Source organism: Ambystoma mexicanum, chromosome 1p (assembly GCF_040938575.1).
Source record: "Ambystoma mexicanum isolate Mex_15411 chromosome 1p, UKY_AmexF1_1, whole genome shotgun sequence".
Classification (NCBI taxonomy): domain Eukaryota; kingdom Metazoa; phylum Chordata; class Amphibia; order Caudata; family Ambystomatidae; genus Ambystoma; species Ambystoma mexicanum.
In genome coordinates this window covers 535,096,509-535,168,597 of record NC_090921.1, presented here as the reverse complement: position 1 = coordinate 535,168,597, position 72,089 = coordinate 535,096,509, and the positions used below count along the sequence as shown (strand labels likewise).

Below are 72,089 nucleotides of genomic sequence, written 5' to 3'. Positions count from 1 at the left end.
AGTTAGGTTATGAACACGTTCTGCTACTATTGCTGTTTCTTTTTCTTACTTCAATTCCCTTGTATATATTCATATTTGTATCTGGTATTGGCTCTTTGTGATTTGTCTATAATAATGCAATTATGTAGTAAGTGTGTTTTATTACCTACTTATTACAAGTTTCACTGTACGCAAAACTCTAATATGAAAACAGTTATCATTTCACTATTAAACATGGCAAGCTTCTGAATATTGCACCTCCATCATGTATGCTGCACACAATGCCTATGTTTCTACATGAGTACCTTAGTATACTGGATTGAAGTTAATAATAGAATGCTATTTATATCAATGCATAGCTTAATGCACCGATTAGCACTTGATATTTATTCCAATAATCTTTGACACTTTTTTAATTAACATTACACTAAGAATCCCTTGTACAGACTTTTCATGAAAGGTAAATGCACATGTGATGTCATCAGTGATGTCATCAATGACATTTGTGATGTCATCTTTGATGTCCTGGGTGTTAGGCTTAGCAGTGCACGGTGGTGGCGCGAGTTACGGTTGCTTAGCTTACCATAACTGGCGAATTTCAGGGGTTTTTCAGTTTTACTTGGAACCATAACGTCCAGTTAACAAAGTTTTTTTTACTGAATTTCATAGGTTTTTAGTAGCGCAACTTAACCATAACGTCCAGTTAACAAAGTTTTTTTTACTGAATTTCATAGGTTTTTAGTAGCGCAACTTAACCATAACGTCCCGTTAACCAAGTTCTTTTACTGAATTTCATAGGTTTTTAGTAGCGCAAGTTAACCATAAACTCCCTTTAACAAACCTTTTTCATTAGCACGCAGACAATATACAAAGATGGAGTGTAAAAAGCAATTTCTCAGGGATGGCTTTACACAGAATGTTGCAAAGTAAGAATTTATGCTCGTTCACAGTGAAGGTCAGCTGCTTCCATTTTTTGCTCACGGGCCCGAGTGGCCCACGACTCGCACTATAAGGTTCTATTGTTTTTTGGCCTTGACAGACAGGGATCGTGCCAAAAGACTTCTTTTGAAGGAGGGGTGCAAAAACGTAAGACGAGAAGGATGACATTTCTGAAACTAAACCGCTTTTATTTATTATATCACTATGAGAAAGATCGTTGGCACAGACGGAGTCGTATTTAGGGACTGCATTACGCATAGACAATGGAAAATGCCAATATAATGTAAGTAACCCTTTAGATTATTTTATACCGGAATATAATAACAATAGCGTGGCGTTAAAGCCCGGTTAAATGTTCGTTCAATGTGGCATATTGTTTTGTACCGCGCACTATCACCGCCGAAGTGGTCCCCTGGCGCTCAGATGGCTCTGAAAAAGGCAGAGGAGAGAGAGTGGGTTAATGGGAATAAGTTAACATACTCCGTTGCACTATCCTCGCTAGCAAATAGTTTCACGCCCTAATAAATAAAATGAATATTTTTAATGAAGATCGGCTTGTGAGACTAATTTATGTTTTTAAAACAGGTACATCCTTCCCTACTGTCAATGCCACGATTTTCAGACCCCGGCCGACAGATTTTTTAACTGCCAGGTGCAGCTACTTCTAAACAACTTCATGACCCTCACCATTTTATGGGACAATCGCCAAGGACCAATATGCCCTTACGCGGTACTAGCGGCTAGAAGCAACATACCAACCATTATGGTGGTCTAATACCTTGTTGTTGGAACAGCCTTCCGATTATCAGTGCGACCATAGTGCTTCTTTTATCATAAACCAACACCCTGTGTACCGCAAAGAAGGAACAGCGCGTGACTCAAGATGAACTTTTGCGGATCGACAGCAAAGACAAATGCAAATCGCTGAATATTCTCTAAACATTTGATGTCAAATAAAAGTACTTTATGAAATGTACAATCTTGCTGTTTGCTTTTAAATCACAGTTTCACATTCCGAATTGTGACGCGCTGTGTTGTGAGATGATCTGTGTTGTTTTCCGGGTTCTGTGTAAAGTCGCGTAGGACTGGAGACGACTGGGTGCGTTTGGCTACGCACACTGTAACGTCACAGAGAGAGACGGGGAATATGAATGCTTTGATAATGTCAGGCTTAGGGGAAGGAGATATGATTTAGTGTCGCAAAAGCAGGTCAGCCAGGTGGATGGGGCAAGTGATAGGATTATCACATAATATCGGCGCACAGCAGCCTGATTTATCGTTTGTTTAGTGGACAAAAAGTCGGGTAAGGCCCATAGGAAATTGTAATGTCAACGGACATAAGGAGGGTTCTTAGAACACTTTCAACCTGACAACGAACAATACGAACAGCGTTCTCAGAACACCCCCATTTTGTTTAATTGCAAACATTACCTCCACGTCCACTCTTCCTCGTCCCAGTACTTACTTCATGAGGTCCCTGCCTCCGACACAGGACCTTCTTCTATTTCTTTAAATTCCTATAACTCCTCCCCCACATCCACATCACTCAGTTTCATATTACCAAGCCGGAGCATGGGACCTTCCCCGGAGGGATGGTGAGGAGGGTCGTCAGTACTGTGATGAGGAAGAGTAGGACTAGAAGTAATGAAGATTATCGGTAAGTAATCAGAGCATTTGAGGACACCGCGAGTGTTCTTGGAACACATTCAACTTGCCAGAGTACAATACGGACAGCGTCCTCAGGACACCCCCATTTTGTTTATGACGAACATTTAAGGACACCGCGAGTGTTCTTAGCTCAATTTTAGCTCGCTTGCGAACAAAACGGACACATACTCCGTCCTCAGAACACTCCACCATTTAGTTTATATAGAAAATTTCAGAACAGCCGTGTTGTTCGCAGACAAATCGAACACAACAAGTGTCTAGCAAAAGAAAACAGAACATTGAACCTATCTCATACTCCCCCACACTCCCCAAACACTCTTACACACCAACACACTCCACTAAATACAGTTTTTAATCCAAGTTTCACTGCGCTGTCCGCAGTCGTCGGCGAATGCAAGATGGCGGGCGCCACAGAAAATCTGACGCGCTTCACGCACCACGCCGTCCAATCAGCAAACACGTTGCATGTCTGCGGACATCACGGAAGCCGCTCGGCCAATAAGGGCACTGTCCGCAGAGCGAACCGGGAAGTCCGTCCGCAGAGCGAACAAAGATATCACTAATTTTTTTGCCTTACATTTTGGTCATTTTTAAAAAACTACTGGACGGATTTACACCAAATTTGCAAAAGCATGCTTTCGGGACCAAGCCCCCGCTCCTGCCGCAAATTTGGTGCAAATCCGTCCAGCGGTTTGGGCTGTAGGCGTGCGCAAAGTTTTTTGGGACCCCCCCTATAACTTTGCCCCCCCTGGGCCAAACCTCCCCGAACTTTGCAAAAGAATTCAGAGTGGGCCATATACTTTTTTTGCAAAGTTTGGTGAGGATTCGTCCAGAGGGAGCAAAGTTATAAGCCACACAAAAAATGCTCTTCCTATGGAAACACCAATTTAACCATAACTACATGGACGCTAATGCGTCCATGTAATTTATATATATATATATATATATATATATATATATATATATATATATATATATATATATATATATATATATATATACACACACACACACACACACACACACACACACACACAAGACAGGACCACATTTGCATTACAAAATGTGCTAGATTACATTGCAGCGAAGGACCCTTCTTGTTCACGGGATTCCATTTGTTTCTTACTCCCACACTTGTACATATTTTACAATGCAAGTATTTCCTTGAAACAAATAAACAGTCGACACACTGTGTTTCGGCCTATAATGAGCAGTTCATGTGCACCAAGTAAGAAGGCCTTCAGCAATTAGTGAAATCCTGTGTTGCTATGTCCCTCTGATAAAGAGACACTTGGGGGGCGTGGGCGGGGGGGGGGGGGGGGGAGAAAGGGGTCTATATGAATGCAGTTTATAACTGAATTAAACCAATTTTAATTTCTATTCCGCCCTCAAAAACATTATTTCTCATTTATGTGTCTAATTGCAATAAAAAAATAAATTGTAGGATTGGTGAAACAAGCTCATCTTCTCCTTGTTTTTGGTAAACGAGACACTAGATTACAGATTTCTTGCATCTTGAATCAAAACCTAGCAAAAATACTAGACCCGGTAAGGGAGTCATGCATTGTCCCATCTACTCACTACATTTGTATTTATTGAACATTTGTATGGTGCCTATATAGCAGAAAGTGTTTCCTGGCGCCACAAGACAAAAAGAGGGGATGGGGAGAGAGCAGAAAAACAATAACCGTCCTACTAGGCCTTGTGACATTCGGATCGTGCAAGTGCAATATCAAGAGGAGCAAGGGGAGGGGAAAGATTAGGGTGAAGGGATGGGATAGGCAGAGGGTGAAGTGCTGGAGGGAGGGGATTCAAGGGGCAGGGCAAGTGCTAAAGGGTGCCCAGGAGGACAAGTACCAGGGGTAGGGGGTCAAATAGTGCGAGAACGGGGCTGGACCAGCATCAGAAGGCTAGTCAGGGAAGGGTGCCCGAGGGAAAGGGCTGGTAGGAAGGGCTGTGGTGGAAGACCAGACGAAGGAGGGTCTGACCCTGGTGAGACTAATAAGGGACAGGCATCCAGACGCTGCAGCAGGAGACTAGGAGGGGGGAGAGGGAAGGAGCGGGAGAAAAGGAAGGTCTTGAGATGCTTTCAGAACTTAAGGAGATCCGGCTCAAGTCGGAGAGGGGCAGGGAGGCCGTTCCAGACAGGCTCCTGCCAAAGAGATCTACATCCCCCCCTTCCCACTCTCTGCTTGGAGAAACATATGGTCTGCAAAGAGTTGGAGCTAGAGGACCGAAGGACTAGCATGGAGGTACCTAGCGAGAGAGTTGGATGTAGCGAGGTCCCAGGCCCCAGAAACCCTTGTGGATGATGCAGAGGGTCTTGAATTTGATCTGTGCAACCACCAGGAGCCAGTGGAGAGGTGCGGTCCCTGGGCATAAGCCAAGGATAAGTCTTGAGGTCCTATTCTGGATTAGTTGAAGAGGGCGGAGGGAGTGAAGAGGCAGATTAAGGAAGAAGCTGTTGCAGAAATCAAGCCTTGAGAGAACCAGAGCTCTGGAGACATTGAATTTCTGGGGGAAGGTGAGGAAAGGGAGAATGCCTCGGAGGAGGTGAAGCTGATAGTGGGCCTTCTGGTCAAGGTCAGCAATATGAGGTGAGAAGGAGAGGAGTTGAAGAGGATACCCATGTTTTTAGCCTCACACAAGGGTGAGGGGGAGGGGGCCCAAAGGAGGGAGGTAGGAGTCCCAATGAGAATGATCTCAGTCTTACTGGCGTTAAGGCAGAGATTGTTAGCAGCACACCATACCTGAATAGTAGTCAGTTGGGAATGAGAGAGGAAGGGGAGGAGGAAGATGAGGGACACTTACAGGAGAGCTGGCTGTGGTCAGCAGAACACTGCAAATGAAGAGAGAAGGTGGAGATTAGGTGGGAAAGGGAGGCAAGGTAAATGTTGAAAAAGCCACAGTGAGAGGATAGTGCCCTGAGGGACGGAGCACGTTGAGAGTTAGGTAGAGGAGAGAAAAGGGCCCAGTTGTACTTGGGAGGGCCGATAAGAGGAAAGAAGTCAACCAATCTAGTGCCCGGTCTGTGATGCCCAGGGTATCACGGAGCAGATTCATGAGGATGGAATGATTGACCATGTCAAAGGTAGGGGACAAATAGAGGAGAACAAGGGCGGAAGGAGAGTTGGAGTCTAGGTTTGAGAGAAGGCCATCATGGGAGTTCAGGAGAGCAGGTTCCGTGCCGCTGGCTGCTCTGGAGCCAGACTGGTGTTCGTGGAGACAGCCAACAGATTCAGTGTGATGGATTAGTTGGCAGATGACCTCCTCATGAGTCTCCCGATGATTTGCATTCAAGCTCAGTGACAACACTACCCTTACTATTGTTATTTACCATCCATCCAATACTTTACCTCTCTTCGAGGAGCAGCTTTTGCATTTGCTTAGCAGAGTTTCTAGCAATACCGCCCCAGTGGTGTTACTCAGTGACTTCAATCTGTGGGCCAATGCGCCTGCAGACGGAACTGCCCCGTCTCTACTCAGTGTTGTTTCCACCATTGGTTACATACAACAGGTTAAGGAGCCCACTCACATAGCAGGACACATCCTGAATTGGGTTCCATTACACCAAATCCCCTCCTCGACCCCAGTGGTGACCCCCATGTCCGTAGTCCAATCATTCTACACTGACCTTTACCATTGTTCTTCCAGTGTCCTCTCCGAGAGTCGACTCCGTCCCTAGGCAGTCCACTCGGGCTTGATCGTTGAAAAACCACCACAAAATCTCTCCCATGAATTAACAAGTAGATTGGGTGACTTTGGAGGACCACAACGGTTCCTCGGTTCTCTCTGGGCACATGAAAGCTACCTTAAACACCATCATCATCATCATCATCATCATCGAGGACTTCGGTCCCTTCACCACCAAGCTGGTGAAGCGGGAAACCCTGGCTCAACATTGGTTTGATAAAGACATCCTCTCTCTTAGACACTGTAGGAGGTCAGCTGAGCATGCATGGTGGAAGCACCCGTCCCCAGCCCTCTTGGCCACCTACAAACTCGCTGGCAAGAATTTTAAAGCAGCAGTCACATTGGCAAAGTCTTCCTACTATAATAACAGGATAAGTCAGGCCGAATTAAGCTCCAAGGAGCCGTTTGCCATTCTTCAGCAATTTAACACTGCGGCTCACTCCAGGACTAACATTGTACGAGACTGCTTGGTGTCAGACCATCCACAATGCCTTCACAGCTAAAATCGCACAACGTCTAGAGGCCAGTGTCTCATCCAACTCGGTCCCACAGGAGTCTATTAGGTTGCCTCCCACTCCTAGAACCATCCTTACTAGACAGTATTCTACTCCCAAAACCACTTTTTCCTTTGCCCCAGGCACAGTAGCAGAGGTTAAAAAGATCATCATGGATATGAAACCCACCACATGCAGGGAGGGGCGTTTGTCCTTCTAGACTTTTGGTTGGATCGACCAATGCCATATGTCCCTGGATTTCCAAGCGTATAAACCAATCTTTTGCCGAGGGACAGGTACCCACCAACTTCAAGGAAGCATGGATCACCCCATTGATCAAAAAAGAAAATCTTGACCCCCTCCAGCCTAAGCACTATCGACGCATCACCAATGTTCCTTTCTTTCTTAAAGTGATGGATCTGGTGGCTTATCTTCAGTTCCAGAAATATATCGAGGATAATTCCATTTTAGGACCCGCCAATCAGGCTATCGGGTATGTCACGGGACCGAGACTGCCATGCTTGATCTTAAGGCAAACTTGGCCGCCATTGTCAATCGCAGTCATCCTGCACTCCCTCATGTTGCTTGATCATTCGGCTGTGTTCAACTTGGTCGACCACGAGCTTCTAACCTCCAGGTTACAATCTCAGGTTGGCTGTTCCGATTTAGCAACGCAAGGGCTGGTTTCCTTCTTAGGTCCATTTATCGCTCGAGTTGCACTTCATGATGCCTCCTCTTGTCCCACTCATCTCACACAAGGTGTTCCTCAGGGCTCCTCCGTCACCTACCCTCTTTAATGTCTATATTCTGCCTCTTCTCCTACTTGATGACCTGGGTGACCTGTATACTAATTATGCTGATGACACATAGGTCATATTGGAACTTTCTGGTACCCATCTATCGGCTTCTCAGGCCATTAATGACATCTATTCCACCATTCACTCTTGGATGGTGGAACATTCTATGGCTCTTAACACGGACAAGACCGAGATACTCATTGCTGCCTCTAGTCACATACAGAAAAGCCTCTCTCCAGGGTATGTTTCCTTTTTAATTGCCAATGTCTCTGTTCCAGTGGCAAAGACTTTCAAGACACTGGGCGTTACACTGGACTCAGAGTGGACTATGAGGTCACTTGTGGCCAAGACTTGTGCTTCGTGTGGCTGGAATAACAAACAGCTTGCCTACTTACGCCCATATCTATAGGATAGAAACATGTCCACGCTTGCCTCTGCTTTAGTCAACTCAAGGTTGGACTATTGCAATAGCTTGCTGGCAGGTTCTGCTCAATCCAACTTTTCTGCCCTTCAGGTGACGCAAAATGGGGCGGTCAGAGCAGTGCTGGGCATCCCCATTAGGCAGTCCATCACCGCTGCCAGGAAGAGTCTGCACTGGCTGCCAGTTAAGCACCATGTTTCCTTTAAAATTCTCACACTCACGCTGAAGTGCTTGACTCAGACGGCGCCCAGCTATCTCTGAATGCATCCACAGGTACACTCCCACACGATCATGGAGGTCTTTAGATCAGGCCAAACTGTGTCAAACTAGGTTCCGTTAAGTCAAATTCGGAAGAATTATTTTTGACATCTTAGCTCCTGCCATTTGGAATCCTATTCCCCCGGATCTCAAAACCATCACATCTCTGGCTGATTTTTAAAAAGAAATTTTAAAACCTACCTTTTTAAGGCTATCTAAGCCTGTTCTCTTATTTCCTGCCAACTCCCTTGGTCTTTGATTCTCTGCCAGTTGTTTGTTCTTTGTCCGTTTCATGTGCGCCTTGAGGCCTACGGGCGATGTGGCGCGTCAATCAAGAATTGAAATAAATGAATAAAAAAATTAACTTCTCCGGGAGTTTGCCAAAGAAGGTGGTAGTGGAGATAGGGCGGTAGGTAGCCGGTCAGGAAGGGTCAGCAGGTTTATTTTAGAAGGGGGTACCCCAGGGAGTACTTTAGGTGTGAAGGGAAGGAACCAGTAGTAAAAGACTGGTGACAAGGAGAGAGGAAGAGGGTCAATGTTGTCCTTGACAGTACTAGATGAGCAGGGAAGCACCTGTGGAGGAGACTTTCAAAAAGCAGACTGTCTTTGTGACCTCATCCGGCAAGAAGGAGGAGAGTAGGGGGGAGCAAGAGGGGCGCGAAGCCTGCCTGCAGGCGGGGCGTAGAGGAGAGAGGACAGGATGCCCCGAGATTTGTTTGTGAAATGAGTGGCCAAGGTTGTGCAGAGGGCCTGAGAAGAGAAGTGGAGACTGCAGTAAGAAGTTCCTTACAGATTTTGAAAGGTTCAGCCATGTTGTTTGTGCCCCCAGAGATGCGGTATTGGATACGGGCCCGTTTCGTGGACCGGAGAGTCTGTATTGCCTTTGGAGCAGTTAACAGGCCAGTTCGTCAGAGGAAGTTCTAGAAGCCAACTTCTTCCATTCTGCAACTTTGCAATTGCGTTTCAGCAAGCAAGGCTAGGTCGGAATTATACCAACTATTGCACTTGGAGCAGGCTTCATGCAGATACTCATGGCAGGGACAAGGATGTCAAGGGTGTGGGAGATGGTGAGGTGAAGATTAGCAAGAGCTGAGTCAGTGTGAGAGTGAATAGTAGGAGTGAGGGTGAACGAGGGGGCAAAAGCTGATAGCAGTCCCCCGGTTTAGGTACACCCGCGTTGGCGGTCGTGCCTTCTCCGGTGTGGCAGCAAAGGCCTGGAATGAACTTCCTCTCGATCTGCAGAAGATTGCTGATCAACTTGCCTTACAGAAGAAATTAAAAACCTTTTTATTCTGAATGCTTCTCTTGCTGGTTTGAGCTGTTCTGGCTTCTTAGCGCCATGCTGCCTCCAGGCGTGCGTGCGCTCTACAAGTCCCATTAACAAACATAACAATAACAAAAGCAGCTACTGACACTTGCTTCATCGGTCAAATGACAGAAGGAGACTGGTAGTGCGGGCAGAAACCTAGCCGGGGAGCCCAGATGCTCCAGTTGGGAAGAGAGGAGAGCATGCTCAGACCAGGAGAGAGGAGTAGTGAGAGGGTTAGAGGAGATATCAGCTGAGATGAGCGCATCCAAGGGGTGCCGGGCTGAGTGGGTTGGCCAGAGGGAAGAATGGCGAGGGAGAGAGAGTCGCAGAGGTTACGAAAGAGTGCAGTGGCCTCACCAGGAGAATCCAGATGAATGTTGAAGTCTCAGGTGGAGAAACTTGGAGGTAGAGGTCAGAAGAGAGGAGGAAAGGTCAGCCCAGCCCAAAAGGAAGGGGGAGATCAGCACAGGAGTCCTGTAGATGGTAGTGAGAGTGAAGGAGAGATGCAGAGCTTGCAGACAAGACATTCAAACTAGGTGCAGGATTGAGTGGGTATGATGGAAGCAGGGACCCATTCAGGGTAGACAAGGGCCGCTCCGCCTCCAGACCGGTTTGACCTGGACTTGGAGGGGATCTTGTAGCCCTCAGGAAGGAGAGTGTCAAAAGCAGTAACTGAGCTGGCACTGAACCACGTCTCAGTGAGAGTGAGGACTTCTTGGTCAAAGTCTTCAAGGAGGTGACAGATGTCAGAGGAGTGTTTGACAGCAGAGCAAGACTTGAGGGTAGCTAGGTGAAGCTGGTTGCCACCTTCAAAAAGTTCTTACGAGGCGGTGTACAGGCGCGGGGTTAAAACTGTCGGGTGGACAGAAAAAAGTCCAGAGGAGTGGCAGCCGGAGGAATGACAGGAGAAGCGAGGACGTTAATGAGAGACGGAAGACGCCGGTCAAGAAGAACATGTTACTTACCAACTGTAAAGTTCTTTCGATTCGATGTTCCTCCCATGTATTCCTCATCTTAGATATATCCTTACCTTTAGGTTTCGCCTCGGAAAATGTGTTCTCTTGTCCAGCAGAGGGCGCTCCACTCGAGGCCGCAGCGTCGATGTCCCTCTGCGGCATCCGTCGAGTATCAACGCCATCGCTCGTATAAAAGCCTCGAGCGCGCCCGTTGGCTTCAGTTCTGTTTTTTCGTATAATATAGTCCATGGATCTTGCTTCGTTTTAGGTATGCCTCTTTTGACCCAAGCCCTAAAAGAGTTTAGAGTGTAATACACGTAAACTGTACTGTGGGGTTAGGATGGGAGGGTCGATGAGGAATACGTGGGAGGAATATCCAATCGAAAGAACGTTACAGTTGGTAAGTAACTTGTTCTTTGAATGGATTGTGTCCTCCCACGTATTCCACATCTTAGATAGACTCCCAAAGCAGTTTTGTCTCCGAGGTGGGAGTACAGTATCCTTTTATAATCATGTACAGAATGTAGTACAGATTTTGCAAACAGACCTCCTTGAGAAATCGAGTCCAATGCATAATGTTTTATAAAAGGTGTGCATAGATGACCATGTGGCTGCTGCACAAATATCTTGCACAGGGACACCCCGGTTTAATGCTGTAGAAGTTGCCATGCCCCTGGTCGAATGAGCTCTTAGTCCATCAGGCGGTTCTTTTCCTGCCAATCTATAACATTCTGGTATGGCTAAAATTATCCATCTGGATAAAGTTTGTTTTGTTACCGGAAGGCCCAGTTTACGTCCAGTGTATCCCACGAAAAGTTGATCACACTGGCGAATCTTTGCAAATCTTGAGATGTAAAAACTAAGAGCTCTCCTGGGATCTAGTCTATGAAGTCTTTCCTCTTCCTTGCTTGCATGAGGAGGAGGGTAAAATGTAGGCAAAGTTATCTTTTGTGACAGATGAAAATCCGAAACAATTTTTGGTAGAAAAGAAGGTTTAACCCTAAGGACTTGTCCTTATAAAAGATGTTTTACAAAGGTAGCGGGCGCCCCTCTCTCGCAAGAACAGACATGATAACCTGTTCAGTGGTTATTAACCACTTGAGAGTTCGCAGCCACTGCTTTTACTCACTGTGCCTTTCACAGATGGGTAATATCCATTTGCATATCAGTCTTTGTCCTGCCCAGGGGCAGTCCAGCACCGAAATACAATGGCAATTCCAATCTGAACGAGAGTACCACCAGCAACCCCATACACGTGTTTCACCCTTGTTGGGGATCATCAGTGAGGTGAAGCTGATGCCTCTCTAAGCACAGTGAGAGGGAGACCACATCTGGTTGCCCCCAGGAGACCTAGGGTTACCAATCCCAGGTTCCTTAAAAAATAGTTTTACAAAGGTAGCGGGCGCCCCTCTCTCGCAAGAACAGACATGATAACCTGTTCAGTGGTTATTAACCACTTGAGAGTTCGCAGCCACTGCTTTTACTCACTGTGCCTTTCACAGATGGGTAATATCCATTTGCATATCAGTCTTTGTCCTGCCCAGGGGCAGTCCAGCACCGAAATACAATGGCAATTCCAATCTGAACGAGAGTACCACCAGCAACCCCATACACGTGTTTCACCCTTGTTGGGGATCATCAGTGAGGTGAAGCTGATGCCTCTCTAAGCACAGTGAGAGGGAGACCACGTCTGGTTGCCCCCAGGAGACCTAGGGTTACCAATCCCAGGTTCCTTAAAAAATAGTTTTACAAAGGTAGCGGGCGCCCCTCTCTCGCAAGAACAGACATGATAACCTGTTCAGTGGTTATTAACCACTTATAAAAGATGGTGTGAGGAGGTCAGCTCGAAAGCACCTACAACTCACTTACCCTGCGGGCTGATGTCAATGCTACAAGAAGAATTTTTTAAACGTAAGGAGCCTTAAAGGGCAAGAATGTAAGGGCTCAAATGGAATACATGTGATAAATTTTAGAACTAGATTTAGATCCCACACTGGAACCTGTAAAGGTATTGGGGGAAAAACATTATTTAAATCTTTTAGGAATTGAATTATCAAAAGGTATTTTAAAGTAAGATTCTTCTTCAGAAGAGCGCTTAAAGATGGATAGCGCTGCTAAATATCCCTTTATTGTCCCAACCTGGAGCCCCAGATTGGCCAAATGTAACAGAAAAGATAAAATTGTGGTGATATTACACTGAAAAGGGTCCACATTCTTTTCTCTGCACCAGCTACTGAACTTGTTCCAACGACACCGATACAGAGACTTAGTTGATGGCCTTCTGGGCGAAAGCAAAATCTCCATCACGTCATCCAGAAGGTCCCAATCCTTGTATCTCAACCTTTCAGAAGCCATGCGTGAAGGTTGAGTGTGTTGACCTCCGGATGGAGAACATGACCTTCCTGTCGCGAGAGAAGATCCTCTCTTCTTGGAAGACATATTGGAGGGCAGATAGACATGTCGAGAAGGTCCGGGTACCACGTTCTCCTGGCCCAATCCGGAGCAATTAGGATCATGGTCTTCCTGAACTTTCTCAACCTCCTGATTACTTGAGGGATCACAGGGATTGGAGGAAACGCGTACAGTAGTGGGAACTCCCATTTCACCACGAACACGTCCCCCAGAGCTCCTCTCGGGGGACATTCCCTTGAGCAGTACAGGTCGCACTTCCGGTTGACCCCGGTCGTGAACATATCCACTTGAGGGGTTCCCCAAAGGGCGAAGATCTCTTGAATGACTTCCTGAGCTATCTCCCACTCGTGAGAGACCCTACTCTGCCTGCTCAGAGCGTCCGCTGTTGTGTTTCGCTCTCCGGCTAGATGAATTGCCGATAGAGATATCCCTTCTCGTATTGCCCAAAACTAGAGTTGCATCGCCTCTCTGGACAACGGTAGTGACCCTTCTCCTCCTCTCTTGTTGAGGTAGTACATAGCCACTGTGTTGTCCGTCATTATCAGAACATTCTTTCCCCATACAGAGGGCAGAAAGGCCTTCGGCGCTAGTCTGATTGCCCTCAACTCCAGAAGATTGATATGTAGTTTGGACTCCTATGGAGACCAACGTCCGCCGATTGTCAGATCGTTGATGTGGGCTCCCCACCCCGTGAGTGAGGCGTCCATCACTGCTGTTATCTCCGGCCATGGTTGCCAAAAAGATTCTCCTCTGAGGATATGATGTCTGCAAGCCCACCATTGAAGGTCCTGTGCTACTTGGGCTGGGACTTGAAGTAGATCTGACATTTCCCCTGAGAACTGGGACCATTGAGTTCTGAGAGCCCATTGAAGAGATCTCATTCTCAAACTGGCTTCTGGCACCAGGAAAATGCAGGATGCCATCAGACCGAGCAACCTGAGAAAAATCGAAGGCCGGAAGATGCTGGGCATTCTGAAACTTTGTCACCATCTGCAGAATGTGGTGAGCTCTCTCTTCGGGAGGCGAGGCTTTGCCCGAACAGGTATCCAGGACTGCTCCTATAAATTGGAGCTTTTGTGATGGTATCATGTTTGACTTTTTTAAATTCAGAGAAAAACTTAAGTTGTCTTGGACAGGTGATCCAGGGCTTGTTCCGGAGAACGTGCTCTGATCATCCAATCGTCCAGATAGAGGTAGACATGAATCCCCCCCCACCCCCATTCTGAGACTCGCTGTCACCACCGCCATCAACTTGATGAAATCTCTTGGGGCGGAGGTCAACCCGAATGGCAGAACTCGTAACTGATCGTGAGAATTGCCAATCGCCAATCGCGAACCTCAGGTACTTTCTGTGCTTGAGATGGATTGGCACATTAAAGTAAGCATCCTGAAGGTCCAATGATACCAACCAGTCCTGGAGTTGGAGAGTCTGAAAGATCTGAGAAAGTGTGACCATCTTGAATTTGTCCTTCCTTAGGAACTTGTTCAAGTTTCTCAAGTCCAAGATGGGTCTCAGTCCTCCGTCTTCCTTTGGAATAAGGAAGTATGGGGAATACCAACCCTTGTTCCTCTCCGCTACAGGTACATGTTCTATTGCACCTTTATGTAGCAGGGTTAAAACTTCCTGCAACAGGAGCGGATCTGGATGCTTGGCAGAGTTGTATTCCAGAGGATGGTTCTGAGGTTTCTTTAGAAAAGGAAGGCAGTAACCTTGGGATACGGTTTCCAGTGCCCAAGCATCTGAAGTAATGCCAAGTCATTCTTTCAGATGCTGTGTTATCCTGCCTCCCACCGGGGTCTTGTGGGTCAAAACCTCAGAGTGGTTTTGCGGCAGCTGCAGCAGCGGCTGATGGTACAGATGCCGTTGCTGGGGCTGATCTAGCACCTTTTCCTCTTCCCCGAGGAAATTTTCTTTGATTGGCCTGCCCTCTTCCAATTGAGGAATAACGAAAAGGACGACCCCTCCAGGAAGATGAGCCTGTGTAGGGGCGTTGCTAAGGTTGTCTTATAGCGGCACTTAGAGATTTTGCTGCCGCTTTGGAGGTCTGTAGCTTCTCCAAACTTTCATCTGCCTTGCTACCGAACAACCTCGAGCCATCAAAGGGCATATTAAGATGCCTGGATTGCACATCAGGAGCAAACCCAGATTTTCTTAGCCAGGCAAATCTGCGTAGCACTGTGCTAGTCGCCATGGACCTGCTGATGCTGTCAGCTGTCTCCAGTCCTGATTGAAGGCATTCTCCTGAAGCCTCCTTTCCATCCCTTATAATAGCTAGAAAGCCATCATGCTCTTCGCCTTCTGGGATGTGTTCAGCTGCCGCTGACATACAGTCCCACAGGGTATAAGAGAACCTTGTTAAAGTACAGGTTACATTGGTAGACTTCAAAGCTATACTGCCCGATGTAAAGATTTTCCTGGGCCATGCATCCACTTTTTTATCGTCCCTATCTAGAGGGATTGTAGGGTATGCATCATTTTTTGTGGAAGTGGCTGCCTGTACTAAGCTTTCCGGAGATGGATGTTTACTGAGGTATTCCCGATCAGATGTACAAGGTCTATACTTTGCCACAAACATTCTATTCACAGCCCCCTTGTTGGGGTGTTCCAGATAATATATCTGTCATGTCATCATCATGACTGACTGGTGAACTCCTACCTCACCCCATAAATTCTGTGACTCTGCCCATTAGTCTTCTATAACTCGTATCCACTTGTTCTGATGGGTCTGGTTTGTCAAATTCATACTCTAGAGAAGTATCCAGGCCACTTGCTGTTTGCAAACATTCTTGCAAGTCTTTAATTCTTGATTGAGGATCAATTAATTCCTCTGGGACAGGTCTTGTACCATGTCTAACACCTGCAGAGGTCACTTCCTCTTGTTCTGATGAGTCTCCCTCATATATGGATGACATGGTCCTGCCTGAAAAACTCATGTCGACTCTCAGGTTGAAAAACCTTTTCAGGCATTACAGGTCTTTCCTTCAATAGAGGCTTGGGCGTCGGCGAAAGCGTCGATGGCGCTGTAGTCTTAACCATTTCCTTCGATATCGTCGAAGGAACTTTCGACGATCTCGATGTATTCGTCGAGGAAGCCGTGGAAATATCGAAGGAACCTTCGTGGTCTTCGAGCGCAAGCTCGACGTAGCTTCCTTCGAGTGAGTTGTCAACTCGAGGAGCTTCGAAGTCTTCGACGGTGTTGAGGTCGACTTCGATGGCGTATGATCTTCCGACGCCATTTTGTTTCCCTCTGCCTTCGATTTATGCACCGAAGGATGTGTCTTACGAGGTGATCGAGAAGAATCCCTCAATGATGTTCGACGTCTTTTTATGACCCTTTCTTGTTTTGGACCTTCCTCTCACTTTTTTTGTGAGCAGGAGCATGGTCTTCCTTAGCTATTTTTGATGAGGTCTGGGCCGTGTTCTCAAAAAACATTAACATGGATACTCGAAAGGCTTCCCATTTCCTAGGAGAGTCATGTTTGGATGGGCATGTTATAACCTCTTCCGAAGATGTCGAAGAGGATTAGGGAGATCGATGCCGTCTTTTCTTCGAAGACGAAGAAGATTTCCTCGATCTACTTCTCGAATGACTTTTACGATGAGATTTTGAAGACTCGTCCGAGTCTTTCTTTTTTAAAGTAGGCTTCGAAACACCCTCCCCCATCGCCAGTTTACCTCTACGCTCTTTTAGGGCTTTGTGGGTCATCGACTGGCACGAACCACAGTCTTCCGTTCAGTGGTCAGGGCCGATGCACCATAGACAGTTCTTATGTTCGAGTGGACCGCCCTCTGCTGGACAAGAGAAAAAAAATTCTGAGGCGAAACCTAAAGGTAAGGATATATCTAAGATGAGGAATACGTGGGAGGACACAATCCATTCGAAGGAGGAGGTTGGGCTGAGAACACTGGACCATTATAGTGCCATTCTGGTAGACATTAATGATGCACCTAGAAAACAGAAGTGTGCCAAGTGAACTTCCCATCTGGTTCCACCATTAATGGCAGAGGCGTTCTTAAATGTTTTCCTTCTAGACTTAGAGAGTGGGGTAAAGAAAGGGGATATAGTAGTAATTAGAGGAGACAGGATAGATTAAGAGCACTATAGTTGCAGAGGAGGTGGAGAGCAGATGAAGGGACTGGGCAATGCACGAGGAACTCACCAGGCGGCCTAGCAGCAACAGGTGAAGAAGAGTCACATGCAACAAGTGAAACAGTAAAATCAAGGGTAATGAGGAATAGGGCCTAGGTTACAAAAGGCAACAGGGAACAAGAACAGTTCACAAACCTGGAGGCGCAGCCAATAAAGTGAGCATCCAGAAATGATAGTCAAGGTAAGGTAAAAAAGAAAAAAAAAGAAAAAAAAAGGCAATTACCACAGCAGTATTTTACAAAGAACTCTGATTTTCAAAGCTAGGTAGAAAAGCCTAGCATTTTAGCACAGCCAAGGTGTTGGAACAGCAGGATTGGATTTTCTTTTTCTTCAAAATGCAGCATTTAAGAAGAGCCCCCCCCCTCCACCATACACAGCTGCTTTTAGCGCACTGGTGTGCGAATGTAGCAATTTCAGTCATATATTGGTGAAATGCAGTACAATCCAAGTTCCAAGCAGACGGAAAATGTGGCGCTGCCATATTTGTAGTTATAGAAGCAGAGCCGGCACTTACAGCTGTTGTATAAACTTGTCAGCGAGCACACTAGTTCACTCGGCACATAAGGCGTTCTACATCCATACCCCAACCAAACCCAATGACTTGATATCAGTAAATAAGTCGCTGCTCTCCTACCTAATAAGTATCATGCTGCCAGGCGCGCCGTAGCCCATTACTTATTCATTCTCATTTGAGTTTAGAAAGGGTTCGGCCATTTTTTTATGGTGCTTTTAGATTTGACTATTTGGGAGTAAACGGAGTACAATCTATCCGCTGTTTATGTGCTCGATAAACACAGGCTCTCTAAAGAAACCTATAAGCAGGGCTGATGTTACATCATGGCCATACGTCAACCATCCCGAGTAATTACAACATTAGTGCAGCTGTTCTATGAGAATGTCACCACATACCAATTGACTAATTAATGGAACATCACGCTGGGTGGCACAAACAGATTTTGACATTGAGAGAAAATAAGTTTGAAATGGAGGCAATACATTTACCCCGAATCAATAATCAGATTGTTCCATTCCACACACAGATTGAGTCCCTGATTTCAGTCCCCACCGCTGCATGCCTTTGATGTGTCTAGTCTCACGCTCTCCTATGCTGCCGATGGAGTATGAGAACTGCCTGCGGCACTCCCGTTTCCCTGCGCCCCTTTTTCACACCTATGGCACCCTCTGCAGCACCCCTCATGCCCACGAAATGGGCCTTCACCATGACCCGGCTTGCTTGGGCCCCTTTCTGCTCAGCCGCACATCTACCGCCTCAATCCCACTGCCTCCTCCTGCCTGATCCTTGAACTCAATATACCACTTAAAGCCGACAGTTTACTCTCTCCTGACAGACGCAATTCACCTTTCTAGGGCCCTCTGCACCAATACCTTTCCTCATCCTCCTAACTCTTGAAGCCTTCCTTTACTTTTGTAGTTCTGAATCATTTGTAAATTGTACCTCGCCGTGTGCTATACCTGCACACTGTCCATTTGCTGCATTCTAGTGTTTAGGCAAAAAAAAAAATCGAATCTGGATGTGCCTTCAAACCTGCACATTGTCGTTTTTTGCTGCATTTTAGTATTCAAATAAAGCGCCGATTCTCCAGAGCTCTGGTCCTCTCTAGGCAGCGCAGCCGCAACAGCCTCTTCCTCATTCTCCCCCTTTCCTCCCTACGTCCCCTTCAGGTAATCCATAATAGGACTGCAAGTCCAAGGACCATATCTCTCCAGCTCTAAAATCTCTCCACTGGCTCCCTGTGGCTGTGAGGATCGAATTCAAGACCCTCATCATCCACAAGGCTTTCTGGGGCCAGGGCCATGCCATCCGCAATTTTCCCTCCCTAAATACTCCCCTCCTAGAGCCCTACACTCCTCTAACTCCAACTCTCTGCTTGTCAAACGCTTGTCCAAGCAGAGTGGGGGGCAGGTCTCTCTCTTTGGCTGGTTCCTCCCTTTGGAACAGTCTCCCTGCCCCTCAAATTTGAGCCAGACCTCCTAAAGTTCCGGAAACCTCTAACAACTCTGTTTTTCTCTACCTCTTTCCCTTCCTTGCTAATCACCCCACGGCCGCAGAGACTGGTGGCCTGGACCACAATCACACAGGATACCAGGCCCTCTACCCAATCGACGCCAGCACCCTCCACCCCTACAGCACTGCCACCTGTGGGCCCCTGACTGGCAGCTCTGCATCCAGCCCTTGGGGTTCATCTGCCCTAGCACTTAGTCTGAGGCCTCCTCCCTGGCTCCCCTCAGCTCTTGCCTGCCGGGCCCCTCCAGCACTTGTTCATGACACATTGTTACAAATACATGATCTGTGTTTGGATAGGCGTTTCACGAGGCGGATGGTTTTACCCACATACAATAAGTTACAGGGACATTCAGTCACGTATATAACATTTCTGCTGTTACAATTAGTGTGTGTTCTTAGTTTCCCATTTGATCTTCCCATATTCAAAGTCGTGTTATGTCTCTTTATAATTACACACCACACACTATCCACATCTATGGTGCCCACTGACAGGAAGAAATCCACACATTATGCGTACTGTCTGTTCTTCCAATGTAATTGTACAAGCATGTACCAATTTCTGTCGCAAATGTGGATTATTTTTGAAGGTACAGTGATTTCTCCTCAAGTGTACCTTCTTTGACTAAATGCCAAATTTTTTGAATGATCCTTTTAATCTGGTTACTAATCAGACTATGTTATAACACTAGATTCCGAGGGTTAGTATTGTCGTGTTTGCGCCAAACTGATGATCAAGTCTACAGTTTCAAGGTGAGAGACAAATTAGACCAGTAACACTATTTATATTTTCCATGCATAGTCTTTATTTACTTCAGAATGTACTCTCTACACCAGTTTCACCCTCTTAGGGTCAGGGGGGCTCATCAGGAGAGTATCTTTTTGACAACTTTAGTCATTTGTGTGTGCTTCAAGGGTGGTTTAATTTTCTTCAAATTGGGTAACTTTTAAGTTTTTGAGATCATAGATTTATTCTGTCCATAGCCTTTTCAGTCACTGGAGCTTAAGGTATGCGTTTTGACCTTCACACTTTTTCTGTACAAGGATGTAGGCAAACTGTCCTCTCCTTTACAAGTTATTAGGTATAGAGAGTTGAGGGGCTTTTTATCCCACATCACAGTGAACTGGATATGATTGTCACAATTGTTAAGCCATTGATGGAACATAGCTTTCCATCACCATTCCAGAGTAGGAAAACATTGTTTATGTATGGTTTCCAAACCGATACATAGGTGGCAAACATTCTCAGAGAAAATATAGAGCCTCTCATAGTGGGCTATATATAGGTTGGCTACTTCTGAGCAAAAGAAGCCCCCATGCTCACCCCCTACTGTCGTTTATAGAGCTTTTTAAATATGAAGGAGTTTTTGTTCATGGCTAATCGTGCACACTCTAGAATAAATGTGCTCGGAGGGTGGTGAGGATGTTCACATGTGGCTAGGATGGATTCAATTATCTTCAAACTCTCTTGTTGTGGTATTGAGGTATATAAAACCTCCACATCCATGGTGGCCAAGATATCTCCTTGATTCATATGTATAGCCTGTGTGATTCTGAATCTTTCACATATGAAGGTATCTCTACTACAAAAGGTTTCAGAAAATGTTCCACGTACACTGAGAGATAGAGTGGTTTTAGAAGTGGGTCAATGGCAGACACTATGGGTGGGTCCTACTTTGGGAAGTGTGTAAAAGGCTGCCATCCTTGGGTGTACTTTATTCAAAGATGGCAGCTCTCCTCTGCAAATCCAACCCTTTCCGTTCAGTGTGTTTAGTAAGGCTGGAGATTTCATCCCGTAATCTACTAGTGGTATCACCTGCCAGTTTTGTACATGAAGGCAAACGTGCAAAATATTCATTGAAAACCTAAACGGGACGAGATTGATTGGAACTCTCCCACATGCATTCTCACAACCAACTGGTGCACAGACTAATCAAATCACCTCAAGCTTACTGACCAATCACATCATCCACATTTACTTTCTGCAATAGGCCAATCACAACACAGTCATGAGATTGGGGGGAAAAGAACGCTCCTTCTGGCAAATCATCCCACTCTAGGAGGTGGGTGTTGCGTGTGCCTTACTGAGCTCCGTGCTAAATCTCTTTATATATAGCACTGCATTGTCTTGAAAGCCTAGCCTTAGTACCAGAGTGAACCAGGGATCAGAAAATGTCCTCAAACATACTACCGGTCTCCTGCCACTGTAACACTGCTGACCTGAAAACACACTTCCACAGTGCCATTAAACATGAACTTTCCAAACTCACTTATCACAAATGGTCAGTCTTGTTACCCAGGTCAAACAGCCACATGTTGACGCAGACTCAATTTCTGTGCAATACAATACTCCAGGGGGCAAACGTTACACTTGCCAATAGCAATTGGCGAATAAGAAATAATGTGATGTGGGCATGTAATGAATTGAGGGGGCAAGTGACTTTTTAATGGCTGGCTAGTAGCTTGCAACTTGATTTTTGCCCCATGTAAAACTATACATACATGGGTTTACAGCATGGTAATTTACGATTTTCAATGGAATCAAAAATATACAATTCCTCCAGCTTCTATTCAATTATTAAATGCCTGAATTCTTATCAGGGTGGTTAAGGACCATAACACACCGATTATTTAAACAAGCCAATAGATAGCTCCATTAATGATTTTGAAAATAGCTGCAGAAATGTTTTCGCACCTCTTCAGCCTCACTATCATCCATGGACTCAGAAGGAGGATGGTTGGGCTGGGGGAAATTGTTCATCTCATTAGCCTCCAGCCACTCATCACTGAATGGACTGGCATGCATCTCGCATACATTATGGAGGATGCAGCAAGCCAGCACCATGGTGGGAAGCAGGGTGAGGTTGTTAGGCTGCAAAAGGCACTGCCAGCGTGCCCTCAGGCGCAGGAATGCATTCTCAATCACACTGTGAGCCTGCTTGAGTCTGTAGTTAAAGTACAACTGTGGTGGCGTTAATTTCTCAATGTCCAAATACGGTTTTAGGAGCCAGTCCTGAAGTGGGTAGGAGGCATCTCCCAACAGGACATACTTCAAAGCTCTACCACCAAAGAGCTTTGGAGGCTTAGAAAGCAACCCACCATCCCTGGCCAAGATCCACAGGTAGGAATTCTCCAAGATGTCCCAGTTTTCCATCCCACCAGGAAAGCCGGTACAGATGTCCCAAAACTGGCCCAACCCATCCACAGCTGCCTGCAGAACCATTGCGGGACAGTGGCGACTGTTCCTATAGTCATCAATGCAGTGTGTGGGGGATGCCACTGCAATATGTATTGTGTCCACAACACCAACACAATGTGGGAAGCCCCACTGTGCATTAAAAATGCGGGCCATGTTCCTTAACTCATGATCATTTGGCAATCGCAGGTACAGTGGCTTCAGCAGGGAGACTATAGCTTGGCACACCTCCTTCACACATCTTAAAACCATTGAAGACCTTACACCAAACAGGGTGCCTGCAATATTGCAATCTATATTGGTGGCCAGTCTCCAAAGTGCCAGAGCAACTTTCTTCTCCGGACTCAAACGGGTGTTCTGATGGCACAGTTTAGGGTACAGCTGGTTGGACAGAAGGAGGAATGTGTCTTTGGTCATATGGAACTTCTCCAGCCAGTCCTGTGGCCCAAACTCCTGAAGAGCCACCTGTTCCCACCAGTCACTGCAGTTACCAATCACAGGCGATGAAGTGCAGCGATGCTGCCATATCCTAGCCATCAACAGCTGAAAATTGCCAAAAAAAAGGAGAAGGAAAAAAAGCAATTTACTAACAATGAACACAATGCAAATGCAACTTCATAAAAAAAACAGAAGTGCTCTACTAATCAAGGCGGGCACATATACACAGTACTTAGAAAGAGAACTAACATCTTTGAAATACTTTTGCCTTGATACCTTTTGCTCCATTTTATCTTGCTCAGTGAATTAGGTGCCGTAGCATCCTTTTATCATTCAACTCTGCATATGCAGACAAATTAATTGAAGACACTTATGTATTGCATCATTTTCATATCGGAACATTGGGTAAAGACATGTACAGTTACCCCCTCGCTTGAAGTGCACATTGACATTGCATACTGATGAATACACTGCATGTGTTCTCCCAGTCTCCATAATTTCATCAGTCTTCCAGATTTTTAATAATGTGCCCAATATGAGGGTTAGCCTATGTGAGAACACAGTTGTCAAATGGGGTTAAAAACCTTTAAGCACGATGGTTTGGCCGGTTTTAACTCTTACAGGGTCTTGGGGAATCACTTTAGAAACAACCGAAGACTTTTCAACTAAGAGGTCAGGATGGTTTTAATAAACAGGACTCGACTGCCCCAATACAACGCTGCTCCTCCCAAGATATTCACAACTACTACACAGGCATGTGGTTATAGCACCTAGTATGCTTCTTTGATGCTACACTAAGGTGATAGTCTCAGGATGGATTATAGCAAGAAGCTTGCTTTGTGACTTTACCTACCAGCAAGTACTGACGACCCATTCCACATGCCTACGGGTACTTGTCTGACTCGGATATTATCACCATCTAGCCACAGGTTTTTTCAGGCTTGGTTTTCATAACCCACCAGCTGTAGGTTGCATCACCCCGCCCCCAGGCCAAGCCAATGTCTTCTGTGGTCTCCTCCCATCACCCAGGAAGTAACCCTCAAAATATGTTCTCCTCAGTGTGTGGTGCCTCCCAGCATCTGAATTATAGCCCTCAGCAGGCTCTTGCTAGGTGTTGGTTCTCGTCAGTGTCTAAAGTAAAGCCTGCAGTAGGTTTTTCCCCCCTTCCTCTCCTTTCTTCTGTCTGGTTAGACAGCAGGCTTTTAGGTTGCTCACCTTCTCCCCCGGTTCAGGAATGTAGCCTTCTGTAGTTTAGTGGCTTCTTCTCAAGATCTTGGGCTAACCAGTGTTGGAAATGCAGTCCTCAGCAGGCTCTTGGGCTATAAAACCAATTCCTTTGGTCTCTCCCACACCTATGTATGCAGCTCTGCAGTGGGAGCTGTAGGGTTACTGGTGCCTTTCCAGAATCTTTAAACCAGTTTAGGTGGGCCTAAATACGTCAATGTGCTTGAGCAGAGGAAATGGGCCATGAGACTGCAAGGACGGTCGCCGTTTCCCACAGGTACAATGTCAGGACTCCAGTCTCTCAGCTCACACTAATCCACAGGGACGAGTCTCTAGCTCATTCGACGGAACCCTCGATCTGTCCTTTTGAAATGGGTGGTGGGTGGGATGCTGCAGATAACTCTGCAAGGTTGGACAGGGCTCTAGATGTAGGGGCACTCTGCCCTTGCCCCATTTCCCCATCTGGTGCTTCATATGTTGCAACAGCCATTCTTCTGCTAACATGAGCATGCGAGGGGTTGGCTCTTATGGCACCACAATCCTCTGGCAAGGGGAATATCCCTGCCCCTAGGCCCTTCCACTGACAGCCCCTGATGGCATGTGGTCTTAAGACCAAGAAGCAAAGGATATGGGTTTGATTCCACCAGCAATGCTTGCCCTATGTCCCCAGGACAGTGCATCTGACATTGCAGAAGGTAAGATGGGAGGATCTTACCCTCTTGGATCTCATATACACACTGCTGCGGGAACATGGGTGAATCATTCCCCCGATTTAGCTGGTGGGATTGATCCCATATCTTGTTTCTTGGTCATGAGACGACATGGCATCAGAGGCTGACAGTCAAAGCTCCCCAAGGGCCAAGGGAGCCCCCTCTCCCATGCCAAACAATTGTGGCCCCAGAGGTGCCATAGGAGGGATACCTTGTCAGCTTCCACTGCAGCCCCCTTGCTTAACACGGGTCAGTAACGTAAGGACTTAATTGCCCAAAAAACCCATTCCCATTTGATACTAGCAAAACCATAAACCCCACACTCAGGGAACTTCAAGGCCCGGGACAAGAAGGACCTTATTTGGGAATAGAAAGAGGGACACCTATTATATTTGGTCTATGACCCAGGGCTCGGCAGGGCGAGTACCCCATGTTTGTGGCTTTGGGGCAATGCAGAAAAACAGGAGACCATTTGGAGGCGGAACCCCAGGATAGTTTTGATAACCCTTGCATCTGCGGACCATCAAAAAAGGAATAGGGGAGATTCTTGGGCGTCACAGGATCTGCAGAGCTCAAGAAAGCCAAATACTCCCCAAACACTCGTTTGAACCATCCTAGACCTCACATCATCATAGGGAGGACTTAGATGGTGAAGAAACCACTTGAAGTAATGGGGTAGGAGGCAATTATCAGTAAGTCATCCTGGGGAGAGGCATGGCTGCGCAGTGAGATCCAAAATGACTTGATACCTGACAAATCCCTACAGGAAAGCAACCCCAACTAATCACATACAAGCACATCCAATCATCATCAACCTGGGGCCCAGCTGAAGGTGGGAGCTGGGACTGTGACGACTCTGCATTTCTGCCTTTGGATAGCACTGTCTATTGACCCGCTGGATGTGGTCAACCATCAACAGACATGACCCTGAATTATTATTTAGACAATTACTGTGCTTTTGTTTCTATACAAAAACGCCTGGTGTTCGTCAGCACTGGCTCCTTTCCGAAAGTCCTTCCCAGCGAGGTCCACTAACCACACCTTTGACTGCTTGTGTGCAGCCCAATACACATTGGCTTTCCTCCCTGCCAGCAAGGCTTATACGCTGCCTCACCATAAAGGGTCCTGTTCGTGCGTTGAACTTTGAACCTCGTGCAGCTGGGATCCATTTGGAATCCCTCTGCTTTGTGGACCATTCTGCTTGTGTTTTGCAGATTACTTATCCCTCCTCCACCAGTGTTGCCTAGCTCATTTCCACAGTCCCGTTTTGCAGGTTCTGCCCTCCCCCCTCTCCTCTGCCTACCACCAGTAGGTTTTCCTCTTTTATTCGTGCTCGTTTCCTGCAGATGCTAGCCCCTAGTTATCGTGCAGTGTCCCTGCAGCTTCCAGCCTCTGTTAGTTGTGCTGCTTCCTTTCAGTCTCCTTCCGTGCTTCTTGCTCTGCCCTTCTCTGGATATCTCAAGTCCGTACAGTCTCAAGCATTACTCTGTTTAGTCATACTGTTTCCTCTTGTTTCGGTGAGTCCTGTACACCTACTTTCTATAGTTTTCAGTCCGGTTGTATAGACTGCTTTAATTACATTATCCCAGTCCCTTGCTAGAGTTACCTTATTGAAGCCCCTTGGTATAGATTACCTTGCTACAGCTATCTTGTTCTATGACATTATTACAGTTTCGTACATACCTAATTCCTGTTCTGAATTCTTTTTTTCCCCCCCTTTTGGGCATTTAGTTTCTATTATTCTATATTGTACTCACATGTGCCTCTGTATTCTTTTGTACAGCGATTGACTCGTATTCCTAGGAGGCAACGTCTGCACCGTCTTCCTTTGTCTCGTTTACCTATAGTCCGTTTCATGTAACAGTGGGCGATTGCCGTTTTCACAGAAGGCCTCCACTGTATGATCCTGCTGGATCCACACAGACTTGCCTGGTAAAAGTTCACTCCTTGTATGTGTGTTAAGGTCTACACAGAGACGACACTCCTGCTGCCCCTTTCCCATGTGCTTGCAGGTTTACAATCTGTTATTGTAACTTGCGCTTCCCTTATGTCAGCGGGCAGTCTCATGTCTGACCCATGTAGACCCCTAGGGTACATTGTTTGTCCAGTATATGGTTCCCACCCCTACTTGGTCACCATTACGGTCTGCCTTTTCTTCCCGTTACATTTTTTTTTTTACCTTGGCGGCTCTTCCTTCTTGTTCGCCTTCCTGCTGTATGCGCTTCTCTGTCCCTTCAAATCTACGCAGGGTCCCCTCTGCAGATACTGACAGGGACGCTATAAAAAGGAAAACCACCCAGCTCTGTTGGAAAGCTGTTGGACTGCTGAAGGAAGGAGCAAGGTAGCGTTTGGAGACAATGCACAGGTGGAGTGTGGAATAATTGAGAGGAGTTGAAGGAGGTGGTGGATATAAGATCTAGGAAAGTGGAGTGGGGCAGTGTGAAGAGAGACCAAGGGGGGAAAAGGAGGCAGAGGAAGGTTTATTGGAAGAGGTTGTTGGAAGGATGGGTTCCCAACTTAATAGGGGTGGGGGGGCAGAGGAGGAGGATGTAAGGGAAACAGCTGAGGAGGAGTTCGATTATCATGAGTATGAAAAAAGGTCTTTTGTTCAGACGTGGGGGCAGGTGGCATAGAAAACCAGAATGAAGATTTGACAGGAAAGACACGTTGTTGGGACAGGATTTGGTCCAGAGAAGTAACTTTGGTGAGGAGGGCATAATACCCCTTGGGGTTAGCAGGGAACCCATATGCCTGGTGGGGTGGAGGGAATTTCACCTGGACGTATTCGGCTCCCCCACTGTGGAAAGCATGGTGGACCGGGCAGCATGACTTAAATTGTACTTGGGAAGCCAATGAAGATGACGTATTGGGGAGATGAGCACGTCTAGGCGTGGAGGTGGCGACTCGCTGCAGTATTCTTCGAAACATGCAGGTTGTAGGCAGGCTGTGCCAAAAGTAGGGCGTTACAATAGACTATGGTCGACAGGATGAGAGGATACCAGAGGTGCACAGATTTGGAAAGTAAGAAAGGGAAGGACTATGCACAGGATATTTAACTTTAAATAGCCTTTCAGACAGATGAGGCAGATCTGAAGGATGGCTGAGAATAAAAGAGGATATTTGTACGCCAAGATCCTTCACAGATGGGACAGGAGAAGGACCAAGACTGGGAATCCAGAGAGCTAGACTAGATCAGCTAGATCTCGCCACCCTTAATTACCTGGCCTGCGGCTTCCCTGAACCGTCTCAAGCAGATGAAGAGTCAGACCACTGAAGAGCAGAAGGGGGTGCAGGCCCAGACAGCCCAGGAATCTTGTGCCATGACAGGTGGACCTGGTGAGAATGGGCCCCCTAACCCCTAGAACGATTTCGTGCTGAAAGGGATAGGACAAAAATGTCGAATCCCATCACTGAACCCGAAAACGCAAGGGTTTTTCTTCCAATGTTTGCACTTCTCGCAAATATGGATGGCATGTGGGGCAGGGGTATTAATTAGGCATGGGGACTGGAGGTGGGGGGGGGGGGGGAATCTCCCACTGCTTAATTACTTTCTACAAGGAGTGCAAAAATTCAAAAACAAAAAAATAAATGTTTGACATTTGCAGTAACAAATGCAGTCATCACATACATCAGTGCTGAAAGGCTTTGGCAAGAAGTGGGGTGCGAGTTCCCCAAAACCAGACTGAGGTACAATCCAAGGAGATCCCTGGAGCAAGCTTTGGGCAGTCGTTTCATCCATGAGATAGCGTATTTTACCTTTTGTTATTTTGCATACACGTTCTCTGTGACAGGGGGTCACTTTTTCCCCATCCGGCCAGTTGGACATTTAGAAACTAACTCCCCCCACCCCCTTTTCCAATACAAACACTTTCTCACACCGTGAGCGACAACGGACTAATACCAGAGCCGTTTACTTGACATGTCCCAACACAAGGGTCAGGCAGAGTCAGACAATTGCCAACAACTACACACACCTGGCTGCCTTTTCCCATCCCCATAGAGATAAAAGGCAGAGCACAAGAGCACACTGAGCAAGGTCGAACGCACAAGGAAGCAGTTATTCCAGGACAGCTGTCCAAACGAAGGAGGAAGGCGGCGAGACCAGAAAGGACGTCAAGGAGGGAGCTGCCCTTGCCATTTTCAACCCAGACCTGCAAAGCCTCCAACAAAGGAAACATAAGACCGGAATCGCAGCTGGCGAATGGTGTGACGGATGTCAGTGGTACATGGAACCCTCCCGACCCGACAGCCAGGGCGGAGAGATGTGGTTGCCATAATGGTACCATCCTCGACTCCAGCAGCAAAAGAAACACCAACAAGTTCAGCACAGCTGGGGAGTCAGAAAAACCCGATAGTGGACCGGACTGTGTTAGGCTCAAGGTTGCAGTGGCAACATTAAGAAGATTAATTTACAGAGGTCCTTTGAGAACGAACTTGGTACCAGAGAGAGTGGTCCGGCGCCACGTGGGCGCTCATTTGGAGGTCTCTGGCTGGTACCCCTGCCCTGAACAAAGAAACTGAGTCAAACAAAAACAAAAAAACTACAAATACCAAGAGGCCATAGGGAAGGCCGGCGTTAGGTGTCAAGGTGGTCATACAAGGGTTAAGCCAAACCCCCTTGTACAATCTAAAGTCCTCGACACGTTGCAGAGGTTTTGACGATTGCGGAATTGTGAGAACGTTTATGCCCGGCTGAGGGGAACGCTGTGCGAACTGTGATTTTGTGAAGTACGCCCTTGCCATAGGTTAGTAGAGTAACCCAGCGAGGCGTGATCGCCCTTCAGAAGACTGTTTAAAATAGGGCTGAGCCCGGATGAGGGTGACCCAACTAAACCTAGATGACGTTGAGACTTTTAAATGTTACAAATAAGGAGATTGACAAATAAGGAGATTGTGATTGAAAGGCGAAAGTGAACCGATTGAGGGACGTCAAGAGAAAAGCCAAGGGAAGTGAACCCCACATTGTGAAGAAGCTAAGTGAACTACATTGCCACGACAACTACGAACCCGACTGAGGGTTGTCCAGTGAGTGGATGGTCTGAGCCCGACGGAGGGAGACTAACCGAGAAGGATCGGAGCCCGGATGAGGGGGATCCAAGGGTGAAGGGTAATCACCCGAGGTAAAGATTAACGGAAGGAACTTTTGTTTTCATGTCAGGCCCTCTGAAGCAAGAGACTTTGCATGAGAATAGAATTGAGCACAGAAGTCCCTGATATAGAGAAAAGGAACTGTAAGCAAGTGTGCTGTGCTCAAAAGTCCTGCCTCGTCCTGTGCTAAAAAAATGGGGAAGGGAGACTCCGGCATAACATCCTGACTGATAACTTTGTGAACATTTCTTTCTTTCCTTGTGAACATTATCCCACACTATTTTGTAGCACAGCAGTAGGATTGGCAATAGTTTCTTTTTAGTATAGGCCCTTTTTAATTTGACTAGACTCTACTAGGACTGTATTATTTTATGGTTGTAGCTCCCTCTCATCTTAGATTTAGGTTTAGATTAGGTGTTTATCTCACCCTTTTCACAGTTTAGTAAACACCCTTGAACTGTGGTCACTTGTGTCTATCCTACTTTGATACCATGCCTTCCTTACATAGGGGATACGAGGGAACATGCTCAAAAACCCATTCGGACAGTGACGTACTTGATCCAAGAACATACGACAGAACAAACTATGCAGTAGACCAAATGGCAAGCTGGAAGGAAATGGAGACTAAAAGGGGCGGATAAGGCTCCTTCTGAAGACTTAAAGACAAATACTTGAGGAGACCAGGCGCCAAGTTAAGTTTCATCAGTGAATATTTTTAATGATACGTCAACAAAGTGCCATTTTGATGACAAGCGTTTCGGCGGTTTGCCTTTATCAAACCTGGGCTAATTACTTTATGCATGATTTCAAAACCAACAGATTTTTGTTGCTTTTTATGCAACCGTTACATCACACACAAATCATTTGTGAGCAGTACGTTGTGATGTACCAAGTCGAACATTGTATAAATAAGTGAATAGCATCTATCCAAAACATCATATGTTAAGAATGGCATGTGCCAAATAAAAAAAATAAAAAAATATCAAAAAATGAATTAGATGCCAGACATTCAGGGTTGGTGTAAGGGAGGATTGTTGGGAGTAAAGGAGAAAGGAATCGAAAAGAAACAACTTGTAAGACAAATTGTCTTTGCTGTTATGCTGGTCATTGGCTAGTTTTTCAGTGTCGCGGTTACTAGGCAAGTTCACTTGGTAAGCAATTGTTAAATATAGGTATAGTTAAATAGCCTTAGTAATGACCTTTAACTGGCTTAATTTGGTAAATGCCAGTAAATCCTCTTGTTGCTTATATTATTTAATTAGCATAACATGTATCCGATTGTCCACGGATTGTTTTTTTATTACTTGACATTCTATACAGTTAAATAGTCGAATTCTTACCATCATTCTTCTGTAATCTTTGTATTCCGATTTGTAATAGATGGGTTGAATCCCTGCGAACATTTTTACGGTAATTCCCGTATTGTTGCTTTACTTACTTCAAAAACCCTTTTTATATTGTTATTGTTATAACGCTGCTTGTTAATGCGTTATTTAAAATGCATTGATGCAGGTAGTATTAGGCAGTGTCGCTCTCCTAGTCATATATTACATGCATGTCGCGTATACATAATCTGTAACCCTTCCTCTTATATTGCGCAATGTTACGCATGCAGTAACATCCAAAGGACGGCACGTCCTAAGGTACTGCTGCATAATCTATTAATTAGTGTCTAAACTTCTACGACTGTTCAAAGATAGTATATTAAATAACTCAGAGTTCCATACCGATGCCACAGTATCTCGATCATCCGCATTGGCTTTTCTCGTGTGCGAGAATGCCGTCGCCATTGCCTTATTGTTGTCTTCCGTTGTCATAGTTACTGTGCCACTGTTCGGCTGTCTTCTGTTTCCATACTATTTTCCCATCGCCATGGTTTGGGATCGTAATCTCGTTTGGAATAGCACGCAATGGGCTGTAGCCCAAAGTGCTTTCAATTCAAAATTGGAGATACCCGTTTATACACGCTTCTTATAATACTTTATGGCACCATCTGTAGAACGATGTTGGCAATTTGGTAAAGTGTATTAGTTCCCGTATTTGTAAAGAAATAACGGCTCATTTAGTTGCTATTTGTCTATTCTAATTCGCCCATTCATGCAAGTACCTAGTACTTGTTGTTAATAATCTTCTATTCTGTTTTATATATTTGTTATATTACATCACGAAATTGAGCAGTCAAAATATTCACAATTTCTCATATATAGGGGTAATAATGTTCTTTCACTACTCATATTTCAAAGTATTCTCGTATATGTTGAACTGTTCATATAAACACGTAGTTTGCTGTGTCTACTCGTGTCTGTGTATTTAGTGTGATTTACTTTAATCTTCTAAAACACTGCAAATATTTCCTGGATTATCAGTGATACGTTGATCCTTGGGTTATTACAGCGCCTGATCAATTGTAACAAAAGCATCCTTTTCGTTACTCAAATTGTACACCAACATATGTTTCTATCGATCATAACAAAAACATCCATTGCTTTAATCAAGAATTATGCCAACACCTGTTCTCAAATGAAGGCTTCACGTTTTCTTGCTTTTAACAGCGAGTATAATCGGTTTACTTAGAACAGTGGGGTACATTGAAACAATAGTCAACATTAATCATGCCAACATTGCTTGAATTAACTACATGCAATATGGAGTTTTGTAAGGATCTTTTAAAAAGTTGTTTGAAGGAAAATGAAGAAAAGATACCATCTCATTTTCTGAGTTAAGACCAGTGACAGATGTGTTCAGTTTACATATTAATTTCGCTTCAGATTGCCTCAGAGTTTTTTTCTCTGTCACCACCTCTCTTCCAAGAGCAATTTTCTGAAGTCCAATGAATCTCATCTCTGTCTTATTGTCCATTTGGTGTGCTTCTTGCCAATGGTGTGCTATAGGGTACTTGGGATCTTGACTCCCTATTTTAGATAAATGTTCTCTTATTCTAACTTACAGCTCTCGTTTTGTACTTCCAATATAACGTTTGTGATATTTACATAGAAGATTTCCTGAAAAAAATAATTCCAACCCACAAAAGAGATGGGATTAGTTCAGAACCAGATTGACCCCGGGAAGGAGGTAAGGAGCAGACGGAACCTTCTAGACATAAAAAGGAGGGCTATAAAAGAAATCCAGTAGTGGCAGCGAGAGGTGTTCGCATGAGGTCAGAGGTTGGTGAAGGAGGACTGACACACCAAAGAGGAGAGTGCAGCAGGTGGAGGAAGTGGAGGTGATCATTTTGGCAAGAATGAAGATAAGGTGAGGGATAGAGTGTGGTACCAATTTTGGATGTTTGCATGTATGTAGAACAGGAGAATGGGGGGTAGAATTGTTAAGGGGAGGAGTATAGTGAGGAGGGCAATACAGATCCTCTGCACCAGTACAATGAATAGGGCATCATATCTCAAGAGGTGGTTGGAGGGGAGTAGAGACAAGAGTAGTGACAGGAGGAGGTGCAGAGTAAAGGGAGAGAAATGATACGGTCGCATGCAGAGAGATGAGGGTATAGAATAGCAGAGAAAGGTTTACTGCGAGAAGAGCGAAGTTAAAGCTCCAATGACGGTCATCTGAAGTCCATGACTCACACACATAACGGGCGTTTCACACAACCGTCAAATGTTTTCCCTGTACAAGTATATGTGAAGTTATGTAGAGGCATTATGCCACCGTCCTAGAAGGTGACCTAGGGATGCTCTGAATGGGGCTTACATTCGCCCTTAACCGTATTCCCTCACTCCCTTCCCCACCTCACTCTTCACCCAGAGGATTGGTTGCATTTCCTCTGGTGGGCCATGAAAAATTCAAATAAATAATACACTTCACTCAACTCAACATAAATTTTAAAAAAAAAAAAAAAAAAAAAAAAAAAAACACTAGATGAGGGTTCCATTTGATCCCTTCCCATGATATGGTCCACCACTCTGTTGCCTATTGGAGCAGGTCTTGCTTCATAGATAGAATTCATAAAAAAAAATAATAAGAGCACTGAGCTTAGGCTTATAGTTACCATTAGTTTCTGTAGGTATCATCAATTCCAGTAACATAACATAAGACCCTAATAGTGCAACTGCGTCAGTGGTGCAGTGGCTAAAGTGTGAAGTCCAGCAGGATTACGTGCATGTTCTTGGAGAAAGAAGTTGCGATTTTAATTCAGATTCTAGATTGAAGGTGCCCCAGGCTGGTTGCAAGCACGTGCTTGGAATTTGACTGCTTTTGAATGCACTGCCACCAAGGTGCAGGTTTCATAGAGTGCAGTTTGTTGAAAATGATGTTGCCAATGTCCCTGCAAAAGGTGCCTAGTCTAGTGGCTGCCTGGAAAACCAAAGTAAACATTCACAAGGAAGTGATGAACTAGACAAGACTACAAATTGAAACTGTTCCCTGGGGGTATGGCCAGGTCGCATGGCATGCAGACGCAGCCGCTGTAAGCTCTGCTTGACTGCCCCATTTTGAGTCTGTATGCAGTGCTCACTTAGCTTTTCCCAAAATTCTTGATACCCCACAGTTTCTGCTGCCCAGGAGCCTTGTGAGAGTTTCTCTGGCACAGCAACACACAGAGGAGAGGGTGTATGGAGCCTGCAACCACTCGCACAGCCAAGATGGCCTCAGGCCAATCCAGAGACATAGTGTCTGAGGCTGGTATCAGCAGTCAGAGTGCATCATCCTGCCGACATCTCCAGCTGGGGGTGTCCTTATTGTGAGCAAGTTTTGCCATATTGAGTCTGGGACCGGAGCCTTCAGTGGACCGAAGCGACGCATGCTCTGGTCTCTCCCGCTGTGATCTGCCGAGAGGCGGACTGCCGATCTGCCTCCCTCTCACGGACTATGGACGCGGGTGGCTGCCACATGCTCGGCCTTCCAGTGGCCTACTGCACTCAGCAAGACTGGGCTCCCGCATCACCAGCCTCCCCCAAGGTAGATGCCTACAGAATAAGGTAAGCGAAGGAGGGGCACCAGCTGCGACCTGGCAATAGCTGTTTAAGCCAGGGATGTGCATGAAGCAGCCACACTTACCTACCCCACCCTCTATGAAAGGAAGCACGCATGACTACTGCCCTGCACCGCAAGGCATGAACCCGACCCTTTCATCACCCCTGGGTTCCTCTGCGTCCATTAGACTAAGTGGGGATGTGTGCCTTGGGGGGGGTGAATTGGCCATACAAAGCAAAACAAAGCAGGGAGCACTCATGTCCTGACCCGCTTCTGTGCAGTCCTGCATTGAGGTGACTTTTCTGCACAGGGCTGTCATGGCGGTTGGAACTCAGGTGCCATTGCACTGTGGGAGGTTGTCCTGCCTGCTGTTCACTGCTTGGCGTAGTTGCTCCTTCGGCAGGCGGATCATTTGAGGCTGACCTCAGTGTGGGGAGCCTGGGCAACCTACCTCAGTCCAAAATGTCCAAGCCTCAACCAAAGCCGAAATCTGGTGACAAAGTTGGTGCATGTGATGCAAGATCAGAAGCCCAAGTTGACACAAGCAGTGCAGGTTGAGATTGATCTCTCCCCATCAGAAACGACGAAAGATGACACCGATTACAGCACAGGATCTCTTTAATATGCTTTGCAGTGTCACACAGGAAATTACGATGGAGATCAAGGCATCGAGCAACAAACTCTAAGTCTATAGTGGAAATGAATACTCATGCTGGCTTTGGAATCCAGAGTGAACGACCAACATAGAAACCTTGGTGTGCGAGCAGGCCTACGAAAAAGCAGAGCTCCTGAGTCGCGTGGTAGACCTTTGAGCTGGTCAGGATTAAACAGGAAGACCTGGAGAATATATCTTGGAGGAATAATATTAGGTTACGTGGTATTCAATACCAAGAACTTGGTGCCTATGTTCAGGACCTGTTTCGCTCCCTCCTGGGCCTCTGAGGATTCTGAAATCTCCCTTGGCAGGACACACACACAGTTAATTCCTCACTTGAACACCACCATGACCTCTTGTCTGATGTGCTTACTAGAGTACATTGCTTCCAACAAAAAAAGTAGGCGATCATGGCTGCATTAACAAATCAAGAAACTATCGTGTTTTGCTAAAATGGCTCTATACCGCTATACCTCTCTTTCAGGATCTTTCGCCCCACCCTAGCAAACAGGAACAAACTCAATGTGGCCAGGGCCTGGCTTCACTCCCATTGAATTTGGTACAGATGTTGGTTCCCATGCAAGCTCCAGTTTGGAGTTCCGCAACCAGCATTATTCTATAGCCTCAGAGGAAGACACTTCAGAACTAATGGAATCACCCACAGAGGAGCGCCCCGTTGAGGTAGCGCGGAGTCAGAACATTCGCCCGGAACATGCGGAGGCCATACCGAGTAGGAAGCTGAAAGGGAAGAGAGCAGGGTCGAAGAATCTGGCTCACAAGAAAGGCGAGAAAACACAGTTTGACCCACACTGAACGTTGAGGCCAGTCACTGTCGAAACAGCCGATCTCCGCTCCTGTTGGTCTGTGCCGCCATTGGGCTCTGCTACTTGTTGGCCAAAAGGGCTTGGGGTAGCTACATCATTAATTGATCATAAGGGAAATGCGGGGTTGCACTTCTTGGGGGCATTCATGGGGAATGTTTGCCCTACTCTCTTGTATTGCAGGAATACGTTCTTGCCATGGATTTTGAAGCTCACTGCTATTTTTTCGGTTGTCAAGGGGCATTTCTTTTTTTTTTTAGTTAGTTACACGACTGAGTCAGTGGAGAGGCGATATGTCCTATAGACTCTCCTTGCAGCTCCTGTTCATAGGCAGCACGTTGCAGGGTTTCTTGGATCTCCCATGCCGACCCCGGACCTCTCCATCTCCCTGAATGTTCAGGGACTTAACTCCCCTATTAAGAGGAAGGCAATATTGCAAAGGCTGTCCTCATTAGAGGCTTCCGCGGGCTTTCTCCAAGAAACACACCTCCTGCCGGGGGATGAATCACACCTTTGCTCCAAGGTTTACTCCCTCGTCCATGTGGCCACAATGGACGCGGGTCGCCAAACTGATCCGCAAGGGTGCTCCGATCAAAGTCCGGGGCACGCTGAAAGATGGGAAGGGTACATACTTTCTACTCGCCGCCCTCCTCAATGGACGGAGGGGTACCCTGGCATCGATTTACGCCCCAAACGAGAATCAGGACACCACCTTTGCCTCCTTTTCCAAAGTCCTAGTGGGGTTCACTGGCGGGGACCTCTTGATAGGAGGGGACTTTAATTGTGTCGTGGACCCGACGATTGATAAGTCACTCCCCCCACTTCCAGGGATGCAAGGGATTTCCAGGCCATGACGACCTTGCTCCACGTTCACTTGCTCATTGAAACCTGGCACTTCTTACGAAGAAGGCGGCCCATTCTATCCTCCTCAAAAAGCACTTTTATTAATCAAAGGGCAACAAAACCAATACATTCCTAGCCACCAAATTGCATAAACAGGCTTCACGTAATGCTATTGGGTCCTTAAGGGATAAAGAGGGGGGGTTGGATAATCACTGAAGCAGGAAAATTGGGGGTCATGGAAGAGTATTTTTGTGCAGTGTCAGCTGAGTACCATGGGGACCGAATGAACACCCATCACCTCGTAGCCCATGCTGCTCATCCAACTATTCCTAGGGATATCGGGGAGGCATTAGAGGCCCGGATAACAGAGCTAGAGGTGGCCCAGGCAATTTGAGCACTCGCAGCGGTTAAAGCTCCAATCCCCGACGGGTTCTCAAACAAATTCTATAAGGTCTTTGCCCACGTCCTAATGCCCCATCTCACCAAACATTTTAATTCCTTTCACGATACAGGGAGGGTAATGGACTCAACGGCAGAGTTGGTTACTTCCCTTTTGTTGAAGTGAGGCAAAGATCCTGAAGACCCTGAAGCTTATCACCCTGCTGAACACATCAGAACGGGTCATTGGAAACAGGAGAGCGGTACATCTCATAGCCCTGTGCCCCACTCACCCCCATTCTCAAGACAGACTCATTTTATCAGTGGATTCACATCAAACCTTTGACAGTGTGTCCTGGGAATATCTGTAGGTGCTGCTCCCAGCATAGGGGTTGGGCCCAATGTTCTCTAAATACATAATTGCTCATTTCCAAATCCCCTCCACAAGGGCAAAAGTAAATGGCCAATGGTCCTCCCTGAACACCCTTGATAAGGGCACCAGGCAGTGATGCCCGCTATCCCCCTGGTGTTCACTCTCTCGCCATGGAACCATTAGCTCTAACGATTCACCAGACGAAAGCCAACATGCCTCAGCGATTGAAAGAAGCGAAAGATCTATTGAAGTGGTTGGACATGCAAGAGATCTCATGGCTAGGTCAGATTATCCCAATTAAATTGACACTCCCCAAATCGCTCTACATATTTGAATTGCTCCCGCTCTGGGTACCTGAACGGGACCTCATAGATCTTCAAAATGACATTGGGAAGTTCATATAGTGTCAACCCCCAACCCCCTAGGTGTATCGCAGTGTTATTCTTAGGTTCAAGGGTAATGGAGGTTTCACTGTCCCTTCAATACAGCATCATTTTCACTCCTCCCAATTGGCCCGGATGCTGACCTGGGCCTCCGAGGAGAACATCCCAAAATGGATCCCGATAAAACAAGATTGCTTACCTTTCCTGCTTTCCCACCTCCCATTCTTCTCCAGAGGGGCCATGCGCCATGCTCCAAGCCTCTTACCCACCACTGAAAGCACCCTTTTACACTGGGACAAAGCTTGTAGTCAGTGTGGAATTAGAGCTGGGTTGGGGCCTCTATCCAGGTCATTTAGAATCCGGATTTCACCCGAACCGGGAAGCGTAAGGCACCCTGAGACTGGGAGAACTGTACAATGATGGAATCCCCCTCTCATTCGCCGAGTTTAAGGACACATCTGGCCTGCAAGAAATGAAGCAATTTTTGTCACCATCAAATTTGCCACTGGATCACAGATTGTGGGGTGAAATTAGCGGGAACCCGGTCCCCAGTGGGTCTACAACTACTTGTTAGACATGGGCAAGGTTCAAAGAAAAAAGGTACTCTTTCTATCGCTTGTTAGAGCATACATCCCCCCCCATTTAGAAACTCTCATACATGAAGAAATTGAAGAGTAGGGCAGAAACAGGTCAGGGGAGTCTTGGCAATGTATGTGGTTCAGAGCACATAAGAGCTACCGTTGCACTCAAGTTAAAGAGGCTGCTTTGCTGATAGAGGACTTCCCTGAGGCTTCTTAAGATTCAGCCTGAATACTCGGGACCAATGCTGGCATGGCTGTGGTCAGATAGGCACATAGCTCACGTGTGGTGGTTCTGTCCGACCATGCAGGCATACTTGGAGGGGAACCGTTCGAAAATCTAGGACATCACGAGCAGGCTTCTACTGATGTGTCCTCTAACTTTGATCCTGGGCGTCTGCCCAGAGGAGTAGGTCTTCCTTATGACTGGGACAACAGCCGAATAGATAACTCACCTCCTAATGGCAGCAAGAATTTATCGGGAGAGATTTTGGAATACGCCCGAGGGGCTATACCTGGCACATTGGTGGGGTCAAAGCATGCGCAGGCAAAGGCCACGGTGTTGGGCGAAGCAGGTGCGGGAGACTCTTGACTGTCCGTTGGGCCTCCACTTCCGCCACGCAGATGCAACTTCCAGCAAGGACAACTTATATTCTAGGTACCGACAAAGGCAAAGGCTGCAGTGTTGTGTGCCGCAGGCGTTAGGCGGCGCGATATGGCACCCCAAAATCCCATCAGGTATGCACAATCATGCCACTTGCATCTAGACCCTGCATCTTGTACCTGGAACTGCACCCCGACTCCCACCCAGGCCCGTTGTTAAGACAGATTTTCTATACTCCGGGTTGGTGGACAGATGTAGAGAAGTCCAACCTATATTGTGACAGCGACAACTCTGGAGAGCTGGCTAAGAGCTTGTAAAGTGTCTACAATGAGGCCACACAATGGGAATCACAAATTACAGTTAGACACAATGTATAAAAATACAGTTATTTATTGATGGCCAAAACACACTATAGAAAAAGGACTACTAGCAAGTAGAGTAATCACATAAGACTAATAAACAATATATACACACATACACACACAGTCACTTATTATACGCCATAATACATATCAAAAACTCCTGCAAAAGGAAATGCAGATTAGTATTAGGTACTCGAGGTCCACAGAGATGATCCCCAACTAAAATTATCCCGCCCCAAGTTGTCTGGCGCCTTTTGCCCAGTAGTTCAGGTAAAAGTTCCACAGAAGTTATGAAGCAGGAAAAAAAAATGCAGGTATGGTCACAGGGGTCCAGCGAAGGGTTCTTAGGGTACAAGTAAAACCAACTACCAAAAGTAGCCCCAACTTTCAGAGGTCTTGCGCAAGCAAGCAATGGCAAAGCCAATTTTGTTAGAATTAAGTTTTATTGTAAGCCCATTGACTTACAATGGGAATATAGGGGTAGATAAGAAGCTCTGTAAATTACACCCCGTACTCCGTTTCTTCCCCAGACTTGGCAGGACAAAGGAAGAGGGCCCGAGGTTGCTTTTCCCGCCGAAGGTCGCAGGGGTTATAGGTTCGAGACGATATCCGGTTGGTGTCTTTCACTGTTGCAAGGACTCCCGAGTGAAGAAGGCAGCAGAAATCGATGCAGGACTCCTCTCAGGACTGGACTTGGTTCAGATAAGCGTTTTCGGAGGGTGGTCACCACAGCACGGCGACGCAAAGGGGCAGTCATGCATACCACTCAGACCAACAGTCCACAACTTGCCAGCAAACACACACAGCCCTCCAGTAGCCTCCAGAAAGTTTCTGCTTTCCAGGGCACTAAAGTCCTCTCAGGCCAGGAAGAAGGCTAAAAGACAAGATGGCACAAGGACAAGTGAAAAATCTCGTGGCACGGCCATGTTTGACCAATAGCCACAGTTAGTATCCAAACGCGGTAAGGCCAACATGAAAATTCTCAGAAAAGTGGGAAAAAGTCACTGCTGCCACCAGCTTATCCTTTTAGCACACCTAGAGTGAGGAACAAGTTACTTACCTGTAACTGTTGTTCTCCAGCATGGGTCTGGCATGGATTCACATGCTCATGAATATTCCCCGTCGTCAGGCTGGGAATCCTCGGTAAAGATAAAATCAGTATCAGTTTCGTTTCTTATCTGTCTTTCGTATTAGTAACCAATCACTGACCTCTGCGTCATACGGACCACAGCCAATGACTGCCCTCTACCTAAGCCCCGCCTCTGGCAGCCATCTTCAGATTTGGTAGCACGTGAAGTGGCAGTATGACCAAGTGAAGAGCCGCAGAGGGGTAGGCGGGAGGGTTCGCATGTGAATCCATGCCAGGCCCATGCTGGAGAACAACAGTTACAGGTAAGTAACTTGTTCCTTCTCCAGCATGGGGTCTGGCATGGATTCACATGCTCATGAATATAAGAATAAATAGCAGTTCACACATGCACAACCACGGGGGGTGGTAAAAGGCTCAACATTAAGCAATACAAAAACTCAACATTAAGCATCTCTTACCTCCTCACCAGGCTCACCTTAAGCGAACAGGTTGCGCAGCACTGCTTGGCCGACCCTGGACTCCTCCCTGGAATCCCGATCGACACAGTAGAATCTCGTGAAGGTGTACGTCGACCTCCACGTAGCAGCCCTGCAGATGTCCAGCAGGGGCACACCAGATAAGAACGCTGTAGTAGCGGCGATCGCTCTGGTCGAGTGGGCTCTCGGACAGCCTGGCAGCGGTCGGTTAGCCAACCGGTGACAGTGCATGATGCAGCCGGAGAGCCATCTGGAAATGGAAGCCTTCGAGAGAGCCTTCCCTTGATTCACAGGTCCAAAGTTCACGAACAGCTGTGATGTCCTCCGGAAACTCTTTGTGTGGTCCACGTAGAACTTCAGCGCTCTAGCCACATCCAGCGAGTGCAAAGTCCTCTCAGCCGGCGACGAAGGAGACGGGAAGGAAACAGGTAACACCAAGGGCTCGTTAACATGGAAGTCCGACGGTACCTTGGGCATAAAGCAGGGGTGCGTCCTAAGCACCACCCTCGAGGCATGGAAAGTCAAGTACGGTGCTTTGCAGGATAGGGCCTGGATCTCTCCCACTCGTCGTGCGGAGGTAATGGCCACCAGGAACGCAGTCTTCCACGACACAAACTTCATCGGTGCGGAGTGCATCGGCTCGAATGGGGGCCCCCCCATGAGCCTGGTCAGCACCACGTTAAGTTCCCACGCCGGGGCCGGGGCCTTCACCGGCGGGAACGACCGGAACAGTCCTTTCATAAATTCTTTCACCAGTCGATGGGACCACAGGGACGTCCGTCCTGTGGTTCTGGTATATCTGGAGATCGCCGCCAGGTGAATCTTATTGGAGGAATGGGCTAGCCCAGCCTTTGCCAGCGATAGCAGGTACGGCAGCACTTCAGGGGCCGTAATCCGTAGGGGGTTGATCTTCTGTGCTCGGCACCAGATAGAGAACCTCTTCCACTTAGGACCGTAGCATTTGAGAGTCGAGGACGCCCTGGCCTTTGCAAGAACCTCTCTGCAATCGGCCGGTATATTGTAGCCTCCAAACTCTAGCGCTGCAGGAGCCAAGCCTGCAGGTTCAGCGACGCCGGGTCGTGGTGGAAGATGGCGCCTCCTTCTCTGGAGAGAAGGTCCGCGTCCGCCGACAGCTTGATGGGAGGGGACGTTGACAAGTCCAGAAGGTCCGGGAACCAGATCTGCCTCGGCCACGCCGGTGCGACGAGGATCATCCTGCACCGGGACCTCTTGAGCTGGCTGATGAGTCGAAGCAGCAACGGCAACGGAGGGAACACATACAGGTATAGGCCGTCCCAGGGGAACGAGAACGCATCGCCCATGCTTCTCGGCTGGGGAAACCTGCTGGCGAACCTCTTGCACTTCGAGTTCGTCGCTGTTGCGAACAGGTCGATTTGGGGTTTGCCCCATCGTCGGAAGAGTTGGTCCACCTGATCCTGGCGCAGTTCCCACTCGTGACACGCGCGCAGTTCCCTGCTGAGCGAGTCGGCAATGGTGTTTCTTTCTCCTGCCAGGTGGAAGGGAACCAGGAACATCCCCTGGGCGACCGCCCAGTGCCACAGATCCTGTGCCTCCTTGGATAGGGCTGGGGATCTGGTGCCTCTCTGCTTCCGTATGTAAAACATTGTCGTGGTGTTGTCCGTGAAGATCCGCACCACCTTGCCCTTGAGCGACGGGAGGAACGATTTGAGAGCCCAGAACACGTCTCGGAGTTCCAGGACGTTGATGTGCAGGAGCCTCTCCACCGGGAGCCAGAGGCCTCTTGCGTGGAGATCTCCGGTGTGGGCGCCCCAACCTTCCAGGGAGGCGTCCGTCGTCACCGTCTCCTGGTACGCTGGCGTCTGAAAGTCCTTGCCCGCCGCGAGGTGCGCTCGAACTCCCAACCACCGAATCGCCCGCCGGAAACCCTCATTGAGGGGGACCCCGTCTTCGAAGGTGCCCGTCGCCTGCATCCAACGGGCGTCGAGAAATTCTTGAAGAGGGCGCATCCGTAGTCTGCAGAGGCGCACCAGGCAGATGCAAGAGGACATCATCCCCAGGAGGGACTTGATGGACCTCACCCTGGCCACGTCCGCGGCTAGCAGGCGCTGCACCTTGCCTAGAATGGTGTTCGTCCGTTCTTCCGACAGGGCCGCCAGGCGCCTCACTGTATCGAGCTTCACTCCCAGAAACAGGGCCACCTGCGACGGCACCAGGTGGGACTTTGGGTAGTTTATGGCGAATCCCAGATCTGTGAGTAGCTGGACGGTCCTTGCAGTGTGTTCGACGGCGAGTTCCCTTGTCCTTGAGCGGATGAGCCAGTCGTCCAGGTAGGGGTAGACGTGAATCCCCTGCAGGCGCAGCCGCGCCGCCACTGGTGCTAGGCACTTGGTAAAGACCCTGGGGGCCGACTTCAGTCCGAACGGCAGTGCTCTGAATTGGTAGTGGCGTCCCTGGACGACGAACCTGAGGAACCTTCGGTGACTTTTGAGGATGGGAACGTGGAAGTATGCATCCTCCAGGTCCAACGACGATAGAAAGTCGCCCTCTTCCAGCTGTCCCAGTACGTGCTGGAGGGTGACCATCCTGAACTTTTGTGATCTGATGCATTTGTTCAGACGACGAAGGTCCATGATGGGGCGCCAGCCGCCCGTCTTCTTCCTGACGAGGAAGTACCTTGAGTACACCCCAGAGCCTCTTCGGGACCAGCTCGATGGCGCCTTTCCTGAGCATCGCCCGTACTTCCAACAGCAGTTGCGGGACGTGATTTTCCTTCCTGGCCACAGGTGGAACGTAAGGGCACTTCTTCAGGAATTCGATAGTGTCCCTCTTGCCAGGGTATCCAGCACCCAACGGTCGGTGGAGATGGATTGCCACACGCCGACGAAATTTGTCAGCCGGCCTCCCACTGGGGTGCTTCGGTGGGGGCCCGAGACCACAGCCGGTTCAGTCCTGCTTGGAGGTGGAGGCCTTGCCGCCCTGGCCACCTTGCCGACGGCGGCAAGGCGCTCCCTGTTTGCCGCAGCCCCTGTAGGCCTCCTGAGACGAGGAGCGTGCCGCCTGGCGGTAGGATGACGAGCCACCGCTGGATCCCTTGGAGGCACCCTGTCTGCCTCCGGGCTCCGAAAGGGCCGTCGTTGCTGAAGGGCTCCTAGGGCGCGGGCCGTCTCCGTGTCCGTTTTTATGGCTTGGAGGGATTCGTCCACCGCCTTCCCGAACAAGTTGCTGCCGTCGAACGGCATGTCCAACACCCTGGTCTGGACGTCCTGACGGAAGTCGGTTGCCCGGAGCCAACCCCGTCGTCGTAGGCAAACACCGTTGCCCAGCTGGCAGAAACCTGTATCGGCAATATCGGTTGCCTCCGTTATGGCGTGGTCCGACACCACCTCGCCCTCCTGCAGTATTTCCAGGGCCTCGGACCTCGTCGTCCGGCAGGAAGTCCAATATGGGGGCCAGCTTAAACCAGAGCTCCCTGTCGTAACGAGCCACGATCGCCAGGGCGTTGGCCGCTTTGATCGTCGTCGCCGCCGACGAAATTACCTGCCGCCCCATGGCGTCCAACTTCTTTCCCTCGCCGTCCGGCGGGGAATTCGACGTCGAGGCTCCTGACCCCGCCGCTTTCTTCTTCGCCGCCGCCGAGACGACCGAGTCTGGCGTTGGCTGGGCCCTGAGGCACAGGGGAGCGGTTTCGGGGACCCTGTACTTCTTCTCGTACCGGTCCCGTTTGGCTGGTGCCGTGGAGGGGTTTTTGAGAACCGACAGGCCCTCTTCCCAGATGTCATCGATTAGGGGCACCGCGATGACCGTCTTCCTCTTGGCCTCCCGGCGCTGATAGAGGAAACCTTCCTTTCTCTGCTCCTCCGGGCAGAGCTGAAACAATTCGGACGCCCTGGTGATCATGGCGTGGAATGAGCCAATCTCGTCGGGCGGCGAGGCCCAACGCACCATCATCTCCTGACTCGTGGGAGGATGAGGAGGGAACTGTAGGCCTTACGGGGGCGGGCGGAGGAGAGTGGGTCCTCCGTCGTTTGTTCTGAGGACTTCCCGACGGGCCGGGATGCGGGTCCTCCGGCCTGGGCCGTGGGAATCTCGTCCTTATCTCAGAGCATAAGGACTGGATGGCGGACAAAATGGCCGCCGAGCCATCTTGAGGCCTAGGATCCGGCTGTGCCGGAAGGGAAGGCCGCTCTTCCTCACCCTCGTCGTCTTCCTCGGTTATGTCCCGAGGATCTTCCTGACGGGATCGAACCTTCTCGAATTGGACTTCGAGGTTCCCCACGGCCTTGGTCAGTTCCTCCTCCGAGGCTGACTCCGAGCTCGAGGAGGGCACGGTGCCCCCCCTTGCTTCTTCCATCATGGTGGCCACAACGATGGGTTGAAAAGAGGATTTCCTCCTTGGCGGCAGGGAAACTCTAGTCCCAGAAGCAGTCTCCGCTGGCGATGTCTCTGCCAGCTTGGCCAGAGTCGCGGCGATAGCCTCGATAAAGGCCTTCGCCTGCTGGGTAGGGGCCTTCACCACCTTAGGTGCGTCCGGGGCCTTTTCCTTCGGGGGGGGCAACGCCTCACTCCCCCTCTTCCGAGATCGGACGGGGTTTCTCCCGAAGCTTACCCGGGGTCTCGGACTTTCTCTTCCCCGAACCGGAGCGTTGGCTCATGGTTGACGGTGCCGGGGAAGGTGCGCCCTGCCTGGCGACCGCAGAGCCTGACCTTTCGGCGCTTGGCCTGGTATGGGGCCCCCGTCGCCGGGTCGCCCGCACAGGACTTAGAAGCCCGCTCGGACCCTTTCTTCTTCTTCTCACCCGTCGAGCCCTTCTCCAACCAGCTTGCGAGACGGGATCGACGGTCCCTCATGGTCCGCTCCGACAAGTTCTTGCAGAACTGGCAGTCCTTCTCTACATGAGTCTTGTCCCCATGAAGACAGTAGAGGCATCACGAATGTTCGTCTTCCTTAAACACATTCTGCAGCCCGCATCCAGGGCAGCTGCGAAACAGCTTGGGTCCGGGCGACGAACTCACATCCTGGGCCATCTCGAAGTAGGCCGCAAATCTTCTGGAATCCTCCAAGAGTTGATTCGACGAAATCTTCACCCTTGAGGGGCATAGGAAAATCCCGCAACGGGTATCCGTTAACGGGAGTAGAAACAGTGGAGCTTGAGGCTCGATTACCGAAAAAGATGTGAAAATTTACCTAAAAAAGCGCGAAACACGCAGTAAAAGCTCGAGAGCTAAGCACGAGGACTCCCAACACTTGAACGTGTGGTAAAAATCTGAAGATGGCTGCCAGAGGCGGGGCTTAGCTAGAGGGCAGTCATTGGCTGTGGTCAGCATGACGCAGAGGTCAGTGATTGGTTACTAATATGAAAGACAGATCAGAAAAGAAACTGATACTGATTTTTTCTTTACCGAGGATTCCCAGCCTGACGACGGGGAATATTCATGAGCATGTGAATCCATACCAGACCCCATGCTGGAGAACCAAACATCCTCTGAATGTTAGTCTAGGGCAGCAAAATAAATGGATCCCATTGTACTGCAGTGTAAGTTGCTTTGTACAATGATAAAAAGTTACCACAAGTGATACAAAAGTAACCAAAAGTAGTAATATGACTAAGGGAAACAAGGTTTTCCAGTACAGGTAGCCTGAAGGACATGTCTGTTTCCCCATGACATATGAGCAAAACAGTGCACCTGCACTGCAAAAAGTACAGATCAGATTAAAAAATAAAAGCTAAAGGTTTGGGGGTTCCATAAAGATGGGAGGAAAGGTGCAGCAAAGAGAAATCTTTCCAAACAACCGTTAGCCACGGCACTTGGCAAGTGCAATCGCGGTGCTTGCATCTAGGCCCGGCATCTCGTACCCAGAGAGGTGCCGAACCCCGTCCAGACGTGCTACCCGCCACATCAGGCAAGCGCAATTGCACCACCTGCACCGAGGCCCTGCATCTCGTACCCCGAGGTGGCCCCCACTCAGGCCCTCTACAAAACACCCCTTTCTAAATCTGCAGACGTCATCTGCTCCCATCTGCCTTCCTCCCCCAATAGCCATCAGGAATCTGTGCCTCCAGCTCTGCGCCAGAAGACCCCGCACCAACAATCAGCCCAGGCCGCCCCCCTCAGCTCCACCCTCCAGCCACACCAGAAACAAGGTCTTCGGCTTCCGTTCCTGGTCCTCTACCCCCCCACCCCAAAACACTGCACCTGGTCACCACCACACACCCCCACAGTGACCACTCCCAACAAGCTACTCAAAATAGGTCCGATCTGCTTGCCATATCCGAAACATGGCTCCACCCTGCAACAGGCCATGCTCTATCCATTGCTATCGCCCCCAGGATACGCCATCATGCGCAACAGAACCCACAGCAGAGGTGGCAGCGTCGCCCATATCTACACAAATACTATCAGGGCCACCAACGCCAGTCTTGACCCAAACTGCGAAATTATGTCCACCAAACTCACTCTCACCCACCAATACGCTCAATCTCCATCTCATCTATCCCCCACCAGGCCCCATTTCTTCCTTCGAGGAAGTTCCCATGCTCATCAATCCCACCATCAAGACCCAGCTCAAAAATCCTATTCCTGGGAGACCTCAACCTTGGCCTCAATGACTCCGCACACCCACATGCAAAAAGCCTAGCCACAGCCCTTGACCACACTGGCTTTATTCAGCGAACCACTGAACCTACCCATATCCAGGGCAGCACCCTTGAATGGATTGCCGACCTCAACTGCAACCTGCCCATGGTCTGACCACCATCACATTCCACCTTCCCAACAACAAGAGGCTCAGCCCCTGTCATCTAATGAAACCAAACCTCAGCCCGCTGCACCAAAAACCAAGGGCCGCCTCATACACCCTCCTCTCAGCCCTCACTATTCCATGCAACACAAACCCAGAGTCCTTGGTCCAACTATGCGACGACTCAATTGCTCTAGCTGTCGACCCTTTAGCCTTATTTAAATGGCACAAATCCAAGCAGGCTTAAAAGAAAAAAAAAAGAAAATTAATACTTTGCACCCCCAAGCTCCTTGCCTCCCAAGAAAGGCGCTGCCGAAACGGGATGAAGAAAAGACCCATCATAGTTTCCAAAGCCCAGTATACCTCCCTAGCCAAAGACTACAAAAGAGCAATTCACGCTACCAAAGCCAGCAGCTACAATGCCATAATAAAGGCACAATCCAAAACCCGCGAATACTTCACGATCTTACGCGAATTCAACTCGCCAGTCTCCCCTCTCTCAGACCTCATCATAAATGACACCTGGTGTACCAAGATACAAGAAGCCCTCACAGGTAAAAATCGCCTCCCTCCAAACAAAATTCTGTGCCAAGCAACTGCCCATCCTCGCCAAAACACTGCAAGCCACCCTCACGCCCCTCACTTCCTATCAGCCGAGCCATCTCCCAATTTGACTTCCGCCCGGGATCAGAACTCGACGTCACAAATATAATCAAAGGCCTCAAGCCCTTCTGAGCAAAGGGGATGGCTTGTCTGGCCCCCATCATTAAAGGCTGTGCAGAGCCAATTCCACCGATCATCAACTCCTCCTTCACACAAAGACCGTGCCAACTACCCTGAAAGAAGCCTGTATCCTCGAGCTTCCAAATAAAACAAAAAACCCTCCTTGACCCAACCATCCCCATTAACTACCGCCCCATCATCCTTAAAATCCTCGAGAACGCAGAATATATCCAGGTCCAACAATACCTCAAAGACAACCACATCATGGGCACCTGCCAATCAGGCTACCGACCAAAGCATGGAACCAAAACCGCGCTACATGACCTAAAACAACAGATGATCTCCAGTAAACTCGCCCTGCTCCTCATGCTGGTCCCCATCAGCAGCATTCGACCACCAGACACTGTGCAACCACCTCACCACAACAGCAAACTTCTCCCCAGCAGCAACAGACTAGGTCAGATTTCTTTTGCAGACAGATCCTCCCCTGTCTTTATGGACGACCATGCTGCTCCACTGACACCAGTAACCTGTGGAGTCCCACAAAGATACATCTCCCCAACCCTGTATAACATTTACACTAAACCCCTTTTTGATTATCATCTGGATGCCCTTGGATATCCTACACCAATTATGTCGACAACACCCAATTCCCCCTCCCTCTCTATGGCTCCTACCACCTTGACACTGCAACCATCAACTCATTATGATCTTGTCCAAAACTGGATGGCAACCCACCAGTTATGCCTCAACAACAACATAACAGATCCTCATTGTAGGCTCTCACTCCACCCTCTGCAGCATAGACCCACCCTACAAAGCATTTGACATTGACAGCAACGGATCAAAATGTCTGCAGCCAAAACCCTGGCATCTACTAGACGCCACCCATGACTTCTCTTGCCAGGTCAATGCCATTGCAAAACTACTGAACGCCAGCAAGCCTTTCCTCACCACTACCAACAGACTCGCCAGAGCCATCACCAGAGACAAACTGGATTACTTTAACACTCTTCGCAGGAACCTCTGAATGCAACTCCAAAACAATGCCCTCCGAGCAGCCCTAGGTTTGTCCAAGCACGACCACGTTACAAAAGCCAGGAAAGACACCCACTGGCTCCCGATCCGGGAATTGATTAAATTTAAGACCCTCTCCATCGCACACAAGTGCACCATGAACCCTGCCCCGGCCTACCTCTCATGCCAGGTGGAGTACACCCCCCACACCCTCGAAGAACCTTGAACAACCATCTCCTCTCATGCCGGGTGGAGTACACCCCCCACACCCTCTAAGAACCTTGAACAACCATCTCCTCTCATGCCGGGTGGAGTACACCCACCACACCCTCTAAGAACCTTGAACAACCATCTCCTCAGAGTGCCCACCTTCTCCATGAAAGACCGCAGGAGGACAGAACTTTCCAGTCATGGACACCAAGCTCTGGAACAATCTCCCCATTACTCTCCTACTGGACATTCAGAGGGAAAAAAAAAAACACATAAAAACCTGCCTTTTTGCCTAAAAGCTCCCTAAACTAACAGATAATCGGATACCTGCCCCTCCCTCCTGCTCCTCAAACCAAGTCCCTAAGACACCATGAAACCCCCCCCTTCCCTGTTGTGTTTCGCATCGGTTTCCTGTATTCTCTCTATTCTGTATTTTATGTCTCTCGATTCTGCATTACTGTGACTAGGGCCTAGATACCCAAGGGTTCAGTGTGCTGCAAAGAATGCAAAATAAAGTCTGGGACCTGATTGCGTGATAGAATGCCAAAATTCGCCCGGACTTTGGCCCCCAATTGTTGACTTTGTTCGGGAGAGGGGACATATGTTTTTTAGGCCGCTATTGCTGAAAGCCATGTCTTCAGAATGAGGGGATTGGGAAGACATGTCACCTTTTATTATGCTACGTTTCTAAACATGTTATACTGTGCCTCACATGGACTGAGAAGGCCGTACCTCGCTCAGGACTTTGATCTGTGCCATCTGAAGGCACGCCCCTGAAAACGCTTACACGAGAACAAATACAAGCCATTAGGGGAAAAAAGCCCAAGTCGATACGTTTTTAATCTCACACACAGATAAACAGACAAACACAGACACAAACAGCAAAGAACTCTGCTGCCAAGAACGTTCTGCCGAGAAAAATAAATAAAAGGGTACAAGCAAAGGATTAAGAGGAGACACATCGTCATTGTGACGCAATACATACAGTAAAAACCTGCACGGCTGGTTGGTGTGAGCCTATACAGGATCTTCCTGCCCCATAAGGGATGCTAGGTCATTGGTTCCAGCCCAGTCAGCCGGTCTTCCATCACGTGGGTGCTGCAGAGATCATCTTCTCTCACTGACGAAGGTCAAAGAACAAATTAACTACACTCCCAACACAATGCTACTTTATTATACTGTGCACCTGGCAGGCTTTAAGACTGGCACAAAGGAGGTTCTGTGGCACTCTAACCTCCACACACACACATACATTTCCTTCTGTCAGGAATAAGGGCTGGCAGAGACGTGGAGTGCTAAATTATGCCTATTAAGATACAGGGGTGTTGAAATGATCTGAAAACTACAGTTCCCAGCAGCCTCAGCGTGCTGGGTAGTTCTGCACGCGCACGTTGCCAGCTATATGGGATTAAGCACAGCTTAGTAGCAGGCAAGGGCGAGTGGCAGGTGTGGTTTATTTTGTTTGTTGGACGTTTCGGGAGCAGGCATGCCGCACGCCGATGAAAGCAAAATGGAATGCGGGACGAATTCAGCACAGTAGCAGTATCAGGAGAAGGGTGAAGTGCCGTGTCCAAGCTGATGTGCATATGTTATATGTTATGTTCAAAAGTAGTTACGGTCTTCACTTCAGAAACTTGTGTGAGCAAATGAATACGGCCATGTGCAGGGAAACTCACGCATACTGCATGGCTAAAAGGACTCCGGGGCAGGGAGCGAAGCTTTTCTAGAGCAAATAACTAGTGGCACAATATATGTTGTGCATGTTGCTTATGCTGTCCAAAGGGCCATGTGCAATTGCATGTTCATGCTGGGAGTGATCCCTATTGTTTGTTTCATCCCGTTGCTTGCTATGTGTGTCTATTGAGCATACGGAGGGTGCAGTACACGTATTAAGGTGTGCTGCTTTCATTATAGGCAGGATCAGGAGGTTATGGAGTACCAAGGTTATGGTATTATCTGTAGGATATGTTAGACAGGTTAGGGTTTTTTCCCTGCGCTTCCCCAGTCCTATCCACTGTAAGAGTTCCTTACTCTCTATCCGGTGTTCCTAACTTCCCCCCATCCTATCCACAACCTCTCCCTAACCCCTCTTCCCCCAATGGCTGCCACATGGCGACCTGTTCTCTAAAACCAGGCGCCTGTGCCAACCACGGTGGGAGGGTCCAATTCATTCGGCTTCCGTGGTTCGGAGGAGAGTGTCGAGCTCTCTTCCCTTCCATTAAGTTGTGATACCTTCCATGCCACCTGGCTCCAAAGTCTCCATCCTCGTTTTGAACTATAATGTATCCCTTCCAGCACCTTGCAATACAAATCATATGATTGTAGCTCAAAGACGTGCAATGTCCGTCCTCTTTGAACATTTCAGGACTTGTTACTTTTGGGGTTGCTGGTCAAAGGGCACCTGGTGCCATGGAATTCAGGGATCCTGGGCTTTAGCCAGTTATATAGGCTATAACTCGTGGTTCTCCTTGGGATGTGCCGGGTCATGCTTTGGCCAGTGTGAGAACACGCACGCCAGGTGCCGGTCTATGATCGTAGCCTTGTAAGGCACATTCCTTGCGGATAGAAAAACATCTTTGCAACTCCGTTGCAACAATGAATGAGCTTTATGGCGGTGTGGGTTGTCCTCATGGGAGTTCAGGCATGGCCGAGATTAAGGTGTCTTCCGCAACCATACTAACAGTGAAGCTCTTTTTCTATGTTCATGTATAAATCGACTATATTTATGTTTAGTTAGGTGTATTTGTATTATGTGTATGAATAAAGGGCCTATAACAAGCCATTCATCTTCCTCTAACCAGTAGTCGAAGTGTGATTTATTGTCCCCCTGAGTCCGAGAACTTTTTTGGGTCCGTGCAGGAAAGTGCAGAAGTCTAAGGCCCCTCTGCATGACCGAAAAAGCAAAACACGGATGACACACGGGTGCCAGATCTAGGGAGGAAAATATGGGGGAAGCATAAGGAATGATACTGAACGTGGGGCAAGCATACTCTACGAACATACCCCTCGCAGCTACGCTATGCCGTAAAAGATCTGAACTACTCATTTGGAGATGGGAAGGGATGGGCATTCTTACCTGGGGAGATGTTTTAGAGACTTTGCAGATGCGATGGAGGAATTTGAGATTCACACAAATCCTCCTTCCCATATATATTTTTTATTTGGTTTTGTACTGCGCCGAGCGGCCCTAGGGCATCGTAGCACTTGTTACAGAGTGCTTGTTGATTACAGAATGAGTTACATACGGACATATGGATCCTACCACAATGATGCTGCCACACTAAACTCCACCTTTCCCACTATCCAAGCCTGGATGGCCACCCATGGACTCTACATCAATGATGAAAAAGCAGAACTTATAATTGGCTCCACCTCAGCACTGAAGCAATTGAACCCTCTGTACTCAGCCTTCAACGTGGAAGGCTCAGTGATCCCAGCCTCTGTATCCGTGAAAACCCTAGGAGTCTACCTTGACTCAACCCTATCCCTCACCCGCCAAGTCAATGCCATCTATTCAGCAGCAGCTTACTCCCCCAAACTCATCAATGCTGCCAGACCCTTCCTTACTAATGACAACTGACAAGCGACCGCTCAGTGGTAGGAGCCAGGTTAGACTACTGCAACGCCCTGTTCGCCGGCACCTCATCTCGCAATCTAAAGAAACTCCAGACTATACAAGATAATGCCCTTTGCGCGACCCTGATCATTCTCTGCTCAGAGCATATCGCAACTGCCTGCAGAAAAGGTCCACTGGCTCCCAATCAAAGAAAAGAAGCACATTCAAGGCTCTGGCCATCCCACAAATGCATCTCCAAGAAAGCCCCTCCTTATTTCTTGCATAGAGTCACCATGTCCCAACCTTCTAGGCCCACCAGAACCCCCTACTCTCACAGGCTTGTGAAACCTAAATTCAAACACGTGAAAGCAGGAGGCACAAGCTTCCAAGTCAAGCAGTGAAACTCAGTCCCACCCGCTCTCGGAGCCGAAGGTTCCTTCTGGGCCTTCCGTAGAGTACTCAAAACCTGGTTGTTCAGCTAATCAGTCATGTAAACTAAACTGTAACCTGCCTGATACCTCTTGATTGTTGTACACTGTCGGCTCCACTGTAACCTTATGCCTTCTCACCCTGGTTCTATAGCGCCCGGATGCCCAAGAGTTTGTGCACGCTTTACAAGTGAAATAAATAAAGGGCATTTCTTGGGATATATGCGACTCACCAACTTTGCTAAAAAAAAAAAAAACAATGGCCTGAGTGTCCTAGGGAACCCAAAGGTGAAGACATAGTGGATACATTGTATGAGTGGATGATGGGTGGAAACATGTAAAGCGCCTATATCAGGAACTGCTTGCAAGAGCGAGCACCAGGTGGGGCAAATTAAAGACAAATGGGAGAAAGACTTGGGATGTGCGATAGAAGATAGACAGTGGGACCAGTGCGCCAGATAAGATTTTGAGGTGGGAGTATTTTACGCTCTAATTTTAAACTGAGAGTAAACGTGATTTTAAGACAGTAAAAATGACTTCTCCTTCGCAAGAGTAAACTGTATGCGACATCCTGCCGACGTGTGTAAAAACTGTATGGAAATCATTACTATGCGGCAGCTTTCTGCATTGTGACAGAATACACCTTTCATTATTTCTGGCCATTTGATCTCTACTGTATATATTTAAATGTTGAAATCACAAAATCCTAGACAATTATATAGTAAAGCATACATGAATTTGTATTGTGTGTTTTGAGATTCGATAGCAGAATTGCCTTTTGATGTTTAATGAAAGTCCTCATTTCCTGGAGCTATTACTACCTAATGGTATGCCAATGTTATGGTACAACAGTGCAGAGAGGCAAGGACTCCATGCAAAATTCTATATCTAATCTTGTGGTCAAATGGTTATTTATATAGCTCTTTTAGCAAAGCGCTGTACAAGTGCTCAACCGGCTGAGCTATTTTATTGGCTAACTTTCTTCAGAGGTTGGTTAACCGAGTATCGACTGAGGTATAATGATCACAGTACCTAGACGTATGACGAACCATTTATGAAACGCTACATAAAGTTAAATACCTATCTGGATTATCACAGGGACAGGTTTTGCTGACTTTCTATTTCAATTACCAATGTAACTTTCATTTGTTTGTTTTTGAACAGCGCTTGCACTTTCTTGAGAGTCAGGCTTTGGATGTTTTATTTGTAGTCTTGAAGATTTGAGAGGCTAGAACACCTGTGATCAGTGTAATGACAAATACTCACCCTTGAGGAAAGACTCTGCTGCCACGGACCATATATAGTAATGTACCCCATTGACTGCAAGGTTGAATGGATGTAAACTAGACTGCATAGTCACCATTTTGCACAGTGTTTTTATAATTAGACTGTAAATTAAATCAGAAGTGTCAAAATGATCTGCCTCTGCATGATTATGCACACCACACCGGAACTCTGAAAAATACAATTGTGCAATACTGGTTTGCTTTCACTAGAAAAAAAGCATAACTTGTTAAAAAAAAAAAAATATTCTCAATTGAAACTTAATTTTCAATCTTATTAATTAAAATTCTAGGAAAACATGTACAGTGCTTCTGAAGCTGAACGGAAAGAAACCATTCCTTTAATCAGTGTGCAGTTTATTTTATTGAAAGGCTTCAGAGAAATACATTCTGTTTCAGAGGTGGCTTGCAATTACATTCATGTAGATAAAAACCACAAGAAGCCTTCTGGTTTCTGTTAAGTAACCTGACCTTTGCACTGCCCTCTGCTCTAAACCTGTGTGTAAATGTACCCAGGAAAATAATAAAGCTGGCGTATTTACAAGATTTTCATGCGTAGAAAAGGCCTGGTACTCGATTTATCTAGAGCCCTGAGTGGGACTCTGCATTGTTGTTTGTTAAAAAGGTTTCACGAAATGTGAGTTTTCGCCTGATACAGTTGAATGTCCTCTATAGAAAAGATGACACCTCAGAAAGTGGCAAGCTTCAATAAACAGTCACCTCCTGGATGCCCATGGTGTGGAGAACCTGCACATTTTGGGCGCAAGTTCTGGCTGTGCCCCAGAGTCCGCTCCTTTTGGCACCAGATCCAACTTGCACTGGAAAAAACATGAGTACTGAGATACGACTGGCCCACTGTAGAATGTTTGTTTGGGATCTATCCCTGTTCAGATATGTTTAAGCACATGGTTAAAGCTATGGACCTGGCTTGTATCCTAGTAAAAGCGTAGAATCGACTTGTCATGAAAAAATAACTCTGGCCCATGTTATGATGCTTGGTGGTGGGACTGGCTGAGCTGGTCGGTAGCTAAAACGACTGAATGGTGTATAGCCTTGAGGAGGGGTATGACAGAACCTAAGATTTGTTTTCAGTCTTGGAAGGCCCTACTGCATGCTATGCTCCCACGCTTTGATGATAAACCCCCATGAGAGGGGTGTATGATATCTACGTTATCTGCCGTCTAACTCACATAAATTGCAATCTGGGCAGGTTAACATGCCATTGCATTATGCCCTGTGCCCTCTTGTCCACTACATTGACCTTCTCCATACTTGATATTAAGACAGATGTACCAATGCTCTCTTTGCCCCATCATTGCCCTATATGTTTTAGTTGTATCGTTAATGTTTTGTTTATTCTCATTTCGATACAAATTTAATTTGAAAAAAATTATTAAACTTTTTTTTTTTTTTTTAACAAACAACAACAAAAAGATACTCCCACGGGGAAGAAGGTAGTAAAATCAAGGTGAAATATGCTCGGGCTTGTAGTTCTTTGATGGAGTTGTCCGATTTTGGAGAGTTGAGAAACATATACAGCCTTCACATGGTGTTTTCTATCAGGTGTAAAGCTGATCTTTGCACACTCTGCTATTGCTTTTGGCGCCTTATAATATGTGAACTTAGCGTGGTGAAAGGAACTATGCATGGCGGCGGGGGCAATGGAATACACAGGCAGTGCTCGAGGTCATCGTGAAAAGTTGGCATCTCTCTATATGTGATTTCTACAGCTTTATAACGAGTCAAGAATGCGACAGCATCTTGCACGCGCCATATATGAAAATAAGTTATTAGCATTACCAGAGTCAGCCTCTTCTGTCGGAGCGCATGGTATTTCCGTAGAAGGCCTCTCCGCTGCCCCTCCTGCACCCGCTGTGAGGCATGCTCCTGCGGTCTGCTTCTTCCCCTTTTCCTCCTAAGGAGGAGAAGGTAGAGAGAGAGCAGCACCAGCTTTTGCTGGGCTCCTTCGTCCTCCTCGGGCATTTCCACAGATGGATGCTACCTAATCCAGAGGTTCATAAGTAGCGCCCTAAAGGATACAACATTCCTGATAGACAGCACAGGGGCTGAAGGCGCTGTTATATCTAGTGCCATGGACTACTGTTTGGCTACTCAGTACGACCAATTTATCCGGAGAGAAGCAACGGCTACCCACTGTCAGGAGGGGTGGCTCGTCAGTGTCTAATTCCCCAATCTTCTTCTTCTTCTTCTTAATTATCGGATGCGTGGGCGGACCCACGCAATTCCCCAATCCCATCCAAGAAATGGGACAACAGCAACGCCCCGCCTCCCCGTCGTCACGTGAGTTGCACGTTCGAACGTGTCTGGTAAGTCACAAGTTCAGTCACGTGGCGCACTTTATCCTCCTCGTCATCTTTACACACGCGGGAAGGCAGCAAGGCGTTGAACGAGTGGTGAGGCCGGTGCCCGAGACAGCTTCGCGGCGAGAGCTGACGAACGCGGGCATTCCCCCGTTACGAAGCGCATTTGGGTCACAATACGTTTTAAAACCATCGCACCGGTTTTTGTGGCGTGGCGGATTTGGCCTGCCTAGTGAGGGAGATAGTTCGGTGTATCTTGGGGATGTGTTATGTGCAACAAAGAAGAGATGTTTTTGTGGTGCAGTGGGGCTAGTTGCCAGTTTTACAGCTTAAAGTAAGTCAATAGTTATTTTTTGGATTTACTCATACAGAGGGGTGATTTGGCCTGCCTGGGGAGGGGGTTATTTTGTGGATCTCTTATGTGCAACAGAGCGGCGGGGGCTTAGGGGGGTTTAGAGGGAGTAAATGTGTGTTGTGCAGTTGGGCTAACTTGAGCATTGCAACAATCTTCAGTTTAGTACCTTTTCACTGCACAGGTCGGAATTCAGGTCCTTGAGACAGCATCATGATCAAGAGCTGATGAACACGGGCATACTTGAGCATTTATCATGTGCAGAGGGCACATTTGTGTAGTATGGAATGGCAGACTACTTGTGCTCCTTTATAAAGGAGCACTTTGTCCTGTGCACATGGTGTATTTGTCCCATTTCGGTAGTGCAGAATGGCAGACTACTTGTACTTCAGTATAAAGTAGCAGTTTGTCCTAGAAATCATCACCATTTAGTGGGACGTGGAGGAGGACCTGTGGAGGAGCAGGGAATGCAAAACAGAGAAGGGAATATGAGACTGCAACAGGGAAGTCCCCCAGTGTCAGAACTCAACAAGATCTACAGTCTTCCTGCTCGAGGTCCTCATGAGTCAGGAAGACAATATACCACCACACCCAGCAGGAGCCCCCCTCCATATACTCTATATGGAATATACTGGAAGAGGACCCGCCCAGGTGGGAGTGCTACTTGACACACCCCCTTGTTCTCTGAGATCAGGGCAGGAGCCGCTTTAAGGCTACAAACACAAAGCATTTAGCATATGGGTGTAACCACAAAGTTGAAATGAAACAGTGTTTTATACATTGATCCCACTCTTGCCCAGAATGATGCCCCTGCCCTTCTTTACACCTATTCAGAAGACGTTCAGGTAATTCCTAATACTAAGCTGCCTAAATACCTGGTTCCCTGAAATTACCTGATTCTCTGACGGAGAAAAACATGTAGACTGAATCCAGAAGTTTGACCTTTGAGAGAATGCTCACTGCTGGTCTCCCAGAAGAGGTATCTGAGCCCAGAAGAGGGAGATCCAAAGCAACGATTGTGGTATAAAAAGGGATCTGAGCCCTGCTGAGGGGGGTCCAGGGTGAATCACCTGAATTGAGTATTTATAAGAGGGAAAGGACTTTGTTTTGTTTTTGATACATCAGGCCCTCTGAATCAAGAGACTTTGATAAGTAAAGAGATTTGGGCACAGAATGCCCTGATGCTGGTAATGGAACTGTATCCTCGTGCTGAAGAAGCCTGAGAGTGTGCTATGCTAGAGTGAACCGCCTTGTCCCGTGCTGAAAACGTGGAGAAGGGAGGTCAGCGGCCTGAACATCCTGACATATTTTGTGAACACTTCTTTCTTTTTCATGAACACTACCCCACACTATTTCTATTTAGAGGTAAGGCTAGGCGGTAGTTTTGTTTTTAGTATAGACCCTTTGATTTTGACGAGACTCCACTGTGACTACATTATTGTTATTTGATAGTTGTAGCTTGCTCCAATCTTATATTTAGGTTTAGATAGGCATTTCTCATACCCTTGTTGAAGTTCATTAAACACCCTTCAACTGTGGTCGCTTTTGTCTATCTTACTGTTGATACCATGCCTAAAGCCTTGCTAAAATTCTTTTCGTAGTTTGTACTTGCAGCCCCCTTATGGAACGCTGGATCTGCACCTTAACATTTTAACTAATAACCCCTCCTTCTCATCTTCCTCATCCTTTGGGATCCATATCTTACAAACGCCATGTAAGCTTTCCCTACTTGCTGCATACTTCTCATGTGTACATGTCAGAAAGCGGAACCCACCATCACCATAACGGTCCATCCAGTATTCCTTGTAGTTTTTTGCATCTGGGGAGGGCTAGACAGTGTCCTGGAGGACCAATTGAAACGCCTATCAGAACCATACAGTTTTCTTGTTCCCCCTTCCAGGCGTCAGTTTGTGTAGGAATACTTCTGGCCAGGGGCATGGCCTCATGTGACCCTTTCACTGTGAGTGACATCATATATTTGCCCCATGCCCACCCCCCTTCCAACACCTTAACCCCATCTGATATGCGCAGAGAGTAAAGAGAGCCACTACGAGAATCGGGACAAGTACTTGTACGATGTTTGATAGCCATGCAGGCACAAAAGAATTAATTTTGTTAAACCAGTCCCGTCAACCACTCTGCTAATGTCCTCTTCCATTACAACGTGAAGGGTGTACAGTAGATTTATTGCATCAGATAATGTTCATTGGTGGTGTCATTTGCGGGAACAAATGTGAAGCAACTGCTGTCTATTTTCACGCAGATGCCAACTTCCATTGCTGTAATTGATCGAGGACATACCTGTTCTGCAGAGTGGTCAATCTTACTGCTCTTAATTACTCCCAGATCACATTTAGCTGCCTTTCTGTGCCGTTTGTTAGTTTTAGTTTGCCAGTTGTAGTAACTCAAAACAGGCTATCTTTTGCCGCTTATCGTTTGCAGCAGTCTGTATGCTAGGTGCCTGAAGCGATGTAAAAACGACGGCCACTTTGGAAAAAATTAAAACTCCTTAGAAATTGCTGCTAACTTATCTGCTGACTTTTGTGACCAATAACTATTCTCTCAGCAGCGCCTGTGCAACTTCACATCCATATCCAAGTTCAGGGATCTCGTAGTGCGTGTTGGAGGCATTCCTCGAAAAAGCAGGATGTTCAGAAACTGACTGGAGAACGACGAGTACGATGGAATGCAGAGTGACCAGGGAGCAAAGTCCACCCCAGCGTGGTGGGAGCTTGGTGTACTCTCGGGTGCGGGCCCAATAAAATTCCATCAGGGCCGCCAACCTTGCTCGCATGCTCGGGAGCTCCATTAAAAAGGTGAAAAGGGGAAATGTCTTTAACCTTGAGTGGTTTGGTAAAGTGTTCATAAAGGAAGAATAAATGGCTTAAACAAAAAAATTCTTCAAGGATACAGTTCTGGGTTCCAGAGGGTAGTTCCTTTCCCCTGCATTCTTCCTTGCTCCTTGAGATTTTCATGCACTGGTGTTCTCTGGATCTCTCAAGGTTACCGTTCTTGTTCCAGAGGTTGGTACTTTGCCTCTGAATTCTACTCTACTCTTTGAGTTTTTATTTACAACACTTCTTTGAGCCTCTCTTGGCCAAGTTCAACACTTGCACAATATCACTCACCGTCCGGGGATCTGTCGAGGGAACCCGGATGGATGGGAGAGGTGAGCACCAGACTTCGGGTTGGTCCAGTTGATTGAAGAACCTGGGTTACGCCTTAACCCAAGTCTCCTCTCTTGAGGGAGCTCTTTTTTCCTGATACGCCCCTCTGCTGTGTAAAACTGACCGACAGAGGGGTAAATCAAACAAAAGAGTGGCAGAACACACTACCACGGTACCAGGCTGCAAAGGAAAGCAGAAATGATTACCAGGGTTATGCAATCAGATTTAAATCAATACCTATACTCTCTTCCCCTTTAAATAGAGACCTAATCCCATTCTTGGAGGGTTTCAAGATGATGACAGTGCAGGTAGCCGGGTGCCTAACAAGAAACCAGATAAGAATCCGGATTTATGCTGGGTAACAGTATTGGTCTAGTGATAACAGAATAGGGTAGTTTCTTACCAATGGGCCAAGGAATGGTGGTTGGAAAATGGAGGATAGTCGAATAGCAGAATCCAATGGCACACACCGGCGGGATAAAAAACAAACGGAAGGTTAGATAGGATCTCACCCGGGCCGAACAAGGGGCGCACTAGTGTCAGGTTGGTGCACTTGATGACTTCACCGGAGCGACCTGTGGGTGCACAGGAGTTCGATGCAGATGTTCCCAAAAGATTTCAAATGTCTTTGAGGAGAGAACGAAGCACAAAGGTAATGGATAGGAATAATGTCAGGGAGGGTCCGAGCAGCTACTCGGATGCGACGAGCACCCGCTCTCGCAGTGAAGCAGAATGGAGTTTGGGCAGAGTGAACGCTGCAGTCAGGAAGCAGAATGGAGTCTGCGGGGATGTGGAGAGGTGAAGCAGGTAAGGTTTCTCACTATGCATATGGAACCCACAGATGTCGCAAAAGAAAGCAATCGAGGGACAGGCAGGAGATCGGCAAGAGCGACTATTCCAATTCAGTAAGCGTAAGCAGTCCAGGGACAGGCAGAAGTTCAGGAATGGCAACAGTGACTATTCCAATTGAGTAAACCTAAGCAGTCCAGAGACAAGCATACGTTTGGCAACAGCAGGAGTGGCTAATCTGAAACAGCAAGCGTAACAGTCTATGGACAACCCGAGGTTCAGCAACGGTAATAGTCGGATAGTCAGATTTGGCAGCGGGATGTGCAGTGTCAAGGTATTGAATGACTACAATCAGAAGCCGCAACTGTCAGTACTGTGCGTGCCTTTTTTTCAAACGCTGAGGGTGAAACCAGCGGATCCAGGCAGCTGACCCGATCACGTTACCATGAGGGGTAACCATAGCACCCCTTTTTCCGAAGCACTGCGTTGAAGCTGCAGAGTGCCTCCAGGGCATCCGCCACCTATGTAAAAAAAGGGGCAGCAGAATGCTGCATCCTGCTGGGAGCGGGAAGCTGAAACCTGGAAAGAGAAGCCCCGGGACCTTGCAGACGTAACACACAACTGTTTCACTTCACAATCTTAGGGCCTTTTTGGCCATGTACAACACTTGCACAACAACTGTTTGATTTAACAATTTTGGTTTCTTTCAGGAACAGTTCTTTGGGCCTCTGTTGGCCAAGTGCAACACTTGCGGACAAAACCTGTTAACACAATCCTTTATAATTGCCTGGTGTACTCGGTTGCCAGGACCTCTGTTCATTCAGGTTTTTCGCCCGCTCCAAATGTTGTTTGTTTATAGTATAGGATAATGTATCTTCCTGATATATTATCTTCTCTCTGCTTTATTTGTACTGGCACTGTGCACAATTACACATCAGAAAAGGGTTTGTTTGTGACTTAAGTTACCTTTTCCCAATATGTCAATTTCTCCTCTCTCTCTCTCTCTCTCAGGTAAGTAACTTTCAATTGTTCACATTCGGCGTGTTTGCCGATATGCCCCGGTGTCCCAGTTGCTTTTCGGAGGGCTCACCGGTTTCTGTAGGTGTTGGTATCTTCTCTCGCAGTCGGCCGGTGGAGGACTCTCGTCTGCTCTCTCGCGGTCCTGTGTGGCTTCCACCTGAAACGCCTGCTGTCCTCTCAGCTTCAGTAATCAAAATGCTGATTTCCTTTGTCTGTGAACACACAGGAGTTCTTCACCAGCTCCTAGTGTCTCTCGGTTCAGCAGCTTCTTCTTCCTCCGGTGGTGAGCTGCATGGCTCCACCACGCTGGTACTGGCTTATTGGCTCTCTGATCCTCATGTAGAAGCGGAGCCCTCTCTCGCCAGTCGCCACATCAGCTGTTTTGCATTCTCTTTTTGGGCTGCTTAAATTTCCCTGGCACAGGTGTGGGGCAGAAAAAAACTACAGTGCTTGCTGGGTTTGCAGTCTCTTTTGATCCACATTGCTCTGTCCTTCTTCTTTGCCCCAGTGTTTTGTGAATCCTGGGAACAGAAGTCCATTGTGAATGATTGACTTATGGAATTTGGATGAGCATTTTAAAAAGGTTTTGATGGCCAGTCAGTTTTGATTGATTGTAAAGTGGAATTGAAAAAGGTGATTTTATCACATTGGCAAGGTAGAGCAAGGTTGTACAGTTAGTCGATGGTTTTGGTAAAGAGGTTTTCCCTGCTCTTCATAGGAAAAGAAAAGGAGTGGATACATGACAATAGGCCATGAATGCTTGTGGAGTTGGGTCTTGGTTATTAACTTCGGATTGGTAAGGGGAATACCATGCTTCATCTGACAAGTCATCCCATACCTCACTGAAAGTAACCTCCCCCTCCATGATTCTCCCTCAAATATCTACCCTAGGGTACGTATCAGAGGATGTCTACCACACCCTGGCCATATTAAGGAAGATTCCCGCCGTGGAAGCAGTGATGGCATTGCCAGATTCATCCCAGTGAGTTTAAAACATTTTCATCTCCAGTATATGCACAATATGTGGATACATATTTACATGTGTGAAGCTGTTGTTTAGTTATATCAATCTCACTATTATGTTTTGTTTACTTTTGTAATCATAACATTTGAATGTATATATTCTTTCACATCAGCTTATTACTTTACCTCACTTGAGTCTGAGAAAAGCACAGCAGATAGACCAGAAACCATCCGCTCCAATAGAAAGTTCTTACTTTAAGAAATTTAGAGTAGGGCTGTAGTGATGAGCAATCCTCCGTTCACCAGGCCACTTACCAGTTAGCCATTAGTAATAGTCATAAACCTTTAACAAGCAATATAAACATATCGAACGTATAAGTTATAAGTTGAGCTAAGTTAAGGTATCTCACTCGCTTGTCCCTGGGCGGTAAGGGGTTAACGGCACCAGCATCCTTACCGGCGCTGTTAACCCCTTACCGCCGCACTCGTAATGATGCCCATTGAGACTTTTGAATGTTACGTTTTTGAGAGAAAGACTGTAGTGAACCAGACTGAGAGAGGCCAACATTGAAGGAAGGATAGAAGTCCGGTTGAGGGGGATCAAGGGGTGAAGAGAAATTGCCCAACGTGAAGATTTATTGAAGACACTTTTTGTTTGTTGTTTGTGGTCCATCAGGCCTTCTAAGACAAGAGACTTTGTAGAAAAGAGACTTGGCCCAGAAGGTCCTGATATCGTTAAAAGGAACTGTAACCTTGTGCTGGCGAGGCCCAGGAATGTGCTGTGCCCAAGAGTCCCGCCTTGTGACGTGCTAAAAAGTGTGGCTAAGGGAGACCCCAGCCCATCCTGACTTATCACTTCTTTTTTTTCTGGTGAACATTATCCCACACTATTTTGTAACTTATAGGCTCTTTTTATTTGACAAGGCGCCACAAGGACTGCCTTATTATTATGTGATGGTCGTAGCTTGTTCCCATCTTAGATTTATCACTTGTCGGTCTTTACTGTTGCCATCATGAGTACTTTACAGCTACTTTAGTCAACCTTTTCACTAATTTAATGTTAACTTGTTCATAATGTTTCAAGGTCTTTTAACTGTCACATATTCTTAATGCTACATATTTCAGAGTGCCCAGTGTCTTTCTAATATTTAAAAATATGGTATAGTCTCTACATAAGATAAAAAGTTCACAAGAGCCAGTCAAACCTGCACATTGAAAGCCAAACACCTGTTATACTGCTCTTTTCAAGAGACCTAAGAAAACACAAATGTACGCTATGATCTGTACAAGCATAAACGTAATGTTAACTTGCATATGTTAAATAGAGCATAGTAATTTTATTTACTTATAACTATTTATTTTTGCATTATAGACACAAGTATATTAATGTGTGACTTGCACTGTGGAGTGGGGGAACAAAAAAATCATGATGTATCTGCAAACCAAAGCGTGGTTTTAAAAATGCTTTGCAATGTAGCACATGCTGCAACCATGGAGGAACACAAAGTAGCTGTAAAGAAATGTATCAGTAGCCGCACCTGGAAGATGTGCAATCGGTTCAGACAATGGCTCTCTCACAAGTGGATTCCTGAAGCCAAGGTAATATTTAATAAATATTTTTTAATCTTTCTAAATGATGCCAAACAATATATCTATAAAATGTAATATAATATCATTTATTTTCCTGGTGCCTCCTGAAAGGGTATGACTGGCTCCAAACCCTCTCGAAAGACATGCCAAGTACATTATGGACACTCACAACCTTTTGTACATCATTGAACTCTGGATGTTGCTTGACAGTCCAGCTGAAAAGTATCGCTGAAAGGAAAGACCAAACCTAATAAAAGCATTGCCCTCTGTCACCACCAATCGCTCTTACTATTGAAACTGAGATCCTCTGTGGCTAATACCAGTCGATATCCTTTAGGTACAGTCACGTGACTCAGCATGTCAATGAAGGAAGGAAAGAATTTGAAGTTCATTTACCCTGAGTAGAGCACAATTTTGAATCTTCTGGAAGATATATTTTATGGATAAGTATATAAATTAATTGATTTGTTTTGTCTGATACATATACACACATCTTTTTAATCTACACTCATTGTTTTATTATTAAAATAAATGCGCAATCTAAAACAAATCTGGTGTGAAATGAAGGAAACTCGAAGGAGGAATACAGAATGTGAGGAGGGATAGAAGAGAGAGACGGTTATAGAGTGGAGCAGGGAAGAAGAGAACAGCAGAGCTTCATTACTGATATTACTTCTTGCCTTTATCTCTGATTACAATACTAATAATCATAAAGTAACTTAACCATTTAGCACTCCCGAGCCATCACTAAAAATTGGCGATGAGCGGTTAGAGTACACCGCGCAACGGGAGCTCCGCTGCAAGACGAGGGCACCAGATGAGGTGTCGGATGAGATGTGTGATGACTCCACCAAACAGAGGTGTGTGCAGCTCTGTGCTCCAGATAAGATTTGGAAGTTGGAGCGTTTTACTGCCTATTTTTTAATGTTGGGACTAAAATGATTTTTTAGGGAGTAAAAATGTAAGTCCAAATCCCAAGCGAGTAAAAATATGTTTAACATGAAATGCTTTTGTAATATTTATTTCTTTGCATCTAGTTATTCATGCATATTAAAGGAAACGGGTATACTTCTTACAATGAGGCAGTTAAAATAGTAGTTTCCTTCTGTGGTACTAAATGTACTACTGGTCCAAACATATACATGGGACTGTGAGGGTGAAAGCAGGGGCGCAAGATTCTACATGTCTTTTTCCTATTTTTTGTTGGGAGTATTTTTACTCCCTATGTTTATTTTTGGGAGAATTAGCCAGTTTTTACAGAGTAAAAGTGCCCGATACACCTCTTGTCTGTAGGGCTGGTGCCGCTCCAACTGCGGTGCCTGACGGGCATCCCAGGCCACCTCCGATTAGATCGCGATGTCGGCCCCAGGCCTGCATCAACTGTACTGTACTGTACCCGAGCCCATGAATGCATACCAATGGGCGCACGTCGCTCATTGCGCCAAATGCACCCATGCCGGCAATGGCGCTACTGGCACACCACCTAAAGGAAAAAGGTGGGTGTCAGTGTCAGTGGAGTAGAGGACAGGATGAGAAAGAAACGCATGGTGAATAAAATGTTATATGATAGGACAGGGCATGCCCCCGCATTGGTTATTGGGTGAGGATCAACTTTCCGGTACCAGTCAGAAAAGAAGGGAGTGAAAGGTCAGTGCCTGTGAAGGTTAAGTGTGTATATATAAAAACGGGCCATTAGGACAGAAGAGAAAGTGTGGAATACAGACAGAGTGATTACGGTGAAAGGGAAAGTAAGCAGTGTGTACCACACCATCTAGTGATGGGGCAATGGGCCACTTGACTCACTTATGTCCCTTTGGGACCCATAAACACAGGGTCCCTGGCTGGAATCAGTCCTGGCGCCTTTGGCGCCAGGCTCATATAGAGATGTGAGCAGGAACACTTTATTTCAGTGCAGGAGTGCTTTTACTTTATTTCAGTGCAGGAGTGCTTTTATTTTAAAAGAACTTTCCAGGAGCGGAAAGTCTTTATTCCAGAAACCATCCTCATGTGCTGACTCATCGGGTGTGGCAGGCCGGCTGAACCTGGTGGGCGTGGCTTCAGAAGCTCAGCTATATAAGCTGTTCCATCCTTAAGGCCGGTGCTTCGCGTTACTGTGCATCGCGTGCAACGTTACGCTCACCGCCGCTTGGACCAGTTTACTTACCTTTGAAACCAGGTGTTCTCCTGCCTACTCACCTCCAGGAAACCGGTGCTTCATCGCTTCATGTGCAAACTCCTCTCCTAACATCCGGTGATTTTGATCCCGACGCCGCAGCACAGCACTCCGCATCCACAAACTCGGACCCTGTGAAGAAGAAGTGTCCTGATCACTGCTTCCAAGGAGCCAGGACCAGCCCAACGTCCTTGGAAGCAGGCCCCTAACCCTAATCCTAAGCACCAGCCGGTCCCCACTGGGACCTTTTGGACCTTGTCCTGGCGCCGGTGGCACCAGGCTCATCAAAACCATTGGTCCCGGCACTGGAAGCGCCAGGCTCATAATAGGTGTGAAGATGCTTGGGTGGACTTACCTGCAGCAGACCATGCTGCTTACTTACCAGCCACTTAGTAGTTCCTGTTCTCAGATGGCTTCTTTCTTACCTGGGTGGGGCAGCTCCACTCCCTGGATACAGCACTGGAACTTTTCTGGAAACTGGAACTCTTTTCTTACCTAGGCGGGGCCTTGGAAGAAGACGCCTCATCACTCCAAGGCTATTTAAACCACACCCGATAGATGAAGCGTGCTTCGTGTTATTCTGCATCTGCAGCAGAACGCTCACCGAGTCTGCTCCGGCCTTTCTTCTTCCGATCCTGGTCCTGCAAGAATCCTACTTACCATTTCAGTATCCAGACATCATCAGCACCTGCAAAGAACAGAAACAACAGGTTAGCAAGGCGAACTTTACACGCAGTGCTTACTTACCTGATCCATCGGCTGCGGCCGTTTCTTCACGCCGCATCTCCACCTGCAAAAACAAAAGCATTGCCATACTTACCGGCACGCTGTGAATTCCGGATTGCTTCGTTCTGCATCGCCGCCTATGAAGACAAAGTATCGTTAACAACTTACTGGCATTCCGCGGACTCCGGCGCTGCAACCCAACATCTGAAAGGCAAAAGAAAAGACATTAAGCAGGTATTTACTTACGTCCATCACGCTTGTCGCAATAAAACGCCTGCGAATACTCCGGCGTCTCTTTAACACGAACTAAGCTGCAAGGAAAGAGACAGTTAGAGCGCTTGCCATACTTACGACTTCCAGGTGCTTCACTTCATCTTTCATCTCAAGAGCCCTGCAATACATAAGGGAAAAGCATTATACAGAGTCTGCATATAAACGTGCCACGCATGTAAAGACTATAAAGACAAAAGGTGTCCAGAAACTCACCGCTCGTGCAGATAACGATGGTAACCATCCTCTGAATTCAAGAGGCCCGTGTTTCACCAGTGAAGGAACTGGCAACGGCACCCTGCACCAGACGCAGATGGAGAGCCCAGCATTCACCTATATTAGGTGAGCACGTTGACCTGGGGGCTCTACGAAAAAGCTGGGAAGAGAGAGAGAGAGAGAGAGGGACATTCAACAACCCAGACCATTAACCCCCATATTCTTTCACCTGCAGAAACCTCACTCTTCGAGTTCGACACACAGTGCGAAGAGGTTCGACCCCAGAAGCCAATCGAGTCCTGCACATCACTTTTTGAGTCACAGACAGCTTCCTGCCAAGACCCGCACCTCCGTGGGAATCAGGTGAGCGTTACAGAACGCGAAGCCCACCACAAAAACTCCTACCCAGGCGCAATGGAAACCTCAGACACTGATCAACTAGCCCAGTTGCTCGGGGAATTAAGAGCAGAAGTACATGCAGCTCGTCAGGAAACGAACTCTCTAAGAAGAGAACTGATTATTTCCAAGGAGCGAACAGAGGACCTTGCTAGGCAGTTGTTACAAACGCAGGCAGGACAGACACCTTTGCCTGTTTCAGGAGGAAGTTATCCTTCTTCATCATCTTCAAATCCAGTGCAAATCAATCTGCCCAGTAATGTTCCCTTGGCTCCGCCCGAACGCTTTTCTGGTGATCCAAAGAAATTCGCAGTGTTCATCAATCAGTGCCGTCTACACTTCTTATGTCGACCAGCTGCATTCCCAACAGACCAGACCAAGGTGGCTTTCGTGCTTTCTTATCTCAGTGGCAGCGCCGCAGATTGGTCGATCCCTTTAGTCACCCAGGATGATCCGGTTTTACATGATTTTCAGGCCTTCCAGTCCAGCATGGAGAAACTGTTCACAAGACATGCACAAGGGCAGGCCTTGGACAATGAACTTCTCTCATTACGACAGGGTAATCAAGACCTCTTGACCTATATAGCCTCCTTCAATAGACTCATAGTGGAAACACAATGGCCCGAGGACAAGAGAATAACGCTTTTCTACAGAGGCCTGCGTGGAGAGCTCAAAGATGTGTTAGCGCAAGTTGTGAATCCTCCACAAGAATGTTCTGACTATATTGACTTAGTTGTCCAATTGGACCATAGACTACAGAACAGGAAGGCAGATTGTTCCAGATTTGATACCCGAGTGTTTTCTAAACCACAGACCTCGAATAAGGGAGCTGACACTGTGGAACCCATGCAAATAGGGGGCATGAAAGGACCTTTAACCCAGAAAGAGCGGGAAAGAAGAAGGCAGCTGCAATTATGCCTCTATTGCGGAAACTCAGGACACTTTCTTCGGGACTGTCCAGTGAAACCAGCTAACAAGACTGTAGGAGCCGCGGATACCTGTACCACAAATTCTGAGCAGGGAAACAACCTCGCCCGACAAGAGTAGAGGTCCTCTTGCCGAGCGTTAAGATCTGTCCCGTGACCTCGCATTTCGTGATACCCATGGTCCTCATTAGTCCTGAACGTCCGGATCGTTTGCATGCAATTGAAGCTTACATTGACAGCGGAGCAATCGGTAACTATGTGGACCGCGAAATGGTATCAAGGATGAATCTACCCCTTGTCCCTAAGGCAGTGAAAGATGTCATCACTACTGTGGATGGCACGGAGATAGCCTCCGGACCAGTAACGCATGCCACCCAAGAAGTGACGCTAGTGAGTCAAGATGGACACCGGGAGAGAATCGTGTTCGATGTAATCAAGGCCCCTCAGTTCCAGATCATTCTGGGAATCCCTTGGTTAGAGAAGCATAATCCTCAGATCGATTGGCGAGCAAAGACGGTTCAGTTTCCAGAGTGTTTTACCACTTGTTATCCTCGGCCTGATGTTTCACTGGCGGCAATCTCTTCTGAGGAGGTTCCCAAATTACCTCCCGAATACCAGGAATTCCAAGACGTCTTCCGGAAGGATCAAGCCAACACGCTGCCTCCTCATAGATCTTACGACTGTCAAATAGATCTGATACCTGGAACAACTCCTCCTTGCAGCAGGATTTATGCCCTCACCGAGCCAGAGAACCTTCACCTCAGACAATACCTAGACCAATACCTAGCTAACGGGTTTATCCGTCCTTCAAAATCTCCAGCTTCATCGGCTTTGTTCTTCGTTCCGAAAAAGGAAGGAGACCTTAGGACTTGCATAGATTACCGCACCCTGAATCAGATCACCGTTAAAAACAGATACCCGTTACCTTTGATCCCTGAACTCCTGGATCAAGTCAAAGATGCATGTATATACACAAAGTTGGATCTCAGAGGAGCCTACCACTTGGTACGGATAAAAGAGGGCGATGAATGGAAAACGGCCTTCCGCACCAAGTACGGGCTATTCGAATATCAAGTGATGCCCTTTGGACTGTATAATGCTCCTGCTGCTTTCCAGTATTTTATGAACGATGTCCTTAGAGAACTCATAGACGTGTGTGTTGTTGTCTACATTGATGACATCCTCGTCTATTCATCATCTGAATAGGAACATCAGAGACACGTTAAAAAGATTCTCGAGAGATTGCGTCAACATAATCTTTTTGCTAAGCTTGAGAAATGCGTTTTCAACGTAACGGAAGTCGAGTTCCTGGGATTCATATTGTCACCTAACGGAGTCCATATGGATTCAAAGAAAGTTGATGCAATCATCAAGTGGCCATCACCAACCTCTGTAAAAGGAGTTCAAAGCATGTTAGGGTTCGCTAACTTTTACCGCAGATTCATTCCTGAATTTTCTCGGATAGTCCAGCCCATCACGGCTCTGTTGAAAAAGAACAAACGTTTTGAGTGGTCTTCTGAAGCAGAACAAGCTTTTCAGGACTTAAAAGCTAAATTCATTTCTGCACCTGTTTTAAAAAATCCTCGCCCAGAACTCCCCTACATTGTGGAAACGGATGCTTCTAGTCTTGCTATGGGGGCAGTTTTATCACAAAGAGATCCGGTCACACACCAACTACATCCTGTTGCCTTTTGGTCCCGCAAGTTTTCGCCTCCCGAGATCAACTATTCAATTACAGACAAGGAACTTTTGGCCATCAGATCGGCCTTTAAAGCCTGGCGGCATTATCTTCTAGGAGCCAGACACACAGTCACTGTAATGACTGATCACCGCAATTTACAATATCTAAAGACAGCCAAAGCTCAGTCTTCCAGACAGCTTCGCTGGGCTCTGTTTCTAGCAGAATTTGACTTTATAATTACTTATCAACCAGGCAGTAAGAACGGAAAAGCAGATGCTCTCTCCCGGATGGGAGTAGACGAACATTTGACCAATCCAGA

At 47.3% G+C, this 72,089-nt stretch overlaps 1 protein-coding gene across 1 annotated transcript; it reads right to left on the bottom strand.

Annotated features, from left to right (window-relative positions):
* Window positions 1-21,524: 21,524 nt before the first annotated feature.
* LOC138575023 (uncharacterized) lies at window positions 21,525-57,474 on the bottom strand. Its single transcript, XM_069649449.1, has 2 exons — window positions 56,981-57,474; window positions 21,525-22,839 (listed from the first exon to the last, which is right to left on the bottom strand). Exons 1-2 carry the CDS (start codon window positions 57,161-57,163, stop codon window positions 21,757-21,759), a joined length of 1,266 nt encoding a protein of 421 aa, XP_069505550.1. The 5' UTR covers window positions 57,164-57,474; the 3' UTR covers window positions 21,525-21,756.
* Between the last annotated feature and the right edge of the window lie 14,615 nt (window positions 57,475-72,089).

What these genes read in the sequence shown, in the direction of transcription:
- LOC138575023 (XM_069649449.1), bottom strand. Translation starts at nt 57,163, where the DNA reads ATGCCCGAGGAGGACGAAGGAGCCCAGCAAAAGCTGGTGCTGCTCTCT. An exon ending in GACAGAAGAGGCTGACTCTG is followed by an intron (nt 22,840 to 56,980) that starts GTAATGCTAATA and finishes GGCAATTTTCAG; the next exon opens with CTGTTGATGGCTAGGATATG.